This window comes from Oenanthe melanoleuca, chromosome 3 (assembly GCF_029582105.1).
Source record: "Oenanthe melanoleuca isolate GR-GAL-2019-014 chromosome 3, OMel1.0, whole genome shotgun sequence".
In the NCBI taxonomy this organism is placed as follows: Eukaryota; Metazoa; Chordata; class Aves; order Passeriformes; family Muscicapidae; genus Oenanthe; species Oenanthe melanoleuca.
Window position 1 is genome coordinate 86479142 of NC_079336.1, and position 72089 is coordinate 86551230.

Below are 72089 nucleotides of genomic sequence, written 5' to 3' on the forward strand. Positions count from 1 at the left end.
ATATTGTATGTCACATGCCAGAGAAAAGACTGAAATCTTGTCCTTTGCTCATCCTTTTAATGACTTAATTTTGAGTCTCCTGTGGTTGTACTTTTTCATCAAGCCCCGCAAAAGAGGATTGTCAATGGCACAAACAGATCTTCCCCTGACTACATCAAATGTTATATTTCACCCTTTCTTCATCAGAACCAACTGCTTCAGGTTCTACATTAAAGTCTGTGACTTGGCTTACAGTTATTATTTCTCCCTCCTCCCTGTTTATCTTCTAGTAGCATCCTGAAGCACATGTCAGTCTTGGGGCTCTTTTAATACCCATTTCACTTACAATTAGCTACAGAAATCCTTTAAAATACCCATACTGCAGGAATATGAAGTTAATGAAGATGTATCAGACTGAGCAGGGCAATAGTGCTAGAGTGTACCAGCAGAGTCCATGTCTGCCATGAATGTAGTTCTTTCCTTCCCAGTTTTCTTTCAAGGATATGAATACCTGGAGGAGTGGCCCAGAAGAGACAAGTCAGTAGGACATGCAATTTTTAAAAAGTGGAAGAAAGGAAACCTTTATGGAAAAGCCAAATGGAAGTAAGAATGAAAGGGGAACAAAGACCACAAGGGAGAGTGAGGCTGCAGGAAAGACATGAGGAACACCTGAGGCTGAAAAAAGTTTGGAAGCAGGAAGATTGGCCACACTGTGCTAGGTACAGGACAGTCAAATTAAAATTCTGAAGTTAAAGTTGTCCCAACTGTTTGCCCTGAAATAAGAGCCAACTTAAACAATCTGTCCAGAGAAACTGCAGCAGGTTAGGAGCTGAGTCACAAACTGATCAGGATAATCACAGAATCACAGAATATTCTGTGTTGGAAGCGACCCACAAGGATCACTGAGTTCAATTCCTGGCCTGCACAGGACACCCCAGGAGTCACACCATGTGCCTGTGAGCACTGTCCAAGCACTTCCTGAGCTCTGCCAGGCTGGGTGCTGTGAGCACGTTCTTGGATAACCTGTGCCAGTGCCCAACCACCCTCTGGGTGAAGAACCTTTTCCTAACAATTTATCACACAAAGTGGAGTGAATGGTATATCCTCATCCATCCAAATCCAATCTGGTGCAGCAAATCTGCCCAGAAATCTTAAAGCTGTACTAAAGGAGCATTTAAAACATCTTGTCATTTTTAGGAGGAAAATCAAAATAGCAGAATTAGCTATCTCATGTGCAAAGAAGCTCTGCTTGCCAGAATCACATTATTTAAAGCTTTTGATTGACCTGAGAGACTTCCTACTCTTTCTTGCCTCTGCCTCCCACTCCACATACTATAAGAGGGGTGGGTTTTTTTATTTTTAGCAGTACCACAACAATAAATTTAAAACTCTTGGATCTCTCAGCTCACTCTTCCTAGTTGGCGCCTCATTTGAGTAATGGGTCATGAAGTTGACATTCCTCCAGTGATGTATTGCTTGCTAGAGTGGCACTGACCACAAAAGGCAGGTCAAATAGTCTTTTAATTTGAGCTTTTACAGCTAGAGATGCAAACGCTATAAAAAATGCAAAAGAGGATATCCATGTGATACTCTCACTGGGGAGAGTATCCATTGGGGACAGAGAGAGAGAGACAGCATCAGGAGCCATGGAGAGCTATATCTCAGGAAACATGGCTTATTTTGGGGCTGAGCCAAAGGCAGAATAACAAGTGAGAGGGAAATGACGGAGAGTTTCTGGGGATTTTTTCACTAGCTGATTACCTTCTGTGTAACAGTTTGGTTCCAAAGTCTTTTTAGGTGGCTTCATCCAGAATACCCTTCACAGCAGAGGAAAACTGCAACTCCTGCACAGTTAAAGCTGCCTACATTAAACTTGGTTTTCTGTCTGTGATTTTGATTCATTGTGTTTCTTAAATATATGTTGTTTCTCTTAGGCCATTACTTATGATTGTGCAGTGCTGGAGGTTCTTAGATTTATTACACTGTTTCTTAAAGTTTAATGTGTCCTCTTAATTTCATGAGGATGCAATTCAATTTATTGTATAATTTGGTTAGACCTTCCCCAAATCCAAAAAAAAGGAAGAACTCTTTTCAAAGTTATGAATCCCTTTTCCCATCAGTGCTTTGCCTTTTTATTGTTCTCCAGGCTGCACACAAGATATGTCCCTGTTTTATAGATCCTTCTAACTTTTCAATCTTTTTCTCACTTTCACTCAAACGCAAAGTTTTGTGAAACCACCATCAGGAAAACCATACACCAAAGCTTGTCTTGAATGAGCAGAGACATGTGCTTGTACTTGCTAAGGAGTCTGATAGTTTCAGCAATCTGATTCCAGGCAGGAGATTAATAGTTCTTACAAGCGTCATAGATGAAGGGCCATATTTCTGTTCAGTCCATAAAAGTACTTTTTGTTGTTCTTTCAGCCCCACATATTGTTTATGCTGATCCATCTCTTCATGAAGAAAACCAAACATCTATATTTCATCTTTGCTGGTCACCCCATAGCATTTTAAATTTGAGGAAGAAATTCTGACATTCCTATCCATTCATCACTGACACTGGAAAATTATGAGACATCATGAGAATGTCTCAAGAAAGAAAAATGTTTATATTTGACTTCTCATATCTTGACCCTCTGAGGTTATTTGCTTCATATTTTCAGCTTAGATCCACAGCTTGGAAGGCTAGCAAATCTGAGTTGCCATTAAGAGTCCCTAGTTTTAATGGAAACCTAGATTCTCACTAACTTCCACTATCCCAGCAGCTAGGGAAAAGAAAAAAAATATATCTCAAGACTTTGTGATAAAATTGAAAAACTTGGCAGCACTTTTGCCTCCTGCTGATTAGCTCTTTAATCTCTGAGCAATCTGATATAAAACCAATGGAGTAACTCACCAATGGATAGCATTGACTGTGAGTAAAGCTGGCAGAAATATATGCTGTTTAAAACAAAACATGCTGAAGAAAGTTCCCAACCTGAGAGTCTTAGTTAAAGGATATACACCATATAAAATATATGCACGTATATACACACACATATATCAATAGGCACACAGATACCCACACTGTTAGAAACCCTGCAGCAGGTTCCAAACTAAACAGAACTACTTGGGTGATGGTTCCAGCATGACCTCACCTTGTTAAATAAGACACCAAGTCATTATTTCGCCGTTGATTTTAAATCAAGTGAACTGCAGCTGTATGAAAAGAGTGAAATTTGTTTATGGCTTGCCCCTTCAGTGCCAAGCTGCCACAGAAATAGCACAACTCTGTGATCACAAGATGATACATGACAGGAGTTGACACACATGTGCCAGGCTGACTACAGAAATCATTTCTTGCATCTGACAATTACAAAATCCTGGTGTTTTTGAACATTTAGATTTCTTGGTTGTATACATCCCTTGATACTTGTGACAGACTCTCCTTTAGACAGGACACTTCAAAAACCTCTTTCTCTCTCTTCTATTTGATCACTGATTTTGACAGTATTTGTAAGAACTTAATTGCCTTTTAAATATCAGCTGCCTCTGTCAAATTTACTTAAAATCAGCTAGTGTTTTAAAAAGATTATTGTGGGGACACACAGTGTGACTGCAAAATAAGAAAAAAAGGCATGTATTCAGCTAATGGAAGCAATTCTGGCTTATTTCTGTACTCTATCACAAATCCCCACGAGGAGCACTGGCTGGCATTTGTAAATGGCAGCTGCTGCCTATGCACCAGGGCAATCAATCTTCATGCTACTGCAGTTATCCACGTAAGAATAGTCAGTGACTGTGAGCCAACAGGCTGAAGCATGCACCATTTATTCCTGTCCACTTGGAAGTATCAAAATAACAGCTCACCGAGGCAGAACGGAAGGCGGTAGTTTCTTACTTTCATGCCATATTTAATAAGAATACAGCAGTTTAATACAGGGCATTCCCAAGGCTTTACCTTAGATATTCATCTCATTTTATTGGTTTGATATATTCAGAGAAAAATTAAACCACCCCAACAGACAATATCCCATTAATGTCTTAGTCATTCTGGACTTTGATATCAGTGGCATTCTTAAAAATGGTGATATATGAACATATATTTTCTTCCAAACATATCATCTTATACATCAGTAAAGACAGGGGTATAAATTCCTTAGAGCATTAATATTGCTGACCAAAGTATAAAGTTCTGCTAATAATATTGTGGAATTTCTATATGGAATTACTATCCCTGGTAAAATATTTAAGGACATGATTTTTACATGTATATAGATTTAGGGGAGATTCCTTTTTGTTTGGAAGGAAGGGAAGGGAAGGGAAGGGAAGGGAAGGGAAGGGAAGGGAACTTTAAGGAAGGGAAGGGAAGTTTCAGGAAGGGAAGGGAAGGGAAGTTTAAGGAAGGGAAGGGAAGGGAAGGGAAGGGAAGGGAAGGGAAGGGAAGGGAAGGGAAGGGAAGGGAAGGGAAGGGAAGGGAAGGGAAGGGAAGGGAAGGGAAGGGAAGGGAAGGGAAGGGAAGGGAAGGGAAGGGAAGGGAAGGGAAGGGAAGGGAAGGGAAGGGAAGGGAAGGGAAGGGAAGGGAAGGGAAGGGAAGGGAAGGGAAGGGAAGGGAAGGGAAGGGAAGGGAAGGGAAGGGAAGGGAAGGGAAGGGAAGGGAAGGGAAGGGAAGGGAAGGGAAGGGAAGAAAGGAAAGATTGAATCCTTACCAAACTGAGAAGTTGTCCTAAAATTGAAAAGTTCCTATGTAGATTTGAAAACCTGAATTTAAAAATTCTTCTACACAAGAGCCACAGAGGACATGTGACAACGAATTACAAATTGTCTACTATTAAAACTAAATAAAGCAGTATTTCCTTTAACTGAGATGTCCTGAATGAATTGAATCTGAGTTTAATCAGATGCCCTGAAATGTTTATACAATGGGGCAAAGCAGGAAGAAACGGATGGCTACTCTCCTCATTGACATCCATTATTTTGTGTTTGAAATCACATTTTAATCTCATTAAGCCAGTCATTTTCAGCACATGGGCTGTGGATAAAGGGATACCTGGACTACTTTGTAAAAAGTCTGCAGAAGGTAGCTGCAAAAGACAGCATCAATGGCTCTCAAGAAAATAGGCTCCTATCTCTCATGCTGAAAAAGTAGGGTTACCTGCATCTGGTAACCCACAATTCTGAATGTGGGCACCCCAAAGCTTAATTTATGAAAGTGTATTTTGTCTGTTGTTTTGCTAACCTCATCTTTATATGTCAGATGCCCGTAGCTGGAGTAATCATTCAAGCAAATCTTCACATAATTTTGACAGGGCTTGTCATTCTTCTCTAGAGGCTTTCTCTGCATAGCATCTTCATTTAAATTGGAGCATCAAACCTGAACTGTGGTGCAACAGGGAATGTATAATTTGTAGTTTTCTATTAAATCACTATTACAGTGAGGTATTACTTTTATAAAGTATTTCTCTAATCTATCTCTTTGTTAGTTTATTTTGGAAAGGCATATTCATTAAGCTGTAATACTTTCAGTGATTCATATCTGGGTCCTCAGGGAACCATGTTAGATCAAAGTCCATTACAATAGTGAGAATTTTATTATATTTTCTAATACATAGTACTTTTCAGCTGCCAGAATGCTGATAGATGGATGGAAGGATGAATGTTTTAGGCAAACACAAGTATTTTTAGGAGTGTCTAATGGTCCTTTTTAGTTGTTACTGATCCAGAATAATTTGTTAACAAATTGCATTAAAACTCTTTTTTCAAAGTAATTCTAATAATAAACAGAAATCTGATATGTTTTCTCATTGCTCTTTTAATTTAAAACTGTTTTTTTGCTATGAATTCCAAGTGTCCTATGGGTGTGAGCAGCATGGCTTGCTATTTATTTTATTTCAGAACCTCTCATAAAGGGTCCTGTCAGAAGTTTCTTGAAATTCCACATAAATTATGTTAGAAAGATACATTTCATCTCTTCATGCACTTTTCACATGGAATTCTTGAAAGATAGACCAGCACAATTTGCCCTTACAGAAGCTGTGTCAGTTGGTCCTTATCATATTATGCTTATCTTAATGTGTAATCTAGTCTTGAAGTAGATTCCATTTGAGGTCTTATCTTTCCCAACTCGAGCAGATTAAAGAGGAAAGTCTTTGTTCATTGAAGTGCTGTGACTTACTTGCTCTCAAATCCTTGGAATTCAGAGACAGACCTTGCTGTCTAGCAGAAGGTTTTATGCACTTGCTTAACCCCAGCACAAACAATGTCCCTGCAGCCAGCAGCCTCTCTCTTGCTTAAAACTACACATGTGACCAAATACCTTCCAAGCTGTGTTGAGCAAGTAAAAAACCTTGTGTGAAGAAAAACAACAGAATGCAACTGTCTCAGGCTATTAGCACATTTTTGTCCCTTTCAATGCAGTTTTCATAAATCATATGCAATACTGGATCATTCAGAAGCTTCCACTGTTAAATACACAGTTTCATTAGTTCTAACTTCCTCAGACACATTTTCTGTCATACCTAAGGAACTGACAAAAACTGACATGTGTTTCCAAAAGAAGCACATGATAAGAACACTTCTTGATGAGAAAAATGAAAAGTAAACATGTGCCTGACTTTTCCAAAGCCTGTTAAGAGTTCTGTCTAAATTTCTGTTTTCCTCCCATGTATGGCTCTCAAATGAACCTTACACCTAAGAGACAGAATTAGCCTTTTCCACATTTTTCCAGTGACTAGGGGAAATAGCCCCCCTGCACCCCACCTTCTGCTCTATCTCTTACTGTGAGGTTGTTTAGTTTCGCTGTGTTAGCATCCAGTGCAAGTCATTTTTGCTGCATGTAACTGGGTCTTTTAACTCTTGCAAAGCCTTTGAAGTTTCCTCTCTCTGCAAAGAGGTCAACGCGGTCTTTCTTCTGCCCTTTCAAAAGGACCTTTCATTCATTCCTGTGTTTGGTCAAGTTGTTGTGGGTTCTGCTCTGGCCTGGCACCATGAGTCCCCCCGCACAAGCAATTGCTGCTTTCGTGGCTACTGCTGTTTGTACTCCTTATTGCTTCTTTCATTTATCTTTGCTGACACACCAAAGGAAGGCGGGGGCCGAAAGGGGAGAATTTGGCTGTAAGCTAAATTGATTGCATGTTATATTTCATGGAAGTCTGGCAGGAAGGGTTGAGTGATCTCAAGAGTTTCGGGAATATTTTCGTTCCTATTGTGCAAATCAATCAAAGCGCGCTCGGCCCCGGCTGCCCGCCCCCCTGGCAGCCCCGAGCAGAGCTGGCTGCATTGTCAACAAAGGTCTGAATAGAACAAAAGTCTCCCAAGTGGACACTGCATTCACTTGATGGGGTCACATATTACCCAACATTTAATAAAACTCACGTGAATTTGAAAAGGATTCCCAGATAGATCAATGACCGGAAAAGTAGTAAATTTAGCAGGTTGGAGGGATGTCCTAAAATCAAGTTGATGGGATTATATGTGACAGTTATTCTTCTGTTTGGATTTTAAGCACCATCGGTGTCTTGGGACTATTAGAATGAATTCTTGCCAAATAAACATATAGAATGAATTCTTGCCAAATAAACATATCCCAACCACTTTCCTGGGATGCTTTCAGCCACCCCGCATCTGTCATGGAGGAATTTGTTTCAAGTGGGTTGCTTTTTCCCAAGCCTTCATCCACAACCCCAGCTAACCAGACTGGTTTGGATGCAGCTTTACACACTCCCCTGTGGCACCAGCATAAACACAGCAGAGCCAGCAGAAACAGGGAGGCTCAGGCAGCACCTAAGGAATTGCCCCGCTAAGTGCTTGGGCAGAGGTGCCTCCAGGAGTTCATGCTCCCTCCCTTTGTGCCAGAGCACTGCCTTAACCTTCTCTAAAAAACAGAACCACGATCCTGCTGCTTTCATCCTGCCTTTTCCTTTAAAATCCAGAAGACCCCCAGGCTGTAGCCACTCTGCTCGCCAAGTATTCCACCAGGTCCTGAATAAAGGTGATCTTGGTACTCATGATTCCTGCTGCAGTAACAAACTATTAAATGCTGGCACAATATGGGAGCTTTTAATTTCATGCTTGAAAGGAGAGTGAGAAATAATGACTCTGCATTCTCCCTCAGCAGAGGCATAGCCTTAGGCTGTCTAAGGAACACAAGGCCCTATGATGTGTCACTGTTCAAAAATTCAAAAGGAATCCAAAGGAGTACTTGGTGCTTGTTCCTCCACCCTTATCTGTTTCCCCACTAGCTTTGGCAATCCCTGTCACAAGTGAGAGCTGAGGGAATGCTGAGTCTGGAGTCATCACTCAGCCAACAAGTTAGTGCTTCTGCAAGATACACAGAACTTGCTGACTGCTGGCACCTTATTTTGGACACAAGTCAGACTAGAAGGAGAAAATGTGTGCAAGAGCTTGCAAAAAACTGTGGTCCTAGGCAGGCCTTCATTCTGCAAAAAACTTCAATGCACCCAGCTTGGATTTTGTAATCCTATTTTCCAGAACCTCTTACATTTGGGGGCCATATTAATCACCCCTCTCTGCAGCAGGACACAAAACAAACCATTCTTTTGTGGTGTTGGTTCTCTGGTAACTTAGCACAAATTCATGTCCAATTAACATATTTATGAGAGGAGGAATATGCAAGTACAATTTTAAATTAATATAAATATGGAACATAAGGAATTATAAATCAGAAGAAAATCTCTGAAAAGGAGCATAGATAGACATACTTTCAATGTAAGAATTATTTTCATACTGTTTCATTCTATGTCTTGAAAGAACAAACTTTATTTTTAGAAAAATATACAGGATTAAATTTTCCAGCTGGCTGCCCAAATTCTTTGCTCCAATGCCATGCTTCTGCAGCCAGAAGAGCAATAGTGCACAAAATGTACATAGATTTGCCCTTTATACATTGTCATGCACAGTTACTCTGTAAAATAATTGCAGCTGGATGGTTCAGAAACCCGAATTTCAACTTCATTGGAAAGGCTGAGATTTTCAGAAGAGTTTAGGGACTGACTTTTGTTAAATATAGGTGACAGTTATTGTCTGGCTGCAATAATCTCTTCAAAAAATTACAGCCTGGAAATCCCATGTGATAACTATCAGTTCAAGAATCTAGCAGAAAAATTGTATTCTTGATGGGACTTTGCAGAGGCAGCCAGAAAAACACAGTTAGAGAACATTTAAAAACAGAACAAAACATTGCTGTGGATGAAAGTGAGTACTCTGATGTCCAGCCAGTTTATTTCATAAACTTTTCAAACATAAAGCTCACACACCACCACAGAGCAACCCAGTTTGAAACCACCTGATCCACCCCAGCCATGAGCATTAACACTGTACAAGAAAAGATTATTTGGCACAATTCTGCATTCCAGCAAGGATGCTAACTGTTGAATCCATGGATGCTAAGCTAAATGTTGTTTCTACTCAAAAGTAAATAATCTGCTTAAAACCCACAGCTGTTTTCAAGCTCTCAGATCCATAGATAGAATAGGTATGTGAGATGTACTCCTATTATTAACCTCAGAGTTAATTGTTCAGTTTTGTACCTGCACCAACAGTTATCAAACAAACTTTGTTGATTAGTACAGGATGAGTTGTTATGTACCAGAGCTCAAAAGAGAGGGATGCAGATAAGGGAAAATGTGTTTTTAAGAACTATCTACTGTTGAAACCCCCAGAGCATGAGGTGAATCCCCTCCCACCCTCACACTGCTGCCCACACTATGTTTGGTGTAACCCCAAACACAGTTGACTTTCTGGGCTGCAAGGGCACATTGCTGGGTGGTGTTGAGCTTATCAACCAACACAACCAAAAACCTTCTCCTCAGGGCTTGTTCCTAATCCATCCTCTGCCCAGCCTCCATCTGTGCTTGAGATTGCTCCCCATCCAGGGGCAGGACCTTGCACTGGGCCCTGCTGAACTTCCTAGAGCTCCTCTCAAGCCTGTCCAGGTCTTTCTTGATGGCATCCCTTTCCTCCAGCATGCTGATCACACCACACAGCCTGGCTGGGAAACTGAGGGCACAGTCAATCCCACTCTTCATGTTCCCAAAAAAGATGTTAAACTATATAAGCCAAAATTAAAGAATTCCTATTTCCACCAAATGCTATTCTGATGTGCATTGGTTTGTTCCTTGGTTGGCTTGGCAAAGAAGGTTGGGGGACAGTTTTAAATCTGTTCTCACTACACACTGACACATCCCACCAGGAGCAGTGGCAATGTGAGGGATCACAGGAAGTGGGGGACAGAGGCAGAAGAAGGCATGGGAAGCACACCACATATTGGAGTGCAAAATCCCACAGGAAAAATTACCTGCAGCCTCTGTCAGGATTGCAGCAAGCCCATAAGGCTTGGATGAAATTTGCCTCTTTTCTCAATGAGCATTTCAATTACAACTCATTCCACTCTCTCAGTGGAATGGACACTTTTAATTTTTGATTTGGGTCACTGACAAGTGCATTTGGGTTGTGCTGCATGGAGACTGGTGAAAAGGCCTAGGGCTGATTTGGCTCTGCTTCAGTGCTGAATCTGTGAACCAATACATCCAGAAGGTATCATTTAAAGTCAAAGTTGAAAGGTACTTCCTCAAGTTTTCCACTAATCCACTTTCTGCAGATACTTCAGATGGTCAAGTCTGATCATACAAACATTATGAAAAGCAAACACCAAACAGCTGTGAGCCAAATAAATCAATCTCAAATCCAGAGAGGACATTTGCAGAATTCAATAGGAACAATTATCCTCAGCTCCCAGAAAAGGGATCTCAGTTCCTCTTCCTGAATGTGTATTATTTGGTGCAATTAACTAAGAAGTTGATGGATCAAGGATTTGAGGCCCAGATCTGAGATATACTGTAAGGGGTAAATAGTGAGGAATATTTCTATCCACTTAAGCTTGGGCTTAGTCTGCAGGGCAGTGCAGTCCCATGGAGCATTTGCTGTATGAGTGCTGTGCTGGATCTCAACTTGTTACACATTTATAAAATATCATACAATTATTTAAATGTGGGGGATTTAAACTAAACCTCTTGCATTGGGTACTTCCAATATTTTTTTTCCTTCTTTTTTCTTTCTTTTTAACTTTATCAATGTACTTATTTTCTCTTTGGCTTCTGGAATGTAATCAGCTGGAAAACCAGGCACAGAGAAAACATCATTGTGGGGCTTCCAGCCAGGTCCAGCAGTGCCCCAGGAAGCAGCAGGGCACGGTGACTTTGCCTGGTATCAGGAGGCACTCAGCACCTACACAGCTGGCCAGTGTAAATGAATGCTGGCAGCAGACCCAGCATTCTGGGACTAAAGGTGACACATAATTAGTCCATATGACTTCTGTTGATAATAATTGCAGGTAACTGGCTGCATTCTGCTAGGCCAAATGGCTGTCACCATGCACTGAGGGCACACATTATCTGCAAAGGGTTCATATTTCATTTGAAGCCAGGAGTTATCCATTAATAAAAACAGAGGGCGATTACACAGCCGTGCTCTGTGCCAAGCCTGCCCAGCAGAGCACAGGCAGAGGGTTTTTGGCGAGCAGCACTGCCTGTGCCTCCCTCTGCAGCACAGCCAGGCACACGGGAGGGGCTCCAGGAACGCCTGAGCAATCCACTGCGGGGAAATGCAACAAGTAAACACTTGAACTGCGCTGCCCAGTGAAAAGGAAACAAGCCCATCTTGCGCTGGGAGAAGGGCCATGAAAAGATGTTAATCGCATGAGCAGTAATCTCTTTGGCTGCTCAGTGTGCCACACTCGGGCTTTGTTTGCCTTGACTTATCTGCTTACTTACCCCAATCCGTGTGATCACGGAGGGCTGGGGGCCCCTCTGAGTGTGCACGAGATCAGCTACTGGAGAGGGGCAATGAAATGTTAAAGAGAAAGGTGGTACCATTAAAAAAGAACCTTCAAAGGCCACCTATCTCGACAAAAGGGCTCGGGCGGGCAGTAAATGCAGAAAATCATCGAGACAGCAATGAATTATGAAGGCTATTAAAACCCACAACTGAATTTACAGAATCAGCTTCCCCTGATGTGTTATAAAAATGCTTTTCCCCAGGAACTGGAGATATCCAAATTTGTATTGCAGATTAATTACGGCTTTATTTAGCAGAACTGCAGTGGGGGAGTTCGGCTCAGTCCAAATAGTATGGGTGTTAATAGTGTTAAACTTTCTGCATCTCATATACTGCCAGGAAATCATTAACATTACATTTAACAATTTCAGGTACTTCTGGTTTTGAACTCCAATTTTATTATTTATGGAATTTTGATTGCAGAAAAAACATACTCAGCACTTGTATTTAGATTCTGTTTACAAAGGAGCTCTGTCTTCTCCCTGGAACTTGCATAAGAACAGAAAAGTAGATTATGTGGTTTCTTAATAGTTCTTCACAAAGAGTCTTCTGTTTCTGACAAATGGTTTATGCAAATGTATTCTCTGAACTGCTTTAAGCTGTACTCATGGAAAAATGACATTTTGCAAGAGGGAACAATGAATATTTAATGCATCATTTCTTAGGTGAGCTAATGGACAGCTTGTATTCTGCAGCCACTGCCATTTTCTAATTTTGAAATTTTGACAGAGGGCAGAGAAGTATCAACAGGCAGTGGGAATGAAAAGCACTGGCTCTCAGACCTTCCATCAGAATTCCAATAAAGGCAATTCAGGACTTTAAATTACAGGCTGGTAGCAAATTTTCAGTTTCCCCAAGCTCAACTAAAGGGCTGTTTTACAAAGGGCAGTACAGAGAAAAAAAAAAAATCTATCTGCATCCTTGAAATCATAGCTACTGCTGGGCTGTGGAAGGGCAAGAGGGTGAAAGCTTCACAAAAGCCTCCCATAGATATTAATCCCTGGTGTGAATGGCACAAAAAAAGAGGCAATTTGGAATGTACAGGCTGTATCTTACAGGCCTTATTCATAAGAGCAGGCATGCTGAAGTCAAAAGCTTTGTTTGTATTGGGCTGGAACTCGCCTGAGAGCAAAGGCTGCAGGAGGGGCCACATTTTGCAGTCCTGCTCAGAAAGGATAGGCTGCAGGAGGAATTGACCTTTCTAAGACAAAACCAATTTAAGTCATCAATTAAGTCATCAATGCTGTATAAAAATGATAGTGTTAATTTGATAGAGAGTAGGAAACCAAAAGGAGGAAGAAAGGCAAGTTAGAGAAGCTGGAGTGTAAATGTCTTACTCTGCCTCTCATGCACCTCACATGACAGAGGTAAGATTTTTGAGTTCAGTTCCACAAGAGAACACAACAGTTTAAGGAAAGTAGGCAGGCTTTGCTCTCTCTTCCTCATCTTTTTTCTGCACTCCTTCTACAGTTTTCCACAAGTATTTTTCTGGTTTGGAGATAGGATGCAAGCTGTTCTAAAGGGTTGCTTTCAAGAGTGAGGGTATCTCATCTTGTCCAATTCTTTTGTATTCAGCTCTTAGTAGTCTTCTACATTTACCAGAAAGCTGGATAACTATATCTGTGAAACTTAGACATTTAGAGATAAAGAATTGTTTAGAAAATCTTCACCCAGATTGAAAAGAGAATCAGATCTCTTATGTTAATTTACAGCAAAGGTATTCAGCATATGAAGCAGGGTAACTAATACCTTTGATGGCTGAGCTTCTCAAGTTTATCACATTAAGTGCAACTAAAGATTGGGAAACAATTTCATCCATACAAATGTCTTCTAGTAAGTACATTTAAATAACAGGTGACTTCAAAAGAGAAATTTTTGGACATGCTTTAAAACTCGGCCTTCCAAAAGGGAATTTAACACCATTAGTGTAAAAAACATATACCGTGTAGACATCTCATTTCCACACAGTCATCTGAAGTCAATAGTCCAAATTCAGAGTTCAGTTACCTCACCATAATCCCTGAATTAGTTCAACCTATAAGCCATGCATTCAACAAGGTAACTGGGGACAAGAACTCAAAATCTGAGATTGGAGATCCTGCACTAAAGTCTTGGATCACATTGAATCTGCCTCAGGTGTTTTTACAAATGCTCAGGTAACTCAGAAACTCACTGCTTACTCCAGGTCTGTCTAATAGTAACATATCCCAAAAAGATTGCAGTATTGCACTCTTTTTAATTCCATCAGCAGAGGTGCTTTCAGAAACTTTCTGAACTAACTGTTGGGGGGAGCAATGAGTGATTCCAATCTGCATGTAGGAATATCCACTGCAAGACATTAATCTTCCAGGATGGTGAAAATCCCTACCTCCTTTTGGGGGTGATGAGGTTTTGCTGAACAAATATTTTAAATGGCCTTCTGTGGACTGTACATGCTAGTATTAAGATTCTAAGCTGAGCATGGTTTCCAACTTCCCTTGGACAGCTCTTCTGGCTTAAGTACAAATTTTGAAAGTAATTCACAGAGGAAAAAAATTGTTGAAAACACCAAAGACATGCTCCATTTGTAGATTTAATTAAGATATCATGCCAATAGAAAAGCACTTCATCACAGAACAACAGTTTTCTGCTGCTGTGTATGCACTACGACTAAGCTGAAGAGCTTATTTTCAAAGTAGGAGATACTGCCAGAGCTGCCAAGTGATATAACACTCTTACAGAAAATGTCTGGAGGTGGTTTAATAATTTAAGCTCGTGGAAATCCTGATCAGCTGCTTGACAGAGAGGAGGAGCCTGTGAGAGGAGAGGTCAGGTCTGTGCTTGCTCTCCCCCTCGAGGTCAATTGCTGGGCGCTGTCAGACACTGCAGCCGGGGTTCCTGGCTGATCAGCCAGCCCCAGCAAGGCCACCAGGAGCAGGTGACAGCTGCCTGCATGACAGACCCTCAGTGTCACCACAGCTCTGCATCTCAAACTTCACGTGACCCATGGAAATGCAGCTGCTGCTCAGTGCCAGGTAAGGAACTGGAGTCTGTGTCACTCGCCCAGTTTGCTGACCTGGCTCCACTCAGGACAAGTCCAATAACACCTACACACCATCCATGAGGCTGAGCTGGGCTGCTCTCACAGCCTGAGAAGCTGCACTGCTCACTGTGGGTCACAGCTGGGGAAGGGACAGAAATCTGAGAGATCAGAGTAGGTGGAGCACTCTGACAGCTCACGATCCTCTGTGACCTATTTGGAGCCTAAACAGGTAAGAAAAGCCTTCTGCAACATGTGTATAGGGCCAGAGGGAAAGGGAGATTTGGGATGCCATATCCACTCCCTGGCTGGGGCATTCAGTTCAGGCTCTACACAGCAGAAGCTTTAGGCCATCTTACATATTTTTAGCAAGTAAAAGGCCACCTAGGTTATTTTCAGTAAATAAAAATGAATCATTAGTTTGATTTGCAATTTTCAGGGATTATTCCTTCTGACAAATAAATAAACTAATGCATCTAAAACATTAATTTCCTCAGTTTACCCAAATAATTGCATGTCAAATTGTAGCTAAAATATCTTTTCTCTCTCTATCAGGCTGCTTTGTTGGTTATAAATAAAACCTTGAATAACACAAAGCCATAAAACACCATGTCTCAGTAATTCTCCCCAGGCAGGTACAGATAGGTCTTACTAGGTTTGCAAGTCACATTTCTGACACTGAGCCTATTGTGAAGAGAAAATGGCTCAAAACTTGACCAGAATCAATACTGAGGCTGCAACAGAAATTGGGAGTGTAATCTCAGGTTCCTAATATTGTAACCTCAAAGTTTCTCTCAAATTTCTTCTTGGAAGTCATGCTTGCACTACTTAGAAAGATACTAAAATACTTCTTATATAACTGCTCAGGGAAAGCTGTACATAGGGAATATACTACTGAGCTGGCATTAATTTAATTTCACTCTAGTGTTCTGCAATATGGCATATTTCACATCAGCTCCACTGAGTAAGGTTCTTCTATCTATCAACTTGAAGAGACAAGTTTGACATTAAATTTATAACTTGGATAAATTACTGGATGCTTCTGAAGTCTACACTGAATCATGAAGTGATAGTGTCTGCTGAAGCCATCAGTTCTTATTGACAAGTCTGGTTAAATTATCAGGTTGTATGTAATTTTATTTGAGTGTAGGAAAATGAAGGTTATAGCCAAGAACTTGGTGGGGTTTTCTTTCCTGAGATGATGATTTATTCATTTTGGCTTCAATAGCTATGGTGTCAGGCGTATTTTGTATTTTTCCAACTTTGACACTTCAAACATTTGATTTCCCTTTGCAACTTCCAGCCTAAAACATGTTTCCCATTATATATATTCAAGTGACTGCCTTGCACACACTGACTCATGAGGCTGGTTTTTATTTTCACAAAATATATAACCCTATTTGAATAAAATACAGATGGTGTCCAATACATTAAACACAGCAAATTTGCCATTCCCTTCTCCATCCCCTCTGTGCTCCCTTCCCCAGATTTTCTGTGGCTGTATGAAATCTTATCAGCCTCAACAGCTTGGAGAGGACATGGCAACAGAAATATGATGCCATTCATATATGGTTTGCTGCACTAAACAAAGTGCATTTTTTAAATTATTCTGTAGGATTCTGCATTTGGAGCTCTGCTTTAAAGTGAGCTTTGTGCCCTTTGGAAAGTACTGAGCAGGCAGCTTCACATTGCCCTGTGGTGGAGTTTGAATAAAGGGCAATCAACATGGCATATGGCACCAAGGTCCCAGGTGACAGCTGGAGCAGATTCAGCTGCCTCTTACATCACCAAGCAATTTAGAAGGAAAAAAAAAGGCCATATACAAGTGTATAGGAAATTACCTAAGTAAATTAGTACAACCTGCTGAAATTAATTGAAGAAATACCTGTTTTAGCTTTGCTCTGAAAGCATGACTATACTTCATAGTGTACACACATGTAACATTTACTTGGAATGCACAAGGTTTGGGGTTTTAAATAAGATTCTATCAGTATCACTAGATGGCATTGGAGGGTGATTTATCTCATCATAAGAAAACAGTCTATAGTAATTTTTATTAGGAATACTAAGGTTACACACTGAATTTATCCCAGGCAAGCTGAAGGCATGTTCTGTGGTCAGAGAATTGCAACATGAGGCAAGAACCAAGGTTGGCTGAGCAGTCCCAGCATTGCTGCAGTTCCCTTCTGTCACACACAAGGAGTCCACCACCTCTGAGCAAGAATGGGAGGACTGAAATCTGGAGAGAAATAAATTGCAAAGTTACTGAAGAAACTGTGAACTGGGATTACATGGGCTGGTGACTTCAGAGAGGTAAGATTTAATCTCCCCCTGAGATGCAGAGTGGAATTTTTTGACTGTATATTTGCTTTTCCCCCACAGCAAATTATACAATTATTATAAAAATGGTATTTCTGTTATTCTTACACCTTTTTTTACTATGTAGTTCTCATGTCCTTTTCCTATTACTTTTAGAATGAGACATGTTTGCCATCCAGTGATATTTTTGGTTAGCTTCAACATCCACTTTGGAGTTATTACTAACTTTAGCCACTGATTCTTGTCCATTGATTGCTACTGCACAGAATTCATGCAGAATCTACTGCAGCACAGCTGCCCTGCTTTCTGAATTGCAATAGTATTATTATACTCATAGAGCTCTCTTTTACTCCTACTCTTAACAGTTGGTAAAAAAAGGCAAAGAGGAGTTTGTTCACCTATGAATACACAATTCCAGGAGCTCAGTCTCTAAGAAATGGGCTGTATATCAGAATAATTATAAGCCATGGAATATATGTTGCAATGGAAGGCAGGAAAATGGTGATTTCTTTTCACATCTGCCACTTTGACCCATAATCCAAGTCATTAAACTTTTCAACTCTCCAGGTAGACAGTGCAGAGCCTGTTCAAAAATACTCTGCATGAATGTGCATTATTTTTTGCCTCTGCAATATTCTTTCTGCTTAAGAGATGTCATTGACCAAAGCTCTATAATGAATCACAAATCAGAACCATGTACAAATCAAAACCTGACATTTAATTTAAGCATTTCTGCTCTTTAAACAGGCTTGAAGTTTGTATCCCCTGGGGGGTTAAAGTACAGGATGGTAAAACATGTAGAAATAGTATCACACATGCTGATCAACAGCTTGTGCCCAAGAATGAGGCAATACCTGCCAGTAAGCCATATGAGGTTTTTTATAGGTCATGAACCCAAGGTCTTGTATAAAACATGAAATACACCCACTTCTAAAAGTGCCACTGTGCCCCTGGTCAGTCTGACTGGCTGTTCTGCATTCCTTCTACTCTATTTATGGAAAGCTGTAATTCATAAATACCAATTTGTACCATTATCTTCATACATGCCAGGTACTTGTAGTATTGAATACTGGAACTTGTTCTTAGGGTATCCTTGAAGACATGAAGAATGATAAATAGGAATGGCATTATACATATTAAACTCTGAGTGTAAATGTGTAGAATTCATATTGCCTTCCTGGCATTACTTGTTAAATAATAAGTCTTTAACTTTCTGTATCTTGTTAAAGCTTCCATCTCTTTATGTTGTCATTGTTTAAATTTCACAGGAAGATACACGTGCTCACATGGTCATGTACATATGGGAAAATCAGTGTATTTTTCCTCACTTATATGGTTCAAACTTTTAGGTGGGTTTTACTGAGTCCCTTCTCCATAGATACTTGAAAATCTAACAGTCTGATACTGCTTCTGAAACTGAACATAAATCAAGGATTAATTGATCTACACTGGTAAAATCAAGCTAAGTAAGACCAGATTCTGGTTTTATCATTTCAAGGAGCCACTGGATAGTTTAGTCTTCCTTCTCAGCCTCCCAGTCATTTGCTGAAAAACTGTGGTTAGCAGGGATTTTTTGTTTAAAAGCCACAATTTCCAATAAATGTGTTGCTTGCTCTCTGGCTTGACATCAAAGACAGTTTCACTAATGAGGGTGGCTCCTACTGAATTTTATTTCCCATCAGTTTGCAGAGAAGTGGGGCACCTATTACACAAAGGCAATTGTTGACTGTACACAACCACAAAGGGAAGGGACACAACATCTTTTCCTTCACATTTTTTAAATGAACCTCTTAAAAACATCCATTCCAATTAGAAAAAAATCACTTGTACTTACTTGTTGGAGTCCAAATGCCAAGGCTCATGTCTGTGTTGAAGGAAGGACAGGGACTCTGCATGCCCTGGGAGCTCAAGAGGAGGGCAGCCCAACAGGTTTCACTCCTGCTTAAAACATAGAGAGAGGAAAAAATATATTTTTATGACAAAAAAAAAAAAAAAGGATTCAATGATCACACCTCAAAAAATATTAAGCAGAATATGACTGTGAAGTCTTTATATACTGCCTGCTTTCTACCAATGGTCCTCTTCTCTGAGTCCCATTTTTTGTTTCTACAGTCAATTGATGAAAACCTCAGATGAGTCTTTTCAACCCAATCTGTTTGACTTCTTTCAACACCATTTAACATTTTGACCAAAAGGTTAGGGATATGTATTCCTTAAAAAAACTTGTGAGCAGTGTTGCCACTCCTTTTTTTTTTTCCTTTTCCCCCATGAAGTAAGTTGTAGTTAAGCCTTCATAGAATTTAGTGCTAAATAATACAATGTAAGTCTCTCCTTATATCTCCCTACTAAATCTGAGCATCACTGTTCACATCATCACTGTTCATATTATTACTGCCTGACAGTCAACATAGGATCTCTGGATATTCACTACCACCTTCCACATGCTTTGAATTACACATCCTCTTGGTCCAAGTTGATAAGGTGAATTTCAGAGGCAGGGACAAGATCTTCACTGTGCACCTACCATGGTCAGGTCCTGCTCCACGTGCATGTCCCCTGCAGTGGCCACACCACAGACAGTAACTGCACAAGAGGAGCTGCCTTCAGCCCAAGCTGCTGCTCTCCCTGCACCCCACCATTCCCACAAATCATCTCACAAATCCCACAGGGAACTTGCTCATGGCTGGCAGAAGGACTAAGCAAAATGCCTCAGTGGAGCAGTGAGAGGCAGGGCAAATCACAAACAGTTGTACTACACTGAACTCCTTTATCTGATGCTGAAAGAGTTCCTCTGACATTCTTTGCCAGCATCTCATTGTCCATCCAACCCCCCTCACTCCTTATACAAACTTACCTGAACTTCTCAGCTGGAAACAGGGCCCACTTCTCAGGCTTTGTCTCATGGCAGTGAATGCTCATGGCAGTATTACTAATTCCACCATAGATTCCTCCCAGATGTGATGTGAGTTGTGACCACCTGTTTGAAGCTGATTACAGGAGACCTCAGCTTTCTACTTAAAAACACACACTGAAGTTGAGGAGAAAGCTCTGAAAAATGAGCTGAGATAAAGCAGTAGGTTCAGACAAGACAGAGAAAAATAGAAGAGCACATTTTTATTTTGGTCTAAGTGAAGATGAAAGCTCTTGGCATGTCTCCCCTCAGGACATAAGCCCAAAGGTGATGCTGCTCAGTGGCTGTTTCATTGCCTGGAGCCTGTTGCCAGTGGTGGGGCTGGAATCAAACCATCAGGAGACAGTGGCAGCTCTTGGAGGTGTCTGAGCCTCAGACCAGCCAGGGCAACGTGGTGCTGGACTGGGTCAAACACTCAGCACAGCCCCTCGCAGAGCTGCAGCACCCACTGCCTCACACAGCTCTCACTTCTCCAGATGAACTCAACATCCTGTTTAGCACTTCATTTGTGCACAGGCAATTGGTTTTTCACTGAGGAAATAGGCTCCCCCTGTTCAGCATGACACACACATAAATACATATACACATACACACACGTGCATGTGCACACAGACAGCAGCCCTGTAAAGCCCTGTGGGTGTCTTCTTTCATATTTCTGCCTTGTGGCTGGAGGAAACCAGGAAATGTAAAAAGCAGCCCAAAACTGAGGGGAAAAAACAGACAGAAATGCCTTTTCCACAGAAAACATGAAGCAGGTCCCAGGCTGACTGGCTCAGACCTGCCAACTCGTTTTGTGCCTTGCTTCCTCATCTTCCTCCTCCTCCTCTGTGTTTTCTCAAGGGTTTCCATGCCACATGTGCCAGTCAGGCACTGCTGAATCAGACCCACTGCAGCAGAAATCACTTTCTCCACATAAATACAGATTTTACCAGTGCTTATTACAGCTGTTAAATTCCCTTATTGTAGTATCACACCTCTCTTACTAAGATTTTAATCAGCATTTCCACTGGAAAAGTTTACTCTCAGAGTTATAAAACCTGCCTTTATAAAGTTGATTACCACTGAAAATTTAAAACCAGCTTCTTGGCTCACAGCTATGTTTCCTTCTTGCTTACATGATCTCTGTTTGTAAAAGCTGATATAAATTGGTTTGGCAACTTTGTTTAATTCTGGGGATAAACAATTCCTGACTTAAGAGGCACTTTTTTCCACTGTGCAGAAAGTGATGGAATGAAATTATTGAAGTTACCTACTACAACTTTAAAGTATTACCCTGGATGCCTTTTTCTTTTTCTTTTTCTTTTAAATGTTGGCATTTTTTACATAGGAATGCAACGAAAGAATTTAAATTTAAAGAATGTTTTTAAATGCTGAGTATTTTTGGAACTGTGCAGTGCTTAATGGGAAGGAAATCATAGGAGGTTAAAGACTTTCAAAATACCAGCACCTCAGTGCCAACAACCCATATCACTTCAATGAACTGTGCAGTGTGTGTTGGCGTGATTTATGCAGCAATTTTAAAAGAATCCATAGTGTTTGTTTATTACCACAGAGTGATTGATGGGTTCCTAAGTGCACAGGGACAGAATCAGCTGAGCTCTCACGGCTGGGAGTTTGATAATCTGTGAGTTACAGTCATTAGAGGACGTCACTTCAGCCAATTGCCAGAGCCATTAGGGCACTGTGACCCCAGAGGAACCGTGCTGCCCGTGTGGCACTGTCACACCTTCTCGCAGCCACAATGCTGCCCCACTTCAGTCTCTTCTAGAAATACATCCCAAGTTTAAGTTTATAGACAACAAACTGGATTTAGGCATTTATTTGAAACACACACACACAAAAACCAAGAATAAAAGAAATTTTATTTATCTTTTATTTTTCTTCTTTTTTTTTTTTTTACAAAAATAAACAATTTGAGAAACAAAAGCACATTTTTTTTTTCCTTACTGTACAAACTACAAAACAATATGACATTGGTCACTTTAGCATTTACTTCATTGCTTTCACTGAAAGCAAATTCTCTAGACACACCCTGCCTTTAGGATGCATTTTATATAGAATTAAGGCTAGAATTTATTTGACATCATTAAGGTCATTAACTTCATTCACTCTAAGAATCAGCAAGCGATGCCTTAGAAAACTAAGGACCTGATGATAAAACGTATGAATAACTGCAAGATAGTCATTAAATTAGCTGTTCAAACAGCTGGACTGCTCTGCCAGTCTGTCAAAGATGTGGCTTCCTGAACAATTCAAACTGATCCAACAAAAGTCTTAAGCACAGGCTTAATTGTAAGCATATGCTTAGGCCTATCCAGCAGAGCACTCGGCACTTGGGTAAGTCCCTGCCCTTCCAGTGGGACTATTCATATGCTTATGTGATTTGCTAGATCTACAAAATGGCTCTCTCAAATTAAAAATGAAACTTTATGATAACATGGGAAGCAAAAATGAAAATTAGTTACAGTCTTGCAATTCTAAACATAAGCGGTTCCTTCCGTTGGACAAACACGCCGGCATTGCATATTCCAGAGCTTTAGCACAAATGCTGATTGTCCTCAGCAATGTTTGCCATTCAGCAGACAAACTGATATGCTTCAGTTCCTCTGTTGTGATTGTACCTGCCCAAATAAATATCAGTGTGGAGGATACAGGCTTCCCAGAGAAATGATCAGCTTTCATCCCTGGACACACATGTATAGGTCAGAAATGTTATGCTAACCTTGGTTAGAAAAGCCAGAGCTGCCAGCTGATTTGCAACCAAAATTACACTCCAACAGTGTAGCATCTCTTGTACTTTGCTTTGGGTTGTTTTGCTTTGTTTTTAAATCACATTTTCAGAATCTTGTTTTATTGCACATTCATCCTGGTCATGCAGGTTATTTCTTTAAAGTTTCCTTTAGCACTCTATAGATTAGAATGAGTAATAGTGCAATTATTTCTCCGGCCACGGCCGCCCTCTACCTAACAGCTGCCTATATTTATACACAAACAGCTCTTATCACTCACATGTCAGACTGAGCCACTTTGGGTGTCAGTCTGTCACCTTCACATATGTTATCTTGTCAGGATCAGGCACAATATGATTTGAGGCCATCTTGAAGAAGACAAGCTGTCGACCTGCATTGAATAGGAAAGGGGGGGAAGGGGAAAATATTTAGAAGTGATGAGCAAAAGGTTGTCTACCTTAAAATACTGACATTTCAAATTCTACTTCTACCTATGCATTCTTCAGGCCACGCAAGACTGACTCTCTCTTAACTTCAGCTGGTATAAACCTGAACTGCTTTTGTCTAAAATGACACCAAAATTCCCCAGGTTTCAGTATCTTTACTCTTACCTAGCTAGTAGTAGAGATACAGCTGTGCACAGCTAGCACAGCAAACAAAGGAAAGGTCTAGAGATTTTAATACAAATTCCAGGTGATCTTTAAAATAGTATTTTGAGACTCCCACTGATAAAAACAAGTATGAGTTCAGGGCTTAAATGAAGGACATTTGTTTGACTGTCCAGAAGCAGAATCATATTTGCACACTTGAATCTTTACAAAGCTGATCATTGTGATGTATATTAAACATGGCTTTCTCTGAAACAGCTCTTGCTGATCACTTTGTAGCTCTGGGCTTTAAACAAGCTGGAACAAGGCTTCCAGTCCTCAGACAAAAAGCAGCAGCAAGTGACAACAGCCTGGGTAGCATAAGGCACCTGCTGCACATATATCCAAGGACAGCAGGAGCTGAATTTGGCAAGGTTTCTTTGTTTGGTATCTGTGGGAGCCACAGCACAGCTCTTCTATCTCCCCACACTCACTGACCTGGCACCTTATTCACATTCCTGCCTCCCAAAGAGTTCCTGCTGCCCCACAGACCTGCAAAATCACTGCCTTTCCTTGCAGCAATGACCACAGAGATACACTTCCTATCTGCTGTACTTCTGCCTTCCCTCTCCAAACTTGAGAAAATCAAATGCTCTTTGCTCCCAGCCTACCTCTCTAGGGGCTCCCATAACACTGTTTTGTTTAAAAGTATTACATGGCAAACAGGATCCCTCAATTGCTGAGCAAATTTCCAAGCTGCAGGTTTCAGGGACTTAAGTGCTCATGCCTCAGGAATGGTATGACAAATGGAATGACAAATAAGACTACAAATATTGCTACTAATTCCCATTTCCTTTTAATATTGTAAGCTGAGATAGGAGCTGCTCTAAACTTCCTATGAATTTCCCTGTGTCAGAATACTTTTTTAGTATATCAATTAACTTCAATATTCCAACTACAGATAGTCTGACATGATGACCTAACAGTCACTGGTTAGCCATAGGCAAGGTTAACAGAAATTAGTTTTCTCTTGGTTCCATGGAAGTGCCTGTTCACACCTCCCAGAAGCACAAAAATGCAAAAAAAATTACATTTCAGATCCTGTGGTATGGTAACCTGGGGTCCACGTGCTCAGCCCTCTAGTGCCAGCTCCTGTGAGCCTGTCTGTAGTTTCTGCTCTCCTGACAGCTGGCAAAGAGAAGCCTCACCAAAAAAAGAGCTGCCTCAGCTGAACCTTCAGAAACTACCCACTTCTAGATGCTGCTGGTGGCTCCCACAGCCCAACACACTCCCTGAGCTGTACTAAAACACTTAGAGCAGCCAGAATAGGTGACTCAGTTGCTGCTTCTGCTCCATGGCATCCAGGACCCACCTGTCCAAGTTGTCTGGTTGGTGAGGACAAAAGCTTTGCACTGGGAGTAGCTGTCACAGATCTCAATGGCTTCATTGACATCGAACACGGAGAGGAGGCAGCCCTTGTGATGGTAGGACGGCCAGCATCTGTAGTTCTCGTCAGGAATGAAGGCTTCAGGCACCCGTCTGTACTCTGCAAACCAGAGCAGAGCAGTGGTTTGAAAGCTCCAGTAAACTGCTTGTTTTTAACAGGCAAGGTTTATTGGAACAGCTTAGGAGCAGGACACATGATGGAAAAGATGACAGGTTAGCCTGTACCAGCCCTGGTTTACTCCCAAGTGTGTTTATAGCTCTGCACCTCTCTTTCCTTTCCCTTTCCTCCTTTCTTCTTCTCACCTTTTTCTCCAGAAAGAATCTGTAAATAAACAGTCTGTGCACAAAACCCCTTCCCCTTCCCCACTGCGGAGGCGAGGCTTTGGTTTTATTAGGAGTTTTACAGGAAGAATGTCCCATTGAATAAACAGCATCCACTTGAATGAACTGACTCACTGTCCTACTTCCCAACAGTGAGCAGGATTGTCGGGGTGAGACCTGACCAGGCGTTCCCAGCCCTCCCTCTCCCTCAGAGGGGCATGCTATTTCTCTCTGGCTCCTTTAGAGAAGGAAGAAAAGACAGGCTTTTAATTAAGCAAACTTTTTTTGCTAGCTCAGATGAGGACAAAAGAGGAGTCTCTCGATGGGCCCCTGCAGAGAAGGGGGAGGGAAGTGGCAGGAGCATGTCAGCCTGGTCCTCGCCCAGCGCTCCTGCCCCACCGACTGCTCCTCTCCCTTGGCTGCCGTTCAGTCTCCCTTCCTTTATGAGCTGCCTCTTGTTCTCTGTTCACAGCTCCTCTCACTTTCCCAGCCACTAGCAGGGCTTTCTCTAATGAATGCATCAGCAAATTCAACTGATCATTTATAAACATTTCTATTTAGCCTCCAGACGCACAAATTAATGGTTCCCTCCTGTCTCTCCTCCCCACGTCCTATTCAAAAAACTAAATACATTCTATATTTCTTCTAATTGTGTCTATTATGGAAACCAGAGCTGCCTGGCCTGACTCACAGCCTATTCTTAAGTCACTTTGGTTCAGGCATTTTCTGCCTGGCTCTGCTGATTCAGCCTGCTAATATTTCATACAGCACATTGTACGAACAGCACCGAGTCAAAGGCAAGTGTGTCTGCTACTCCAAACTGTCAGTATTTCAACTGGGAAAAGAAGTGCACATTCACAAGTGCTCATTCTCACCACACAGTCTGAAATAGTGGGAAACAAATGTAGTAAATGCATTCTATTTTAAGCCTTAGCTCATTAAAAGTATCATAAGAAACATTCCCAAACAAGAAGCAAAATCAGATCTGATCGTGTCCCAGTTAAATCAAAAGCAAAAAAGTTTTCTTAATTCAGAAAATGCAGATCCATGCATGAGAAGAAAAAAAATTCAAAATTTAGTTCCACATTATGACTGATCATTTCTCCATCAAAAATATTTATGTATTTCTTCTGAAGAGAAGTCAGAGCATAAATCAAACTGTTGACTAGGTAGAAATCCCTTTTTTCCCAGTTTCTGTATCAACTGTAACAATAATTGAATGTAACAGAATATTCTCTTATATTCACATGGCAACTGCTGAGTATTGATTTGTACCCCACAGTCTATGACAGTAAAATGATGTGCACAAATTAAAAGTAAAAAAAAAAAAAAATCAATTCCCTGTAGTTAGCACTGTATGTAACCATTTATATCAGCAAACATGCTATATTGACTGGTTACAAAATGTGATTATCCACAGAATGGCCACCTCACACTGCACTGTGCCAAGTCCCATGCCACAGAGGGAATTCCAGTGGCACCTGGAAAGGCTGACCTGGACCAGACACCAAACAGAGCACAAGGAATGAAATAGGCATTTATGGAAAGGATCCACCTTGGGCAGTGCAAGAACCCAGCCAGGGCTACACCCAAATCAAATCCCAGATGGATGCCAGCCACGAGTTTTACACTTTTATAAGTTTTGGTTCATCTACATGGTGGGGTCAATTGTCCAACCACAGTCTCAGGCCATGAAGTCTCAGCCCCCTGGCCTGCCCCCTTTCTTTCACCATTGTTTATGCTTTTTGGGTGTCCTTGATTCTCTAGCTGGGAAGGGATTGTTTTGCTTAACTACCCTGTGAAGAGAACTTACTAAAACCTAACATGAAGTTTCAGAGTTACAAAACAAGCAGCAGAGAACTTGAAAAATATGAAAGCTACAACCCAAGGCAGCAACAGAAGGATGGTCCTTGCTTGGCAGCAGGAGATGAAGCATCTGCCTGAATCTCCATGACAGCAGGGAGTGTGTCCCAGCCCTTCTCCAGGGCACTTTGGGACTCTGACAGGCTCCACGCTGGGAGGAAGCTGCAGCATCCCTCAGCACACCATCACCAAGAGAGCAGCCAGCCCTACATCACATCATGCATTTCTCTTCATGCAAGGGAGAAACCCACCTTGAGGACTCTCATTTAATATTTAAAATATTTAAACTCTGAGCACAGATATGCTTCTTAACTGTCTTATAGCACTTCTCTTCTCCTCAGCACTGCCCCCAGTACAGGTCTCAGGGGTTACATGCACAGACTTCAAAGGAGCAGCAGTGATTTATATGACCTGAAGATCTGCCAGAGGCAGGAGATAAAGTTCTCCCTTTCCATTGCCTTTTTCAAGGTGACCAAACCTGGTAAATCATCTGGGCAGCTCAGACACATTAATCAACAGAGTTGGGCCAGCAGTAACTGTGATGGCAAGGTCCAGGTTTGAGGGTGCAAGAGAGGATGGAAACAGCCTTGCCAGGGTGGTCTCACCACACAGCAGAGCCCTTGGTGTCCCTTCCCTCCTCGCTGCTCCCTGCCAGCTCTACATGAGGGAAAGCCACAGCCACCTCCAGTGACCCATGGGAACAGGTAACAGAACATGGCAGTGTGACACAGATGCAAGGAGCCTTCTCCTTTGGCTGTGAGACCACCCAGCACCACACAGCTGGAAACAGAGCTCCTGGAATCCACACAGTCACCAGGGCAGCCTCTGGCAGGGCCACTGGAGACCTGCAGTCTGGGGACTGAGCCTGTGCTGCCTGCAGGAGGGGAGGATGCAGTGAGAGGAAAGGCAGGAAGGCAGCCCCTCTCCCCCCAGCATGGCAACAGCAGCCATGGCTGCCTGGGAGTGCCTTGCCTTAGGAGCATCCCAATGGGCAGGCAGCAGGACGTGTGATGGCCCTGCACCAGCCAGGCACTCCTGCTTGCCCTGGGAAGCCAACACGGGACTTCCTCCTAAACCATCACAGTCAGAAACTCACTGCAACACCAACCAAGTGGTGGTGTGGCTAAGCAAACTGCACTTCTCTTCAAAACTCACTCCATCTCCAGCACAGCAAGGCAGCTGCCTTGCCCATTTGCATGGTAAAGGCAAGAATCCCTGGAATCTCTAACTTGCATAGATGATGGGAGTTCACCCTTTAGCCCTTATTTGTGTGAGCTGAGAAGAAATGCACTCCTCTCACATGAACTAGAAGGGCCTTCCTGAGGGATGCTGCTCACTGAGCTGTGTCCCAGCAATGAAATCAGGTCCAGCCCTCAGAAGAGCTGTATGTCCCCTACACTTTTAAATTATCATCTTGGACACCATAATGCAGTTACTCAATTAAGCAGTACCCCAACAGCTTAAAGACAGCTCCAGCTTAAATTTTTGTCCTGCCAAGACCTGAAACTTGCTTAAATGGAGTCCTTGGAATTTGAAGGCTCACAGCAGTAAATCACATCATAAAAAGGTCAAAGTTCTGGTCGATTTCCAGACTAATGGTGTTTAAAACCAATAAATGCTTGCCTAATACTATAAATGCAGCCATAAATTTACACTTTTGCATACATACACATAGCTTGACAGAGAGTACATAAAGTCCATCAAGGTAATGGCAAGGAATGGATCAGAGAAATGCAAGGCATCCCTACTTGTATCAGCAGAAAAAAATTCCTTTCCTCTATCTACTAATTTTGTGAGGATTGAAGCAAATAAATGCAATGCAGTAAGCCTGATATTGATGTCACTAATAATGCATTTACTCCAGAGTTTTACACAGGGGAGGTAATACAAGAGCTGACAATGATACAGATAAGATCTATTCCAAAGCATTTTTTTCTTGTAAACGTTTTGGAACTTAGAGATACCTTGCTATGCTGAATCCAGGCTATCCTCAAAAGTTTTGTTTTGTGATAGCCTTTAAGGTTTTAAATATTTTTACGAGGTTGTTCTGATCAATCAAAACATGCTGCTTTGATCAGGCCAAAATCTTAGAAGCTTCTTAGCATGTTAGCCACATCCCCATGATGATCCTCAAACCAAGATCATTCACTTGTTGTGACAAGTAAGAGAAGCATCTTTAAAAGCAATCTGCAGCATCACTGACCAGTGCAAGACCTATAAAAAAAAAGCCAGTGCTTTAAATTCCTATTCTATTTTTTTCCATCAAAAACCACCTGCATTGTCCCAAAGCCGACTACAATCTATAAACATACTCATTTTCACTGCACTAGACTGAATCATATAAAGAGCTCCACAAGTATATAATAAACTATGTGAAACCGCCTGTGGTTTCCCCCTTTTAGCCTGTCTGAATCACCCTAAATCTGACTTTAATCAGTCCTAATGACCGTTTACTTCAGCCACAGCAGCCAGACTGCATTTTTACTACCAGCTACAGCTACTTGCTGGAGATTTGCCCAGTTCTCTTATCACCTGCCAATACACTGTGGGTCAATGACAGAGACACAACCACGTTCATCCCCGAGAGAAAAATCGCGTTGCTCCTTTTTCCCCCTCTTTTTTTTCTCCAGTCTCAAGAGGAACACTGGCAGTCAACTCTGGAATTGCTTTTAATTGCTTTGCTCACAAGTAAGCAGAAAGAGCCTGATCTTGCCAATATCAGCAAAAAGTGGTATTGAACAGTGTTTTGCTCTGCAAACAGTCCCCTCTGATTCCCAGGGAGCTTTTGGAGAAGCGTATTGGATCCAAAATAGACAATAATACAGTGATGTTTTTAGTATGCTTCATTTTATGCTGAACTTTTCCTCATGTTCCAATACCTCACATTTAAACGTGCTTCTGACAACAGGCCCTGCACAGTTTGCTGCTTTTTGGGATGTCTGAGGGAATGAGGGCAGCCCTGTGCCATCCTCTGCTCTCAATGAGTCCTGCCGCATCCCAAGTGTTGGGAAAGGCAGGCTGGCGTGGCAGGACACGGCTCTGGTGTCAGAGCAGAGACAGCCCTGCTCCTTTGGGGAGTGTTTCTGTCCTCTGGCAGCCTCCTGCATGGGCAGGGAGCGAGGCTGTGGCTCTTTGAGCACTTCCATTGTGCTGGTGGTGGAGCCGTGTTTAAATCGGAATGCAGGCTGTCACCGAAACACAAATAATAACGAGAGGAACGACATGTTCCCTTGCATTTTATTCCTTTTAACATGACACAGCTGGAGCATTTTGCCTGCCTAGTGCCCCATATCCCAGGGAGCTGTTCCATACCCACAGCCACCTCTGTGCTGCACACCAGTTTACCAAAGGCAAGGAGCCCAAAATGTCCTACGGATCCTTAAACGCTGCACGTGGTCCAGCCGATCATCAAAACAACAATGCTGATGATGGACAAGCCAGAAGGTGCCTAGGGTCACGTGTTGGGGCACTCAAGCTTGAAGAGAGATGCCCACAGGATTTATAAAAGACACTCAGCCACTTCTTCAGTGTTCTGGCAGGGAACTGAGGACCTCAGCAGAAAGCATTTTGCTGCACAGTGATGCCAAGTTGGACAGGGAGAAGTTCAGCAACAGCAGAACACACTGCTCAGGGAACAGGGTAAATGGTTTGCAGGGTGATGGAGACACAAGTGAGCAACAAGCAACTGGCTGAGGTCACTGCAGAGCTGCACAGACCCACTGAGCTGCCAGTGCCCCACGGGTGCAAAGGAAGCTGCTCCTCTCCTCCTGTGTGCTGGCATTGCCTGGCTCCTGATGGGAGAGCCTCCAAGCAAGGCAGAGTGCAAAGGGAGGCTTTCTGCCCTCAGCCCTGAGGGCTCTGGGAAAAGGACACCAAGGGCACATGTATGAAAATGATTTTTAAAATATAAAGCTGATAAGATTTATTATAATATATCATGATAGAGCAGGAATCCGGGCTGCGGTTTGTTCCTGATTTCAATAATTCTTGGGTGGATTTACAATTTCCTAAGCAGGTTGCTATAGTGACCCTGCAGAATATTTTTCTCAAAACACTGTTGTACTGTAAATATTTACATACAGCATAATCCTGCCAAATTGTCTTGAGACAAAGGAAAACACAACGTGTCTTTGCTTTATGTCCAGCCTTCCAGAGAATGTGCCTTCAGCTAACAACAGCACTAATTACAGCTTTCTGTGGGCTTGCACACCCCCAGACCTAATAATGGGTCATTTATTAGCTTTAATGAATAACAAGGCTATCCGATTTATGAGTGTTAGCTGATTTCACGCATTTCTGAGTAAATTCTGAGCTAACTGAAGGGCTGGGGCTTAGCTCAAGGGGCAGATACTCAGTTGGTACAAATCACTGTCACTTGATTCAAGTAATAAAAACGTTGATAGTGGGGCATGACTTTACTGATGAACATCAGTAGGTTTTTTATAGTCTCCTTAATCTGGATAATTAATGGAAAGATTTAATCTTTTTTAGATAACACATGTCAGAAGAAATACATGGTTCCTGTTTTAATTCACATTCTTCCGGATTCCAGCAAGAGAGGCCAACAGCCAATAGAATACAAAAGCATTTGTTCCTGGTGTTGTTTTAAATGCTGCAATGTTCCCATATCAACATGAACAGCAGTGTGATTTATGGCTGCAGAACACATACACAGCTATCGAATGTCTCCCACGCCTCTACTCCAGGATACTAAACCAAAGTCCAGAGCATAATATAATTTACAGCACTATAAAACCTTTACAACTGAAGCACAGTGAAAGCTTAATATCCAAGACCTTCTGTAATATGACTATGTCATCTTGTTAAACTTTATTTATGGGAACCCTAGGGCTGACAAGAACTTTCCTCAGTCGCTTCCCTACTGCTTATCAATATCACCTTTCTCACTTTTGGTGCTCATAGGAGGAGGTCTTCCTTTCAAAAACAAAAGTTCACACAGATAACACACTGTTTCCTCAACGTTAATGTTTTAGTTATGGCCTTACATGACTTGCCTGAGACCATGATCTTGTCTTTCCTAGTATGAATTTACAATGCTCTATACATGATAATGCATAATTCCAAGCATTTAAGACCTAAGACAAATTCTGAAGCACCATCACCAGAAACCTCTGTAGCTTTTTTTCAAAACCAAACCAAAACAAAAACTTACAATTCTTGAATCTGAATTCTTCTCCCATTATTCTAGGATTTCAAAATAGATTGTGCACCAGAAAGGCCTTACTTTGTCACAAACCTTTAGATGCCAGGAGACTGGCATCACAAATTCTTGTCATTTCTACTATTTGTGAGAGCAAAAGTCCCAGTTTGTGAGATTTCTATCATCTGGAGCAAAATGGATGCAAACCTGTGCTTCCCCATCTTGGCACCCATTGGGGTATGAATGCAAAGCTGATTAACTCTGATCTGGCCTGAGAATCATCATCTCTGATTTGATCTTAACTTAGCACTGGGTTGAAAAACATCCTTCTTGAACTTTCTCTATGCTGAGGAGCAACACAGAAAATATTTCACAAAATCACCCAATCTTAAAAATATTTTTTTTTGTCCAAACAGGGCAAAAGCAGGACCTCAACAGATAGCTTGGGAAAATATCAAAGTTGTTCCTTTCCATCCCTGTCTAGCTCTCTACCAAGATCTATACAGAATATTCCATCTGCTCAGCTGTCCAGCCTTGGTTTCAGTGGTGAGGATGCAATCTCAGCTGGAACATCCTGCCAGTAGAAGAGGCTGATTCCCTGGACACCACTCCCTTCCAGAACACCTGTCACCCTCTCCTGCAGCTCCACTGTATCACAGGAGAACTCCTCATTCCATTAGCTCCAGACAAATTCTAATTAATAATTTCTAATTCCATAATCCCTGGATTGAAATTTTTTAAAATTAATTCCAACATGGTATTAGTATCAAGTATCAGTCAAATATCACTTGAGGAAAGATTATGGTTGGAATTAAAATTATAAAAGTAGGTATGTAGGCAAATTTTAACCCTCATGATACGACTTCTTCACATTTGTCTGGCAAGGAAAGGGAGTCTTAAAATAGAAATAAATTACACCACCTTTTCTGTTTTGTTAAAGTGGCTTTAGAACAAACTAGAAACAGGCCTGCACAACTTAAAGGCATGGCAGCTAAGTCTGAGAACACATCTAATCTAGTGTAATTTCTAGTTAGATAACCAGTTCCTCAGACTTTTTCCCTGGTTGAGAACATTTTCCTATCAAGGAATTCAATATTACACTCATGGTATTTAATGTACATTATCCAACACATTACACAAAGCATCTATATAAATTTTCAACACCTTTGGTCACACTGTGAAGTGCCCAACCCCATTAGCAGTGTCCTGCAAATGAAACAGGCTCCTTGCAGAGCAGGGCATTACCAACCATGAACATGGGTGCAGTGGATTCTGTGTTATGTTATCCAGGACTCTACAGAACTAAATGAACACAAAAATGTGTGATTATTACAGTAGCTAAATATACAGGGAGCTCTGCCTCATATCAGTGGGAACCTGCACTGATACACTGACTACTGCTGTTCAAAGCTTCTCTCCTTGAGAGTCTTTATAAACATGACAGACCTCTAAAACTCAAAAACTTCACCTAACCTGATACAGCAATGAAATCTGGAATCAACCACCATCACAGAACAACTTCAGCTCTCCTGGCACTTCTTCAACAAAGGACATGCTTGTACTATTGATTGTACTGCTGAAAATAATTTTGCTGTGTTGACAGGTATCACTCAGCACAGATTGTGATGAAAAGCTGAAAATTAGAAAGTTAAATGAACACCTGCAACAATTTTCCTGCCAATTTTACAACAAAATAAATATTGAATTATTCTGATAAGTGGGTCAAATTCATCCCTGGTATCATGGCCCTTTGGGGTTAACACAGCTACAACCAGAATGAATTTGGCTTCCATGTCTCTTTCACTGAGCAAATGCTTCACTGAACTTTTCAAACCCCCTGTGCCAACATTCATCTTCATTTAGAACCCATCTTTCCCTCTTTACTGAGCTTTTGCAGTAAAGCCATAATTTTCCTATCAACTTGCAGTCAGTTATGTCGACAGTTTGACATGAACATTGTACATACACAAAAATAATTTGCAAAACAGCTTTTACAATTGTTGGGCTTAACAGTCATTTCCAGCACACATAATATTCTCTGACATGTACAATTCCACAGCTATCCTTCTAGGAAGGACATGCACCACTTTGTACCACAGCTTGAATAGCATACAGACATATTGTGGAAAAGATACTGTTATTTAGCCTTGTTTTCATCTTGCCCTTTTTTTCTGTTTTTTTATTCTGTTGCTAGCAGAAGCTGAGGGACACACTATTTTTCCCTTGCAAAAGAAGTAAAAATTTTTTTCTTCCAATCTACACACGCTTATGTTACAAGAAATTCCTTGTAAGTCACAGGAAACCCATGGAGGGGTTACAGCTTCATGATTGGATTCTCCCAAACATATATTCAGGCAGGTTCTAATACTACAACAGCAGTGTGTGGATGTGATGAGACACATTTTTCATAAATCTGTCATGGAGAACTCCCTTTGGAATCCCTTATTCCCATTACAGCCTGCTCACACTTATGGATGTCCAGCTACATCACACAGTGAGAAGACTTATAGGAGGCTCCCAGGAAGCAAAAAGCAGATAGAACACTATCACATGCATGATTTCAAGGACCACTGAGCTTTGTTTTCTGCATATCAGCCCTTGCAAACCTGACAACAATGACAAAGTCTCAGATTTTAACTTTTAAGAAAGATGACTTTACCAGCTTTCGGCACCCGGGTTGTGTTCTGCAGGTACTCCCCACTCTTATACAGATTCAAAACTCTCTCCAGCTGAGCAGCTGTCTCATCTATTCCCCAGTGAAGTTCTCCTTTAAAAGCAGAGGAAAAGAATGACTTGGGTGAGGAGCATTCTGCACAGGACAAAACAAGGTTTCACTTGAATGAAGCCCTAGCAAGGGAGCCCCGTGGTGCCCTGCTCCACGGCAGGGATGTGATGAGGGCAGGAAATCCCCGAGTTCCTACAAGTCAGGTTTCACACCTGCCATGACCCAGGCATTCCAGCTCAATGCCCCAGGTCTGCAGCACAAAACACAGAGGAGAGCTCCCCACATGAGATCAACATCAGCCAAAACAGGGATTTCCATATTTGCTTGCTCATTAGCTATAGCCCAGCATCATTTATTTTCCCTTTGGATGCACACTGGAGCAAGGCACTGGAAAAACCCCAAGTCAGTGTTACAGGCAACTACTCTTGTCTCAAAGCCACTGCCTTGGAAATCAGTGAAGGTCTATGGAAATGTCATTTGTGCCTCTGGCTTCTGAGGTATAAAACACTACTGGTATCACTGACAATGAGAAAGTATCCTGGGTTTCATCATTAAAATTTCCATTTTCAGGGACAGAAGTTCTTCCAGACCCCACAAGGAATTGCATTCTGATGCAGTTCACCCCAGTGCTGAGGTGTCAGGATGAAACCTCTGTGAAGCCTAGGTAAAATCTAAAAATGGGATTTCTCTGGTGTATGGGCCCATTCTTTCCTTCTTGGTATGGGAGCAATTCTATCCTGAATAGAAAAACGATCTAGTTCTATTGCAGTGAGCACAAAAGTAGCACCCTCCCCTCCCAACCATAACAGTTAACACTAAAAAAAGCAAGTACTAGGCATTACAATGTTCATTGTGATTACCTGTTGCATTCACTATCTTATCCAGTAATGGTCTCAGTGAGGATGGAGCACTGTGTGGAAGAAGATAGGTAAAAAAAAACCTGCAATAGAAAAGTAACCAATATTGACTTTTTTTTTTTTTTTTTAAACAAGAATTTACAAACATCTGGTAACTCCTGATCATAAGGAATAAAATTCCTATTTCTTATATGCCACTGACCTGTTCAGGAAATATAATGGTATTCTATACTCAAATAAATACATAGCTGAGACTATTCACACACAGCTGTCTGGCAAACCTAGACCACTCTGATACATACAAGGCTGCCTTGTACCTACATGTAAATGTCCCATTAATACAGCAATCTGCTGTGAAGCCCCATGGATTGTGACTATTTGCAAAGCTGTCTGCACTTTAACAAACTAAAAAGATGCCATCAACTCCATAAGTCTTGGGCTTGCTTTTTTTTCAAATCTTTAAAGTGCATAAATTAGATTTCTGTTCATTTCTTATAAATGAAATTACTCTTCATTTCTTAAAAATGAAATTACTCTTTACTACAGTTTTCTTAGACTTTCAAATTAATTGCCAGGAGAAAGTGGCCTTCCATTGTTTTAATGCTGCTGGAATACAGAATGTCCTCTCTGTTTCTATCATTTATCTATAATTAAGATGCTTTCATGTAGGTGTTCACTGATGAAGGTAGAATCACAGAATGGGGAGGTTGGAAAGCACCACTGGAGGTCAGCTAGTCCAGCCTCCCTACTCAAACAGGACTTCTTAGAACAAGTTACTTAGGATTGTGTCCTCGTGGCTTTTAAATATCTACAGAGAAGGAGATTCCACAACTCCACTTTAATGTTTTTTTATTACAAAAGGATAAAACAATGTGCCATTACCCTCCCTTGAAGTACATTTAATTTTCATATTCCTCCTTTAGATTTCTACTATCTACCAATACTACCAACTCAGTGTCACAGAAACTGAAGATGGAGATAGACAGGTTGGGATCTGACAATACAAACAGAACTACTGGGCATAAATACTAGCTAATGAATTGGGAAATCTACTAGCTAATCAATTGGGAAATTGCCCTGCTTCACATCTAACTTGCAAAGCAAAGTAAACAATTTTTCATGCACAGAGACCATATTGTCAAATGGAAATCCCCAAGGACTCATGCTCAGGAGGGAGGCCAGCAAATGCTTTACATAAGCACAAATCAGAAAATTCAGTTACTGATACCAAAAATTTATCATAGAGGCAGGTATTATTGAGCTGACACTCTATTTACACAATGGATGTTTCTTTGAGAATGTAACTCCCTTTTCCATCCCAAACAAAAATAATGTTTATGGCTTTCCCAAGTGGGATAATCCACTAGTAGGTTTTCCTGAGGATGAGTATGAAGTAGCCAATGTAAATACACATAGAAATCTGAAGAGCAGCACAACATTTGTAATGAATAATTTGTCTGGTAAATTTTAGCTCATTGTTTTTGCTTAGAGACTGTCCCTAAAGCAGAGTCCAACTGATGGAGAATAGCTCTTTGCAGAAATTCAGTAGCTGTCACTAAGTTTGCTCAATGCTGGCTGGAAGCAAGTCATGGAGGTTATTGTTTTTCTGTAGCCACAGGGCTACAGAAACATGCAACTGCTCTGCTGCAAACACCCACATGTGAAATGCTGACATGCACAGACACTGGAGTCTGCACAACTTAATTGCAGGAACATTTGTTATTCATTGATTCCAGGGCCAGTGGTATCCCCTGTGATCTGCCTAACACAGGCTGTCAGATCCTTTCACATTCGTTCCTACAAATTGTTTCTTTTTGAGAACTATCTGATCCTAATTTAAGAATTCTCAGTGATGGAGAATTCATCTCAGCCATTGGTTAACAGCTCAAAATATTCATTATGTTGACTTTCAAAACTGTCCAGTGCCTTGAAAACTGTTCCCCCAAACATTTGGAGGAAAACACAGTGAGACACATTTGTGACAGGAGGTAACCATCTGAAAGTCAAAAGGGGCCACTTCTTGTAGAGGTTTCTCCCAAATGTTTTCTCTCCTTTAATTATTTACCTCATAAAGAAACCAGTGAGATAGACTTAAGTATGCTTTCAAGGTTAGGGTGTGCTATGCTCTAAAATCACAAGGGGTTTATGCATTGTTTGACATATTGCTGCTTTTGGCTTCTATCTAGCAGCATCAGAGGGCAACCTCTAAGCCTACAGCAACAGAGTGCACCTATGAAAAGAACAGATTTAGCAGCCTATCCCTAATGAAGTGAGGATTTCACCTTCTGAGACAAGTGCATGGGGTTTGTTGTAATGCCTTAGCATGGGTGGTCACAGTCTCCCACACCGTGAATCCACCGTTCAACAAAACCCCGTGTCTCTGTGGAATTAAGGCAAAGCAGGGGCTGAGAACACTGGGGCACTGTGCATGAAATACACACTTGAGAGCAGTTCAAAGGCAATATTGAAAACTGTATTATAATGAAAAAAACCACTTCCTTCAGCGTGACCAGCAACCTGCCACAAGCCCACCACACCACAGGCACACCCCCACTTACGACCGAGACGGATGGGAGCCTACTAAAGGCTTCTTACCCAGAAACAGTCAAACTGCCCTAACCAAAAGCCAGCAAGCTAAGCAAGATCTTTAAGCCAAGAGAATGGAAATGGAAAATCTTGCAGGACACACTAAATGGTGTGCTGCACCACTGCAGATGGCTGTCATGTGGTGCAGCCCGTTTCAGTGTGGTCAGCTAATGCGACACACATGCTGGTGAGCGCCCTGACCAAAGCTGAAGGAGCTCTCTGGAGCAGCCTCTCCTCACTGTGGTCTGGAAGGCAGTGAATGGCATGGCACTTGAAAGGGAATAAGCTAAGAAATGAGCACATCACTGCTCTGAGATCTCCATCCTTCTTTCTGGATCAGCTGAGCAGTGCCCATCGGACAGAGCAGCAATGGCAGGATGAGCACAGCACTGAGCACCCACTGGCTCCCTGGAAAGCAGTGACATGGCTCCCCAAGCATCCCACACAGCCCTCTGGGGCTATGATGGCCAGTGGGGAAGAGCCAAGACCACAACCCAAAGCCATCTCCCAGAAGGACCCAGCTGCAAATCTGGACACACCGTTAGAATCAAATCTGGAAGATGCTGCAATAGCTGAATGCTTCCTTCAGCGTGGCCAACTGGTCCAGCATGGCCCATCACTCATGTGTCCCCCACAGCACTGGGAGTCAGTCACCCAGCACTGCTCACACAGAGCCAGGGCTGGGAGGGAAGGGTGAAAAGACCACCCTTGCTTTGAAAGGTTTGGGCTTAGACCCAGATTGGCACTGAGCAACTGAGGGTGGTCCCAGCAGCTCCAGGGACACACTGGGGCTGTTGTCACCCTACCTTAGCAGGCTCCAGCAAGGTAGGGAGCACTGAGCCAGAGGGCAGGATGTGAACTGAGCTCTAAGCCTCCCTCTGAAGCCAGCCCTTTGCTCAGCTGGTGTGCAGAACACGTGATGACCCCTCTTAACTCACACCAAAGAGCTGCTGGAATTGTCTCACCACAGAGCTTGTGGGCCCCCAGCTCCAAAAGTGCTTATGCTTCACTCCTATGAAAATCTCTACTTGAGTGAAGAATTCAGCAGGCTTCAACCAGCACAGAATTAGACTGAGTGGTGAATCACACTCAGAGCATGCAAAACATTTCAAACGTTATAAATGCCATGTATTTTCACAAATGAAACAATTATTCATGGCTTGACTTACTCCTGGGCATTGGTTCTGAGACAGTATGTGCTCATTGATGTGAATAACTATAAGGGATGCCGGAGCTCTAGGCCCACTCTTAATTCTACCTGACTTTATTTCATCACAGACCTGTAGGCATTGTAGAGATTCCTCTTCTCGTTCATGCTCTGGCACCGTCCCTCAACCGAGCAGGGCAGGGTGAAGTTTCTGGCAGGGAACTCCATGAAGCAGTCACTGTTACTGGTGCAAGAGCTCTCCTCAACGCTGGCATCATCCAGATCTGTCACCTTCAGCTCCCCATCCACGATCACAAACTGCCGAGGGCGAAAATCCAGTAACGTCACCGAGCCAAGAGGAGAGTGAGCCAAGTAATGCAGAAGCCGAACTAGGCTGAGACAGATCTGAAACACAAAAGCATGGGCACCTCTCATTGTTTTCTCAGTGAAAAGTATACAACAAAACCACTTTAGCTGAAGATATGCTGATAAATTTATGGCTTAATACAAGCATTATAACTCACCCTCAAAACCAAATGTTGCAACAAAGGTATTTTTCATAGGATTAACATAGCTGATTGTAAAACCCTGAGAGACTTGAAACAAAAATAAGCTTCTTTACAAGTACTTTCCCACACTATTCTTGAAGCAGGGCTCATTGTTGCTATTCTTACTTTTAACAGAAATAAAAGCTTTAACTTTTAATAACTCATTATGCACAGGCGTTGACCACACAGCCTGATCCTGCTCTTTTACAAACTCCAGGTCTGGAAACTTTGGCTGGACCGCCCTGCACCCACGCCTGGAGCTCCAACTGCAGACAGTGTCTGTATTGCCTCTGTACTGATCCTGCCTCTTGACCATTTTTATAATTTTTTCCACTCTTTCCTCTGCTTTTTTTTTCCTTTTTCCTCCTTCCTCCCAGGAAGAAGAGCTCCACAGGTCCAATGTAACTCTTCACCATGCCTCAGGGTAAGTGCATACATCCGTCTGCCTTGAAGGACCCTCAGGCACCACTCTGAGCCTGAGGTGGGAGCTCTGTGCTGATGTTTCACTTTTCCACTGCAGGTTAGAAACTTGAGCAACTCTTACTAGACAGCAACCCTGATGAACATTGAATTCAGCTCCCTTACCAAAGTCCTGTTTTCAATTCATGCATTCTTTAGAGTCCACTATGCAACCTATTAATCCAAATGTAGCAGTAATATGAACACAGTTAAATACTGGAATTTTTATTTTATGTATTAAACAAATAACAGGTCTTACTCAGTTTAGCAGGCTTTTTACTGTTTATATATAATCTTTGTTTTCTATTAAAATACAATGTTAGAGGCATATGCATTGAAGTAGTCAAATCCAAATTCAGTCTAGGGGCTTAAACAAACACTCAAGGGTGCACCTCAATGCAACCTTGATAGGAAAGCTGAGCATAGCTGAAATTATTTCTCACAGACCCTTCACTTGTGGGACATTAGAACCATCTCATGCTTCTATATCATCCTTCTACTGGTGGACCAGACAAGAACATTTTTTCCTACTTACAGGATACCATAGTTCATATGGGGATGTTTGTAGGTGTATACAAGCCTGGCTATGGGATGCTAAACTTGACCAGCCTTGGAAGGACACAGAACTCATGTTTGTGCTATCCTGCAATACACTGCAGAGAAAAAGCCCATCCAGCCCAAGCTAACCTATGATATAGGTATCTTCAAATGCCAACAAACCCAGAAGTCAGCTTGAACAAACCCACAGCTTGTCATCCAAAATCATTGCCCTTCCTCAAATGCCAAAAGCCCCCTGCTCCTGCACCAGCAACCTCTGTGCCAACCCCAACAGGCTCTGCCATGCAGACCTGCTGCAGGCTGGGACTGCAAATGCCCCCTCACAACAAGCTTTAATCACACTGGTGAAAGCTTTGCTCTGTGGCACACACCTCTGGCTACTCAGCTCACTGCTGAGTCCATCCACATAAGGGAATTATCAATTGCAGAAAGAACCTCATGGACCTATGCAGTCATTTTTGCAGGACTGGACCACAAACAAGTCTCACATATCAAGAAGAAAATTTTGTTTCCTTCCTTTCTGTGTTAGCTGCATCCTAGACAAACAAATGAGCTTGACACTACTTAGGACTTCATTACAGTGGACACAGCAATGTTTCACCTGTAACTCTGTGAAGATCTTCATCTAATTCTCCTATATCTCCCTTTGCAACTGCTCACTCAGAAATGTCCACACTGGAAAGAAACTTCTCTGCTTATTACCCATAATCTCACATATCTCTTGGTAATTTATTTTGCACACAATTGCTTACATAAATTATGTCCCAGTCCATGACTTGCATTCCCTGGATGAGATGAGCTAAAGGCAGGCAGGTGGTTCTGTGTGTTGGGAACTCTGCTGAGTTCCTCTGCTGCTTACCAAGACCTCACTTCTTTCAGGAGAAGGGAGCTGAAGCTTAGTGCAGGGAACACACTTGCTCCAGCTGTATGAGTAAAATAAACTCTGCCAGGGAACATTCCTGAACTTAATCCCACAGGCACACTGGCCAGCATGGTCTCTGGCAGCCCTGAGCAGCACCAAAGCTGTTCTCCTGAACTGTCCCCAGGCAGGATCCAGAAGGAAGCATGGCTGGGGATCACCTCCAACAGGTCCCAAGCCTGCTCACAGCCTGCAGGGAGAGCAGCAGTGCAGCAGCACAGCGTGGGCTGCACCTTGCAAGTTCCACTCAGAGCTCACCCAGGCACACTTTTAACTTTCTGGCCCAGATGTAGCTGAGCAATCCAAAGGGTTTCAGCCAGAGACTGCTGCTGCCTTTCAACATCCTAGGGAGTGAACCTCAGACAACAACACCTCCCCATGTACACCAAGTGAGACAGCACTGTCTTGATCAAAGCATTGCTGCAGTCTGGCTTCATTTTGGACAAATTAAGTGTGACCTTCGTGCTCCTGGTAAATTGCCAGTGGGGTGGACAAACTGGGTTTGAGATTTGTGTACGTTCATTTCACTCTCTCCCCAGGAAAAAATGAACAGAGCAGGAAGCAGTAGAAAACAATTATAAAACAAACTTATGATAAGGATCAGGAGAGAAATGTAACATCCTTGTATTGTTTAAACCCCAGTTGCAGAGCACAATGCCAAAACTCCTGGGCCTCAAGCTTTAGCAAGTAAGAAATGTTTCGAGATATCATGTAAAAACCATAGAACTGGTTACAATTAGATAACATCGACAGACAAAATAACAAAAAGCAGCATCTTAAACACTGCAGAAGGGGAGTGCTAAATGCTGCTTCTAAACCAAGATGTAATCATATGCAAAACAAACATTTAATAAATGTGAATTACGCTGAAGAGTACACAACCCCTGCTTCATAATATTATTTATTTCTCACTGTCCCAAAAATCCTTATAAACAGCTGTTACTCACCCGAAATCTGTCTTCCCAGGAAGTCTGTAAGAGCTGAATCATCTCCAAAGGCGAGCCCAGCTCAGTGATGGTCGTCAGTGTGTCTGGGATGTCGTTGCTGTCTTGGTAGCAATAGCCATAGAGCTGGAAACAACACAGCCAACATCAGCACCTTGGCATGTGGGTTCCCAGGGCAGGCTGAGAGCAGTGCTCCTGGCAGTGTCTGCCACCCTGCAGGACTGCATCCAGCCCACTTGGAGCAGCTTATGGAGCCCATGGGGAGGACCCAGCACTAGAGGTGTCCATGCAGGATTGTCTCCCGTGGGAGGGACCCCATGCTGGAGCAGGGGAAGACTCTCAGGAATCCTCTCCTGAGGAGCAAAGAGCCACAGAAACAACAGATGATTAACTGACCACAGCCCTCATTCCACTCCCCTGCACTGCTCAGGAGAGCAGGCAGGGAAATCAGCAGGGAAGCAGAGCCCAGGAAGGAGGGAGGAGTGGGGGGAAGGTGTTTTTAAGATTTGGTTTTATCTTCCATTACCCTACTATGATTTGATAAACTAAACTATTTTTTCCCTGAGTATTCTGCCCGTGACATTAATTGCTGAGTGATTTCTCCCTCTCCTTAACTCAATCCATGAGCCTTTAAAAATATTTTCTCTCCCCTCTCCAGCTGAGGAGGGGAGTGAGAGAGTGGCTTTTGTGGGTACCTGGCCTCCAGATAGGGTAAACCCATGACAAATATGTGAGACAAAAAATAACAATAATTTAACATTTTCTATGAATGCAGAAACAGAAAACTATGTGAGGAAAGGTAATTAAACCTATGCAAAACCTGACTAAATAATACTGACTTAATGCTTAAAAACATTGTAAAATAGTTTTAATGGCATTTTTCATAGGATTACTGTTCGTGCCTTGAGTGGCAATGTGGCAAAAACAGCACCTTGAAAAGCAATTGAAAAGCCAACATTTATCTTTTCCAAGCCAGAAATTGCCTCTCACTATACCTGATAAACTTCTGTGTATGGTATCATTAAAGCAGAACAAATACTTCAAAATACTATTTGCCAATAGCTTCTACAATTTAAAATCATTTAAATGGCAATTTCAGCCATACTCCAGATTCTTCTTTTATTTGCATCCCAAGGATATTTGAATGATTTCCACTTGCACAAATAATTGCACTAGGAGAATATTTAAAGAGTGTGGAGGAGAGACTGTCTTGCTTTATATGGAGTGGGACAATGTCTGACAGGCTGGGGGACAGGCTTTTATGAACTCCCTGCCAAGCCCTGGCAGAGAGGATATTAAATGAGCCAGATAAGGATCTGATCACAACTCTCCAGCCAGAATAGCATACACATGAAATAAAATTTAATGTAATCTCTGCCCCCAGTCAAATAAAACATACAATAAAATGGTTGGTGTGAAAATGCAGCATTAAAAAAAAAGAAAAAAAGCCCTGTGGCTACTCCTCTGCTGCCTTGTCTGAGCAATTTGATTTTCCAAACCTCTTTCAGCTTTAAAAAGCTCAGGGAAGATGACAGGGGAGGTTCCTCAGTGCTGAGGGCACTCAGATATGGCCCTGCAGAGGAAGCCAGGCTCGGGCAGCCAGGACAGGAGTGATCCCAATCCATGAGGAAAGCAGAGGGAGCAGCTGAGGCTGCACACAGCCCCTGTGAGCACATCCCAGCATCCAGCACATTCTTAGAGCTTGTGACCTCCCCAGGCAGAAAAGCAAAGACCAGGCTAAAGTCAGCAAATAGGGGATTTGTTATGAGCCATGCTGCTAGTTTTGACTGTAGCTGTCTACATTTAGAGGAAAAAAGGGTGCCAAAAAATGTAAAAGAAGTAAACAATTTTTCTTTTTGGTGTAAAAATGGCACTGTATTTCAAAACAGCTGCTTAAACACGGACATTAACCTAAACAAAAAAAAAAAGAGCTAGAGGGTTTTATTTTAAAACATGCCAAAAAGAGGATTTGTGATAGATGCCGATATGAACATTTGAAGTAGGAAAACGGACGTTTGTCTTTACTGCCACAACCATGACAAAGACACTAACAGCAGTAATTTCTCCATCTAGAGCAATTCAGACCAGACTTGGGTTTGTTCCTTATCATCTGTGACACCACTTCTGTGCAGTTTAATGCCAGGAGTTAAATCTTAGAGGCTCACGTCAGCACAACTGTTTAAGCTATCTGCGCTAACCAAAAGTGGAATTAAATGAAAATATTTACTACAACATATATTATTTTCTCAGGGAAGGCTGGAATCTGCACTGCTTACCAGCTACTTCCCCCTCCTCGTGTGTGGGCACACCAAGGAGACAGGATAAAGTTCAGCAGTTTGAAAACCCTCACTTCTGAGTGTCAAAACCTAGCATCTGTTTCTGTATCATCTGCAGAATTGAGCTCTTGTCCTTAGCACAGTAATACTATCCACTGGAAAAAAAAAAAAAAAAAAAAAAGGCCGTAAGTGAAATTAGCAAGCAACCCAGACTGGGAAATGACAGTATTGCAGTAACTGTTGCTTCACAGTTACAATGAATACAGAAAAGGTATCAGTCTCCATCAGACATTGTCAATGTTTGTGAAAACAGCTCTGGGAATAGAAACACTCAAGACAAACAACAATTATCCATTCCTTCTGATAATGCAAACATAATGCACATATATACCTACACAAAAAATATTGGAAAATGAGTCTATCTATGTGCATATGATCACAGGAGGAGAAATTAATTACAGTACCTATTTATGTCTATTGTATCTCGATCCATGAATGCCCATAGTAATAACAACAAGTTAGGTTTGCTCTCAGCTGGAATTTTGCCCATAATTCTTTCATTTTAGTGTCCAGTTTGTACCTTGGCAAAAGTCTCCACTGCCCAAGTATCTGACTATATCAATGAACTAACCCGAGCTCTTTATTGATTTTACATAAGTGAAACCTCTCCAGATACCAAATTATATAGAGTTATAAGAGCACAGAAGTCTGAGATATAAAGCATTTATTGGGCTGCATTTATACTTTTCTAAACGAACTCCTGAAACTAAATGCAAAAATGCACATGTAATTACATGGCCATATTTGTATGTGCAATTACCATGATTACAAACTGGGCAAGTCCCAACAGCCAGTTAAACATCTGAAATGGTTACATTCATCCCCTCCTGATGAACCACCACCCAGCACACAGATGTTACAAAATACAGAATATATATAGATGCAAAATATTCCCAGGCAGCAATACTGAGGCCTTTAGTTTAAAAAGCTTACACAACACAAGAAACAAGTACAAGGGTACTACCCAAAACATTTTTTTTTAACTTCCTTTTGTTTTTGTCCAATCCATTTTAAGGTCAGAAATGAGACAGAATGGTTTGTATTCCCAGACAGTGAAGTAAGAAACAGATAGCTGGTGCATACAATAACAAGAAAAATAACCACACGGGGAAACTGAATATAGCTGGAAGCAAAAGATGAGCCAAAATATCTCCTCTATCTGAAATTCTATTAGGTTGGACATCATTCTCAGCGTCACAAAGCTACACTTCAGACATATTGAAGAGTGATGGTTTTCATACGCCCTTCCAGTATGGTTCCAATTAAACCAATGGAAAGAAACACAATCCCACATCTTTTTGCTATCTCAGAGTCACTGCATTTAAATGCCACCCCAATATATTTTTGTGTAGAATCTAATAGCAAACAGCCACGATACTGGGATGCCTTTCTGCTGTTTAGAAAAGTGCATGCCAGATATGAAATGTTGACCTGTTCTCACATCGTGTGTCATAATTCATTTCTTTCGAGCAGCCCCGTTCACCAAATTATTCCCTCGCCTTGTGGATTTTCTCAGTCATAAAGGCTCAGTCCTGCATCAGTCTTTCTGCACCCAAAATTCCCACTGGCTTCCAACAGTTTTTAGGCACACTGGGCATACAGGGTCAGCCCCTGTGAAAGTTAGATCACATTGTAGGAGCCCCTGTCCCTACAGCCAGCCAGTTCACCTCCCTTTACAATTCCCTTTTACTACAAATTATGGAGACAGAGGTGCCCCTTTCAGAGGAGCTGGGGCAGCAGGGGAGGGCAAAAGCAGAGGTCAGCCTCTACACAAAAGCCAACAAGCTTGCTGAATAAAAACACAAAATAAAGAAGCTTATTAAGCTGTCATCAGCAGGGTAAGTCTGTTCAAACGATGACCCCTCCTGCCTTGCTGTAGACACCCCGGCTGGACTTTCAGAAAAATAAATGTCAAACCTGAACCATTGCCAAGGTGTTGGATTTCCTTTATGGAGGTTTCTCAGCCACAAACAGCAGGACCCACCTCTTCCAAACAGGTCTCCAGCCACTTTCCCCAGTGGGCTCTGCTGCCAGGCTGTGGCAGAATTGCTGAGGGCAAAATGACCCTGGACAGATCATGCCACTTCCCAAAAATATCACACCACATTGTGAACATTCTTCTTTCTCTAGAACCACAAAAACTGGCAATTTCCCCCTCTTTTCTTTTATTTCTGTGAGTACCAGAACATGAACTTCAAGCACACTGTTACCAATTGTAATATAAGTGACAGGCTCAACTGCATTACACCAGAAGGGAATTTCAGAAACCTCTCTTCTCTTTCAATTTGGACTTCTATTCTGTTTTAATTTTGACTACAGCAGGACCCAACTTCTGCCCACAATAGAAAAGGGCAATGAAATACAATCTCACTTGTACGAAGAGTGACAGTAGTCAACACTTGACACAGTCTTTCTTTTCAGAAATACATGGACACAGAGTTGCTTAATCAAAACTGGTTGTGTCGAGATTGTATTTTGTAGTGTTTTGGTGCCCAGGGGAAATAAAAAGCTCCTACTGGCCTTTTGATGAGCCATTTGCTTGAGCTGCTATGTTTCAAAACCAGAACAGCATATTTTAGAAGCTCTTGCTACCTCATTGCTAAGTTAACGTAATATTTTTAGGCAACCAGTCCTTGGATTCACCTTGCATCCTTGAAGCACTCAGACAGTCCATTCTTGCAGGAGCAGAAATCCCCACCACAGCCTGATACAGCTACAATTTACCAGTACATTATTTGAGACATTTCTGTCACTTTAAGATTTATTAATCACTTGTGTTTTTGAAATTTCCCTTCATTGCTGATGGTACATACATGTATAAATACACATACATATATACACAAGCACATATATACACATATATTTTGTATATATGACATGTGTGTGCCTGTTCTGATATCTAATGTATGCACACAATGCTTACATGTGCATTTTAAAATGTTTTATGTATTTTTAAATTACATATTAAAATATTTTTATATACTGCCAATCAGCTCAAAAGCACATGCAAAACTGTAACATGCAGGGAACCCAATGCCAAAATTTACTAAAGATTGATGCAATGCCAACTTTCCTGCTATAGAATATATTGAGATGGCTCATGAGAAGTAAATTGATTTTCTCCCATTGAAATCTAGCAATCTAGCCCAGCAAAGGGCTGAGTTTCACTGGAAAAAAGACACACACAGAGCATCCCCAGCACCATGCAGAACCTCTTGAGAGTGGAACCCAAACTATATGCTGGCTGCTGCTGGATTTTGGAACCAAGAGCAAGTAGTGGGTAATTCAAATACTAAACTCCAAACTCACAGTTCTGCCTAGGCTTTATTTATTAATGTATTATTATGATTAGCACTAAACTCCAGGAGAACTAAAAGGTACAAGAATCTCATTCCTGGCACTGCTACTCAGCATGTTACTAAATATTTTCATTAACAGAAAAACTGGGATGTAGAACTCAGAAACTGACACTATGTGTATTTACCCATATCTGTTGCTATATCCATAAAGGTCCACAGATATCTCCATATATTTGAGAGGTATATGTGTGTATACATATCCATACATACCTGCTGCTCTGACACATATTATGTTTGCTATAATCTTATGATTTAGTAACATTATCTCCCTTTTACTCTCCCTGCTTTCCTTATACTCTGAAGTGGAAAATTCTTCTACTAAAAACATTTACAGCACTTTGAATTTGCATTGCACTGCACAAGCTCAAGGCCCAGCCCTGCAAATATTTAGTCACTCAAGCAGCCTACTCTCGTAAAGCCTTCCAGTGCAGACAAATGGATCACTCAAACAACCATGATTTCAGTGGAAACAGGCTGATATCACCAGAGGCATAGCTCATTATCTTGTAAATAGCCAGATCAGAAGCTCCCCTGACCTCCATCCACAGCCACAGCATCCAGTTCCACTGCACCACAAGTTTAACCCCATGTCATGACATGATTTTGCATTACAAAACTGTCAAATAACCTCTGTGCATCACATGTACAGAAATGCTTGTCTTGGATTCATTATAATAAATCCATCTGTATAATTCTTCTTTCTTAGGTATGAGTCATATAATTTTGAACTTTTTCATGGCAAGCTTTAAAATGAGCTTGAAACCTATCTGCAGTTCCATAGTCCAAGAAAAAGGCAGGTCTATCCAAACTAAGTTGTTCCAAATTTGGCTTTAAACAATATAAAATACCCATGTTTAGTGTCTGTTACCTAAACTGAGCAGTTCAGCTGAGAGTGATGAAAAAGAACAACTCCCTCAAAATTAGTCTAGAGTCAATATTATTATTAGCACAGTGCCTGTGAGAACCAGTTCTTGTCAAGTTTTTCACAGCCATCACTCAAATGAAAAACAAGCAACATGGGACATCCACCTGAACCATCAGATGACTGTGTTGACACAAAAAACCATAAAAAACACCTTTTTAAAAGCCCAGCTTGCACATTTGACACAGACACTTCACAAACCAGGCCTGCAACACTTCCAAGCACTGAGCTGATGCCTGAATCCACCAACACTGTGTCCATGCAGAGAGCAGAAAGACACCAGAGCAGAGCTTTGCCAGCCCTGGTGTCCCATTCCAGGGGTCCTCTCCTCCCTCCTGCCACATCCCTGCCTGCCCTTCCCAAGCATGGCTGCATCTAGAAGGCAGAGAATGTGCAAAAGGCCCACAGTGATCCAATTCAGGGATAGGATTGGATAGGATATCTCAGTTGGTCAGCTGGAAGGGACAGGAAATGGTCATGTAGTCCAACTTCCTGACCATTTCAGGGCTGAATAAAAGTCAAAGGATGTTCTTGAGGGCATTGTCCAAATGCTTCCTTAACCCTGATGGGTTTGGAGCATTGACCACCTCTCAAGGCAGCCTGTTCCAGTGTGTGACCATCCTTCCCAATGTCAGGTCCCAACCCTCCCCAGTGCAGCTTCCAACAATTCCCACGTGCCTTATCACTGGATACCAGGGAGAAAAGATTTACCTAGCTGTGCCACACTGGGGGCAGAGGGAATGAAAGGATAAGTTACAAAAAACCATGTGCTTCCCTCTGCAATTCTGTCCTGGTCATGGCTAACTCCAGGCCAGGAGACCTTGTTCATTCATTGTTGCTCCCATGAGAAACAGCAAGCAGCAAGGGACAACTTGATCATACCCACAGCATCCTGTGGTGACCACTGATCTCCCCAAAGCCACCAAGCAGAAGAAGCAGTGCTGGGCTCTCCTCAAAGAGACTGGACGAGGTTGCAAGTCATCAGCTCCCATAAAGGAGGCAGAAATTCAAACCAGTCTTCTGCAGTGATTTATGTGGCACATAAAACTGAGAAACAACCATAGAAATCATTCAACAAATGACTGGGATTAGTTTTATGAATGCTACTTTCAAAAGGAGGGACAATGTAGCCCTTCTAACTTAGGTGATGACATATGCCTTATGGAAAGTCATTCCTGCCAGCAGCTTGGCAAGTTGAACATCCTCTGCCATCCCAAGGAATTCAATGGGAAAAAAATACTATTCAGTGACTTCAGCACCAAGTTGTGCAGCCTGCCTTCCAGGGACAGGAACAGTTAAGAGTGGGTTTGCAATTTTATCAGCCCCATGCTTCCAGCAGCTCTGGAGTTCTTGTTAACAGATCCTTTCTTCACTCTTAAAAGTGCAGGATAACATCTGGGCCTTTGGGGAAGCAGTCTCACAATAAAGAAGCACTTTGTGTAATTCTTCTTTCCTCGCCAAACCGCATCTGTCTGCTCCCCCTGCCCTTCTCCACCCAGCCCGAGCTCCGTGGGGCTGTGGGGACATCTGCTAGCAGCAGCAGCCTGTCTCTGCTGAGCCATCAGCAGGTGGCACTGCCTGCTTTTTACACTCACCACACGAATGTCCACCCCCAACACCTCGTGTCCACCTCCACTAACCATCCCAAAGGGTGCCCAAGAGATGTCAGTGCCTCCTCTCCTTCGAGGAGCACCTCATGCCAAGCAATGGATTGGCTGGGCAAAGAAGCTGCCCCATCACAGCTCACCAGTGGTTGGTGGTGGCAGCAATTTCCAGAGGAAGGAGGTGGCCAATGACAGGTGCCAACCTCCCCTGCCACTGACAAGTTATGGCAGGCTCACCTGGCTGGGAGCTGAGGCTCCTCTGATGCCAACACCAGTTAAACAGCCACTGTCAGCCTGGTCTTGCTCCATCTGGAGGCTTCATTCATCTTTAACAAACCTGTCCCAAGAGCAGCTCAACTGAGGCAATTTAGAAAAACATTAGAAAACACTCCCAGCCTAACATGACCTTCCTAAATGCAGCAATCCTGTATCTGGGTACAGAGTCAGAGCCCATCCAGCTCCAGCCTCACAGGTTCTCATTAGGCACTTGGTTTTGAAAGATTTGATCCCCAGATTTGATCAGAACTGGGAACCTCTGCTGCCCCACCCAAAAATTAAGAGTGACAAATTCTCCATATAGACTCCCACCACCTGCTGTCAGCAGCTTTCTTCAGGTCAGTAGTTACCAGGGTTCTGATAGCCAAACTCCAGCCAGACACAGGAAAGACTTGTTGCTGGGAATCCTGCACCACTGCCACCACAAAAACAATTCAGTGCCCACCTGCTGGCAACAGGGAAGATGTCCCTGAGTAGCTGTTCCCACTATAGCACAATCTCCCCTTCCCCCCTGCCTTCTGTGAAAACAACAGTGGATTCCTGCAAAAAGGATGGTGAAGCACCAGACCTCCAAGAGTCTACACAATCCCTATGCAAATAAGTTTGCACTGGAAATTAATTGTATATTGACTCTCTTCAGACTTGGAAAGATTGTCTACTTCCACCTGGAATAAGCAAACCATATACAAAGCTTTATTATTTTAATTCTCACATTAAAATTAAAACTGCTCTATCCTGTTGGCTATGCATATGAATAGGGAAACCATCAGGGTAAAAAAACCTCTTAATTATCACATGTAAAGAAAAGAAAATCCTGTTTAAAATGGGTATTTAAAGATATTGTGATCGGCTAGCACATCTTAAATCTACTTGTAAGCAGTAAGTGATGTACTATTTGCAGTCTATTTTAACCAATTAATTTTTCAAGAGACAAATATTGTCCCCATAATCATGTCAATCTCAAAAAAATCAGCTACAAATACAATAGAGCTAGCTGACCCAATCCATCCAGAAACTGCTTTGATATTTGGATGGTGACTTTTCTAGTGCACATGCCATCTCAGTGTTTTAATTACACATTTTAACTTCACTAAAGCTAAATAATCCAAATGAACTGGCCTCGTCTGGGCAGCCAGCAAGCCATTGGTGCTGCCAGCAGCGTCTTCCATCAGCATCAAACAAAGCCAACCCTTTTCCCTGAGCTTTTGTGTGTGTTTTTAAACAGAGAGTGGTAGCTCCTTCTTAAATGAATCACTGTGAACTCACACTGGAAGTGCTGATAAACAGCTGTCACAAAATAAGCTTGCACTTTTCACAAAATAAGCTTGCACTTTTCCAAACGTCTGCAGTTTTAGACCTTCCCTCCCTTCTCTTCAGCAATGCAAGCGAAGAAAGAACGGCACACCCTTAATTCTGATACTCCAGGGCTATAATTACATTATTACAGTAAATCAAACATTGCCTTTGTGTCACTATAATTGCGCTCCTTGTTTGAAATTAACTGCAAATGGTTTGATTTTCTTTTCTTCCTCAAATACGGGCAGGGAGGAATTAAAGCACACTAAATCATCTTCCCCACGAAAATGCACAGAAAGCCAGGATTCAGACAGCAGCATTTGAACTCGGCAAGAAAAGAAAACGCAGCACGGAGTGAAAGGAAGAGATCGGGCATCACATTTGACACGGAGCGACTGCAGAGCAATTAGCGAGCCGCTAAATCCTCTGTTACAACAAATCAGTGACCCACTTCCCCCTCTTCCCCGGCGCCCTTCATTATAAAATCAGCTTTAATGAACTGCCCCTCTCTTCGCCACTCCAAAGCAGATCTGCTGCCCCCGCAGCCTGCACCTGCCCTTCCAGCGGCTGCTGCCCCAGGGAGCCCCCAGCCCCAGGCGGGGGCAAGGGGCGGCGGTGGCTCCGCGCCGGGACGGGACGGGCAGGGAAATAAAAACTGCAAGGCAAGCTGCCTTCACCTCAGCACTGCCTAAAGGGAAACCACTCTCCCTCTTGCTGCTATTCCGCGCCTCTTTTGCTAGGTTTGATTCACCACATCTGCCAGAGCCGACACATCTGGCTCCCTCCCTGGGCGGAGGGTACGGTGGATATGTCAGCATGTTGTCTGAAGGCACTGGTACTTTCTGGAAAGAGCTCTTTTTTTTCTCTATCATATACTGTACAACAATCAAGTCTTTTTAAAAGGATGGCTTAAAAAAAAAAAAAAAAAAAAAAAAAAAAAGCTGATTTTGACAAGAGACAGGCCAGAATGAGAACTGCTGAGACAGTAAAGAACAAGCCTGTTATCTTACAAACTACACTTCAGGCTGTCAGCTGCCAGAGATTTACAGGAAAACCCCCTTTCCTAGGGCTGAACCGACACGAAACTTTACTTTCAGCGACAGAAACTCACGAACTGCCACCATCCCCGGCCGGGGATGCCCGGGAGGGTTCCAGCGGAGGCACGGCGGCCGCGTCCCCGGGGTCGCTCCCCGCACACCCGCGGATGGGATGCGGAGGGAGATGCTCTCCCGGTGAGAGCCGCCCCATCCCTGCCCGGTCCCCCAGCCGGGGCTGCCCGCCAGCCCTGCCCTCCCCCGGCGCGGCACGGTGACACGACAGGAGGGTGGCACGTCCTCCCCGCTATTTATAGCGGCCGGCTCCTATTTGGGAATGCCAGGAGCCGCCGGGGAGGGGGGAAAAGGAGCAGAACCGAGGTAAGAAGCAAGGCAGGGAAGCTCCCGGCCCTCGCTGGCGCAGGGGATGTGGCACCGTGCCTTTGGCGTCTGCAGCCGGTGCGGTCCGGCTGCTGCAATGGGAGCTGGAGCGCCTGTCAAAAGCCAGAGGCTTTTGAACTGATTCCTCTGCCTCGGCAGCAAACCCTGGACAGTGAATTCTAAGCCCGGGGCCGGCTTTTGCTGAAAACAAGTTAAAAATCATGAGGCCAGCCCATCCGGTCCTGTGTGAGATTTTAACAGAGGCATAACCAATATAATTCATGTTGTTCCTGGCGCTCATTTCCCGCACCGGTTCTGCTGCTCCTGCCTGACACCGGAGACTCGCTCCTGGCCCACAGCGCTGCTCCGAGCGCTGTCAGGTCGATATTGACCTCTCCTTTCAAGGCAATGCCTTGTCCCGTGCTTGGCCCTCACTCATGCCGCAGCACCCTGGCCCCGTGCGCCCCACAGCGCAATAAACAACAAAGGGGGACACGTCGCGGGGCGCGGGGCTCCTCTCCCTCCTGGAAGCACCGCTGGGGCAGGCAAAAGGAAACGCAATGACAAAATCGGCATGAATCTGAAAAGATGTTTCTGATTTAAGCGTAATCTATTTTTAAATGGGGTGGCATGTAAATACGAAGCCCTAACTAACAGACGGGATTTCTGCCCATGAGAGCATTTTCCCAGCACGGAGCTGGGCGTGTTTCTCCTGGCGCTGGTGGAAGTGCCCGCTCATCTTTGCGCTGCTCCTGCCCGGCCCCTTGCCATGGGACACCCCGCACCTCGCCTGTGCTTCCCCCTTCAGAGTCCACCTGACATCCCGGACCAGAGAGCTGAATTCCTGTGGCTCCTCCAAGGTTTGCTCTGGGGGGAAGCGGAGCGCTGGACAACTTGGGCAGCGCTGCCACAGGACCCCCCGCCCGCACCTGCGGGGACAGACAGCACAGCCCTCCCTTGCTTTGCATGAAAGAGACGGCTCCAAATTATTGCCAAATTCATCCTTCTAAAGAAAGCTACACACGAGTAACACGGGAAAGAAATGCCAGTGCCTACCAAAATGACTCAACTTTAGAAAACAAACGCCGGCCAACTAGCTTATGCTGGGAAAAACAAAACCAAACCAAACCAGTCTTGGGGGGGGAAGCAAAGTTCTCTCAGAGAAACATGTAATGATGGCTGCGCCCAAGCATGGCTTTTTCAAACAGAATTCATCACATCTTCAGAGGAGCAACTAACATCCTTCCTAGGAGCACAGGTTTTTGTGGTTTGCAAGACGTTGTTCTCCCTATGCATTATAGTTAGACCTGGCCCCAATGAGGAAGGAAGGAAGGAAGGAAGGAAGGAAGGAAGGAAGGAAGGAAGGAAGGAAGGAAGGAATCTATTTTTTGTCGTGGATAAATCATGACTAGCCTTTCTTTGAACAGCATATGAAACTCGAGAGCTTTGATCGCTGGGATCTGAAGTTCTCGTGGGGGAGCTGGTACTCCTGCTGCAGCTGCTGAAGAAGAAACACAAAACTCCTTTACCCGGTTCAGTTCAAAAAGCACCTACTGTGAGACCGTCTGGTCTAACGTTCATTTTTTATTCTACTGCAACGCTCATGCTATGCGAAACGCAATAGGAATTTCCATACCATCATTTACATCCAAATGGACCCGCTGAGATTCATGCTGATGTGTAACAGCCCTACAATGCAGCCCCTTCTGGCAAGTGCCGCGCTGCCGGCGCACGGGCCAGCGGGATTCGCACCGGGCCGGTGCTGGGTGAGCCCCCCGGGCTGACCCGTGTGCCAGGACTGCGGGGATCCAGCTGAGCCCGCCGGGAGTCCAGCAGAGGCTGCCGGGGGTACCCGAGCCAGCGGAGCTGGCAATCAAACCGGCCCTTATTCCCCGCATTCGGGGAGTATTTTTGGATTTCCGAGTCCTTCCTCAGCCTTCCCTTCGCCCCCTTCCCCACCTCAGTATTCGTTTTGTTTACGAGGAAGCAGGATGCCGGGCAGGAGGGGAAACGCGCCGCATCCCGCACCGCTCCCCGCCTTGCCCCGGGCCCGGCGCACCCCGCCGGGGCCATTCACTTGTCTCCGGGGGGTGAGCACCGATCGACTCGCCTTCCCGCGGACACGCGATGGGGACGGGACGTGCGGAACCAGCGTGCCAAGGACAGGGACAGGCACATCTGCCCCGGGGCCGCGATCCCCGCCGCGCTGCCCACGGAACCGGGACCGGGTGTGCGCGGACTCCCGGAGCTCCCGGCCCGGTCCGGCCCGCTCCCCGCGCACTGGCGGCGGTCGCTCCGACAGGTTGCCCGCGGCGGGACCGAGAGAGCCGGGGAGGGAGAAGCAGCGCGACCCGGCCGCCCCGGGGCTCCGCGTACCTGCAGCACGTTGGCGTGGCGCAGCCGCTGCAGCAGGATCATCTCTTTGACGATCTTGTAGGCGGCCAGGCGGTAGCAGTCCCCCAGCGCGGAGAACTGCCGCACGCAGTGCGCGATGTCGTGCCCGCCGAAGTCCACCGCCTTCAGCGCCACGGCCAGCGTGCGGTTGAGCACCGCCTTGTAGACCGCCTTGGTGTAGCCCGAGCCCAGGTACTGCACGCCGCTGACATCGCGGATGTCGCGGCAGCCCAGCAGCGGCGGCTCCAGCGAGAGCTCGGCCGAGGCGCCGGCCCAGGGCCCCTTCGCCGCTCGGCCCCGCGGCTGCTCGGCCGAGGTGCGCGGCGGCGCCAGGTCCATCAGGCGCCGCTCCCGCGGCCGCAGCGGCCGCCGCCCCGCCGCCGCCCGGTGCTGCCGGTAGCGCAGCACCTCCTCGTAGCGCTCGCGGATCTGCCGCGCCAGGGCGGCCGCGCCGCCGCTCTCCTCCTCCGGCGGGTCGAGGGGCGCGCCGGGCGGGGACGGGGGCAGCTCCTCGCGGGGCGGCGGCTGCTCGGAGCCGGGCACGAAGAGGAGGTTGAGCAGGGTGCCCAGCAGGAAGGCGAGGCAGCAGCCGGCCGCCACCGCAGTCTTCCTGCGCCTCATCGCCACTTCGCTGACGGCTCGTCCAGCCTTTCGGGTTCTCTCCTCTCGCCCTTTCCCCGGGAACCAGCTCCGAGGGGTTCTTTTTTTCCTCCTTTTTTTCTCCCCCTCCCGGCTCTGCCGGCGGCAAAACAGCCCCGGGCGCTCAGCCGGAGCTCAGCCCCTTACGACGCGCCCGCATGACACTTGCCTCCCCGCTTTCAGGGCTCTGAAGCACTTATTATTAGCGGGCCGCGGGGCGGGCGGGGGGATCCCCGTCCCGCTGCCCCCGCCGACGCGCGCTGATTGACAGCCCGGCCCTTCCCGCGGCCCGGCCGAGCAGCAGGGGGGCCTGGGAAACGTAGTCCCCCGCAGGAGCCCCGCCGGCCGCCGGCGAGCCCGGGAGCCGGGACTACATCTCCCAGGCTCGGCCGAGCCCCCCGGCGGGGAAGGCGCGGAGAGGGGCGGGACGGGCGGGCGGACCCCCCCGACGGCGCTACCGGGCAGGGCGGGCCCCGAGCGCTGGGGATGTGCTGCTTCCCACAGCCCGGGGAAAGCCGCGCCGGCAGCGCTTTGGCAGGGATGCCCTTATCCCCCTCCCCGGCAGCCGAGGGGTTTGGTACCAGCACCCACGGAGCGCCGCAGAGCCACACAAAGGAGAGGGGTTTTTCTTTTCCGCACCAAAATAAAGGGAAAAGAGGCGGCTGCAGCCCGCAGCTGTGGGTTCGTCATTCGGAGTGAAAATTGCAGCGGTCGCGCCCCCTCCAGCCGCGGCAGAGCGGGGAGGAGAGCGGAGCACAGAGGGGATGGGGCTGCGTGTCACCCACGGGAAAGAGCAGCCACAAATCACGGGCTCGGCAGGGGGTAGCCCCTGCCCGGTTGGAAATGTGAATTGCAGGGGTGAGCGCTAATGACATGGTTATCCATCAAGCCCACATTACGATGCTGTTAGCAACTAATTAACAAATACAATCAGCCCGCGAAACTTCCACAAAGGACAGACCATCAACAAGAGAAAAGCCGTAAAGAGTCAGGCGAGGCAAAGTTCACCACAATAGAAGTGGGAAATCATTTCCAATGAGGGAAAGGGACGGGACATTTCGGTAATACACATCGGACAGACCTTAGGGGGAAAAAACAACACCAAGAAAAAAACTAACAAAAAAAAAAAAAAAAACAAACCAGCCGCCGCGGTTCCCTGGAACTAGCGATCAGTGATCGTCAGCTTTTCCTCCAACACTGACAAAAAACGGAGCTCGGGGAAACTCAGGCCCCAGACCCCGCCCGCCCGCTGCCGGCGCCCAGACCCGCGGGGAAGCTCCCGGGGAGCGGAGGCAGCGGCGAGACCGGGAGGAGGCAGCCTTGGCAGGGCGTGTGGAGACCGACCGTCTGTCCCAGCAGCCTCGGAGCCTTTCTGTCGCCGCTTCCCGAGAGCCCTCGGCAGGCAGCGGGAGCACGGCCCGCCGCGGCCCCGCTCACGGGGCGGGCGGAGGCTCGGGGTGCTGCCGGGCCGGGCGCCCCATCCCCGCGGGACTGCCGAGCCTGGCACCGGCCACCGCAGAAAAGCCACGGGAGGGAGCGTGATCACCAATTAAAATAGAAATAACCACTGCAGGAAGGGGGGGCTGTCTGCCCCGCAGGGACAGCAGGCTCCCGGGCGCCCAGCCCAGCCTCGGCGGCCGCGCTCCCGCATCCCGCTGCGCGCAGCCCGCGGTGCTCGCTCCGCCCGCCGGGGCGGTGCCACCTGCCCTCCCCGCGGCTGGGGGCACCGGGGATTTTCCGGATGGGCTGGGGTTTTGGGTTGGTTGGGGGTTCGGGTCTTCTTTTGTTTCTTTTTTGGGGCTGGGTTTTTTTTCCTTTCCTTCATCGTTTCTGTTCTTACCTATCCTTACCCTCCAGAGGCAGCCCATTTCCACTGCGATGAGTGCGATTTTCACGGGTGTAGAGGACGGGTAGCCGGCTGTTTTTTTTGGTTTTTTGGTGTTTTACCCCCAAAGTAAAGGTGCTCGTAACGGTAGGAAATGCATTTCCAAAGACATTGTGGCACCTGCAGCCCTCCCTGTTTTGAGCGGGATCCCCCCATGCCCCGCAGGCGACGGAAGGCTCGGTTGCCTTCCCGCGGTAGGTGCGGGGGATCTGAACGCCCCGGACCTCCCCCGCTGCCGAGCTCTTTCTCCGCGGGCTGCTGGCAGGGCACAGGGCTCTTGGAGAGACTCGGGGCATTATTTCCCAGCCGTGCGCTCCTCCCGCTGCCCGCCGTCCTGCGCGACCTCCGCGGAAATCGCGGCGATTTGTGCACGCTCGGCGGGATTTACGGCTTGGTTGATACGAGCCAACACTTTTTATTATTGCGCAGATAAGAGTCAGAATATAGCTCGCTCCGTTGTGCGAGCCCGTAGAGGAATCGTTCCGAGCTCAGCGGAATATTGTGTGCAGGCAGACCGGGGGTGGCCCGACGGAGCGGGCTCATGGCGCGGGGAGCCGGCTTCTCCGAGGGGCCGTGGCCCCGGGAATGCTGCAGCCCTGGCAGCGGCACGGAGAGAAGGGAGATCCCGCTTTTCCAGTAGCTCGCATGGTGACCGCAGCCCTGGCTGTGTGTCGGGGCAGTGCCTGCGTATCTTGCAGCCGGGAGGGAGCGGCTCCGCAGGGACACGGGCATCCCGGGAGCATCCCCGGAGCTTGCGCGCCCGCCGTGTTTGCGCAGTTTACAGCAACACAACCGGACTGCAAAACAGATGCTCCGCAACAGCGGGCCACCTGTTTTTCACATCATGCCCCGTCTCAAAGCCGGTTTTCTTCATTATATCCTTCCCGACAGACACCATGAAATACATCACTCATTTAGATATGGGAGCCGGCCTCTGGAGGACGACTTGCGCGGAGCACTTTGATGTTGAGAGACAGATTTCAAAAGATAGAAAGCCCCTTCGATGTTTCTAATTAGCCCGCGGCCGCGGCTGCCACTGATTAGGGCGGCGGTGCCGGGGTGATGCCGAGGCGGGCGGGCGGCCCGCGGGCACGGCCCGGTTCGGCCCGGGGAGGGGGGACCCGCCTCCTGCACCCCCCGGGCAGCGAGAACCGCACGGGCACATCAGCAGAGCTGCCCTGAAGCCGGCAGCGAGCCCCGGCGACCAGCCCGAGAAAGGAACAGCCGCCTTCCCGCATCCCCCGCGCCTCCCGCCGCTGGAGGAGGTTTGGGAGCGGGCGGGATCTGCTCCCGCAGCCAAAGCCCTTTTGCAGGAGGCTGCGCTGAAAGCATTACAGCCCTCGCTAACACTTCTGCTCACATGCGAGCCTTTTATCTCGGCAGCGCTGGTGGAAAAGCTGAATCACCGCGGAGAAAGTGAGGACTGAGGGGTATTTTTTCATATGCAACAAGCTGCTCTTTATTTAATCCTCACAGCCCCTATTTCTATCAATATTCCTGAAGCTGAGAGATCAAACAAGGAAAAATTAAAACCATGCTACCACACTAAATAAGATTAAGATTGTGGCAATACATTGGCTGCTCCTTGGGGAAATAATTTTGTTGCCGCAGGAGCCGTGGCCATCCTGGAGGTAAAGCCTGTGTTTCAGGAATGGGTGATGGGAAAGACAGTTGGGAATTGGCCTCCAAACCCAGCCAGGAGCCACCTCAAGTGCCCATGCTCCTGTGCCCTTCTGCTCCCAGCCCTTGGGCAGCCCTTCTCTATGGAGTGGATGAACTTTGCTGTGCTGAGCTCCATTATCCCTGTTCTCTCTCACCAGCAGGCATCTTCAAGTGAGTCCCACTGATGGTCCTAAGGGATTTTGACTCCAGGCTCCAAAAAAGAACTCCCACACTTTCAAACACAGGTAGCTTCAAGATCTCACTTTAAAAACCACAAATGGAAGCTTGCAGCTGGAATGATTCAGAATTTGTGCTGAGGAAGTTTGTTCTTCCAGAACTGTCCTGTGCTCACACGATTCCTCTTTGACACTTAAGGAATTGATTTTATTTTAAATTTTAGATTACATCATAACCTTTTGAATTCCTGGCCATCTATTCTGGCTGCTTATGTGGAAGAAGAGCTTTCTTGGAAAGTCCTTCCTCAGACCAGAGGCCAGAAGTTTCTTGAAAACAGAGTCTAAGGACTGCCTGCCTTTTCACTGAGGGGTCAACCTCTCGTCATTCCCTGCTTTGCCAAGGACTTGTCAGCTTGCAGGGCAGGGTGGAAAGCCTCTCTTTCCTCAGGGATGTGGGGCCAGCAGTGGACCCTTGCACACATGTACATTTTGTAGCCCTTTTATAGTTTTCTTACAATCTCTAAAGTGTTTTTTACTTTAAACAGGATCTCTTTTTCTGATGTTCTTTCTTTTCTCTGAGGAAACTCACTTCCTTGTATATTTGAAGCGAGCTGAGATGCAGCCAATTGTATTAGTTCTGGTTGGAGCAAAAATGCATAATGAAACACTGGATGAGGGGTATGAGTCCAAAATAAATGGTCACTAGCAGAGCCCGCAAAAACCTACGAGTTCAGATAGCCTGTGAAAAAAAGAAAAGCTCGAATTTTACCTGCCGTGCTCTGCATTTTTCCAAAGGGAAAAATGAACTTTGGAGTTTAGAGAGCTTGGGAAGAGACGCTGGGGCACTGAGCCTTTTTCATTCCATTTGTGAATTGTGATGATTCTTGCATTTTTCATGAATACAGCATCTGTAAGTGGGAGAAAGTGTTTTATCTCCTAACCTGTTATTCTCACAGCACAGCAGTTCAGGTTTTATGTGCCAGATGTCAGTGTGTCCTGATTCTTCAGGCAATTGGGATTAAAGCTTCCCTGTATCAGAGAGGTTTTATAAGGATAACTCTGTTAATGTATGTGGAAATCTGGTACTGCAGCGATAAAGACCCTGTAAATATTTACACAGACAGACGAGCTCATGGAAATTTTACATTATTAGCTTAACTTCATTACAAGGAAGTAGTTGAGAAAGTCAGCAGTATATTACATTTGCTTTTTTTTTTAATTAAACATTGACAACACATCTGGTACTGCTTCAAGCCACTAGATTCAGAGGGTCACTCTTTCAAATATTTTACAATCTGCAGGGAAATATCAAGTCTCAGGCAAAAGAGAAAAAGAAACATAGCTGCTAGAAGAATAAATCTTGCCAGTAAGACCTTTTACACTTTTAAGAGTTAATAAAACAGTGAGTAAAGAACAACCAGAAAAAAATAATTTATTTGGACATTCAAAAGCCTTTTGATAAACACCCATACAAGAAACTGTTAAGGAAACTTGGTAACCACAAAGTGAGAGGTAAAGTCCTGTCATGGATTAGAATCTGGTTATAAATGGGTGTAGAATAAATGGCCAATTCTAGTAGGGAAAGAGATTAATAATGAGGTGCCCTAGAGAGCGAGACTCAGACCAATATTGTTTAATGCTTTATTAATAACCTGGGGGTGAATAGTGAAGTGGCAAAAGTTGATGTCAATAGAAAAGTACTTAGCTTAGGTCAGGAGCAACTCCAGAAGAATTTAATGAAATGGCAGGACCATATGTAGAAGTATGAGGGCAGCTTGGGAAGTGCCTTCAAAACCTACAGCAGCTCTCTTGCTCCTTCTGGCACATGGGTGTTTCTCAACAAAGCTGGGGGTAGGTAGTCAGGGGACAGACAGATATTACCAAGCATCTCAAGTACTTTTTGACTCTTCTCAGTTGCTGTTCAGCTCCCCTAGTTAGTTGTGTGAGGAGGAAAAAGTGAGCTCCCACATGGCCCCTCCAACAGCTCCTGAGTAGTATCTCCAAGAGGTCCCCCAGTAATAATTTAAAAAAAAAAAACATTGTGAGTTTATGTGGCTGATCATTCCCTAAGGACATGCCAAAAACTCTGGAGGTCACCTCTCACAGACATTTTAAAAATTATGTGTTCAGTCTGATGAGATGACATGGTAACAAACCTCAAATCCACTCAGCCTGAGGATGTGAGCTCCTGAGTGGGGCCTGGCACCTGGAAAAACAAAACCTGCCAGCACAGCTGAGGTGCAGATATCTGTGTGAGCATAGTGGTCACATTATCTAGTGCATAAAATAAGGGGTAAAAGCACAAGCAGCTACCTGGACAACTGGGTGAGTTGTTTAGAGGAGTTCTTTATTCCATGTCTTCTTCTTCCCACTGATTCCACTTTTGTGGTGTGGCTGTGTCTTACCTGGGGTGCTGGGGTGACCTGTGGCACCTTGAGCTGGCCCAGGCCTGGGCTCACACTGCAGGCTCAGTGTTTGAGCCTGCTGCCCAGACAAAGGTGCTCACAGCACTCTGCATGCTGATCCCTGGCACCTTCTGCAATTCCAGTGCTGCCAGAGCTGTTCTGTCCCCACAGTGCCACCCAAACTCAGTGCAGGCTTTTGAAGGTAATGGCATCCATGGAAATCCAAAGGGCTGGTTTTCACAGGGGTTTAGTACTGTTTTGTTTTTACCCAGTGGGTCATTTCCAAGGATACTATTCTGGAAAAGAAAGCAACTCATAAAGAAAGATTTTTTTAAATCCTCTTGATATGGCTTGTAAAGTATTTTGAAGTATCAGCAACAAAAGAAATGTTTTTTAAATCCCCTCTTTCGTTTGATGATTTATATTACATTAGAAATGCCCTGTGTCCCCAGCATTGGAGCCCCAGAGGAGTAGGTGGGGCTCCACACCCAAGGGGAACTGGAAGGTGTCACATCCCAGGTGGGAAGTGGGAAATCCACATGCATGTGGGAAGTGACTTACCTCTGATTCTGCAACACCCAAGGCTCTCCCCCTCATTGAATCACACTGCCTTGCCTTATCCCCACCTTTGTAGCTCAATCCAAGCTCTCCATGGCTTGTAGGAGCTCTTGGGATTCTTCTTTACTTTTTTTTTTTCATAGTCTGAAATAGAAAACCACCACACATGCACATGACATCTGGTCAGCCTAATAAACAATAACCTAATCCTTTAATGCAGGGAGTGGGCTCCCAGTGTGGATGGGCTTCATTTGTGGAGCTTTTTGAATGGACATCAAATGAGGATCTGCTCAGAAGTGAACAAACACCTTCAGAAGTGCTGGTCTAATCACTCAGCATGTGGAACCAGGGGTTCTGCTGGGGATCAGGCTGGAAAGGAGTGATTTTACAGGCCAGGGATGGGTGCTGTCTGTGCTCCTAAACCTCTGGCTCCTAATTCTCTGTGGCCATGGCTCACAGTTGTTATGGGAGGCAAAATGTTCAGGCAACATCATGGTAATATTTGCAGTAATTAGCAAATTTGCAGTAATTAGTAATTAACACAAGCACAGTGTGCAGTCATGCAAACATAGAGGTCACTAAATGTCTTGGAATTTATGGCTTAAAATTGGTGCATTTCATGATCAGCACCATCACTTTTCTCCATGAAAAGATAAGCTTTGGGAGCTTGTTCTGGGCATCAGGATAGGCTGGATTCTAGGGCAACCTGTGGCCCTGGGCAGCTGCAGAATTAAAGCAAGAAAGACTGAAACTCAAGTATGTGACTTCAAGCCACCGAGGCAGAGCCCTAACATTCCTTGGAAGTGGCTGCCCTGATGTGGGGGGAGGTATGGCTGCCTCCACTGTGTCTTCACCACTCATCTCTTCAGGCTCTGCTCAGCTCTTCTTGCCTTTCCCATCTTCACCTCCAAGCCTGCTTCTCCCAGCACATCCCCTTTTTCCTCCATGAACCCCCTCCAGCCAGCCCTTCTGATTCTTCCTCCTGCCAGCAGAGAAAATGGCAGTTTCTCAGCCTCTTCCTCCTCCTCCTCCTCCTCCCTTTTGCACACTGCAATGTCTGCATGCAGTGACTGAACCACTTCTAGCAGGGCAGTGCTGGTTCCTCTCTTCTTATTCCCAGAGCAATAAGCAAAGGCTGGCATTTTGTTAATCCAGGCATAATTAATCACCACCAGTGTTTTTATTTTAATTCATCTGTTTACATAGTGTTGAAGAGGTTTAGGAGCTGTGAGCTTTTACACATGATTGTTAGAAGACACAGATGCAGATATTTTGCCATGTCATCCTTTGCAGCAGCAATAGTTTTTTAGGGGACTTAAAAATTTTTGGATTAAAATCAGCACAGAAATAGAAGGGTCAGACTGGAGGTACAGGAGGGTCTGAATTTTAGTTGTCCAGCAGCACAGAACAATGGAAAGGAGCAGAATCAGAATATTATTTTTACTCAGGAGAGGATTTCTTGCTATCTACCAGTTCACAAAGACATAGCAAAGAGGAAGGCCTAGATCTGTAATTTATTTTTTGGTATCTACCTCCAAGGATGGTGGATAATTGCAGTAGTGGTTTCTAGAGATGGGAATGCAGTACTTTCTGTGAGAGAAAAGGAAAGATGTCAGGTCCCTTTACAGCCTTTCCTTTGAATAGACAAGATGTTTGAATTGTTTCTCAGAGTCACTTAAAAAAAAAAGGCATGTGAAAATGTCAGAGAATTTCCTCTTTCCCTTTCCCACCCAAATACAAAATCAAATAAAAGCAAACACATGGGACACAAATACAAGAGCAGCCCCCTCTGCACGTATTCACTGTGATGCACAGGCTGTTTCCAGATGTATGGATTAGATTTCATCCAACTACTGCTTAAAGCTCAGCCTGAGACTATACATGGACCGAGCTGGAAACTTCTGGGGAAACTAAAGTGGTCAGGCTCCTGCCTTTAACCTGATATTGGTCACTGCATCTACTTCATGATCTCTTCATTCCAATTAGACCACTTTCAAGCCTGCTAAAGTATAAATTTAAAGTTCCTGGTGTGCAGTTAAAAATGAGAAATAAATTACGTGGAGGTTTTTTTTGTCTTTTGCCTGAATATTTTTAAATCAACTGTTAACATAGTTTAGGGAACTTGTTAGCCCTGTTAGTATGAGCAGTGAAGTACACTCACAGGATAAAAACCAATTGCATCATGGTAAACAACCTCACAATCAGTTTGGGATTTTCATACATTATGTGGATGAATATCCCACAGAACTGCTTTTCCAAATTGATTATTTGTGTGTGTGGTTGGAGCCCAGATGGGAATTTCTCAGACATAAGTCTGCCTTCATTAATAGTGAGTATGTGGGTAAGAGGGATCACATGGACAGACCTGGTGCCAGAGGCTGCAGTTATTAGTGCCTAACTTGGTGCTCAGCATTTTGGTCCTGGTTCCAATCCTGGTGGTTTGGATTGTCCTGCAATCCAGGAGACTGGATCCCAGAGGGACCAGAGTTACCCCTTGTCCCTCATTTCTTACTGCAGTACTCTGGCAGGAGACCTCAAGATGAGTTTCCCTCCATCATGAATACTCATAATGGGCTGAATATTAAAAATTATTACAGAAATTATTCTCTACTTTTTATCAGTTGCTGCATAAAAGCATTTAGTCAGTCCCTGATTTAAATATGTGTGAAAGAAACAGAAACACAGCACTCGCATTTCCAGCAGCTGGGGCAGGTTAACAACACAGAAGGTGGCTTTAAAGCCCATTTTCTGGTGTCAGCTTTAGGACAGTTAATGCACAGACTCACAGATGGGGGAGATGCCAGTGGGTTTCTGCCAGGCCAGCCAAGCCCTGAGGTGGCTGCAGAGTCAGGATGCTCACACATGGCTCAGCACAGGAGCAGGAGCACCCTGCTGCCTTGGCTGGTGGAGACTGAGCTGGCACCCCTGGGCCAAAGGGATTTCTGGGGATTCTTCACGTTATAGGCTGTTATTCAGGGGAAAAATAAAACAACACACCTCCACCCCACCCCCTCAAAAATTAAAAATTGTTGTAATCCTCAAATTTAAGTTAATTCTGGAGCCACCTCTGAATCTAGTAAAACCACACTGATCTCATCTGCTTTGACAGAAATGCTGAGAATTTTATATTCTTTGAGCACCCCAATGGGTTGAAAATATTCCTGAGAGATTATTGGGCTCTCAGCTACTGCTCCAATTCACAGAAATTAAACCTTCCATCATCTGGTTTTTATATTTGGAAAATGTCAGCTATACTTCCTATCACATATATTGTTGCTTCAATGCACTGAGCCTTCTGTGAATTTCAAAACACATAACTCAGCTCTCAAGCATTTCTTTTGTAAATATTGATAATGGTTTCAAGTTCTTTATTCAATAACTTTTTAATGAGTTTGAGGACAAAGAACTATTTTTTCACAGTCTCACAAAGATAAGAATCATAACATATCTTTCTGTACCATGGAACACATGGTTCTCAATACCTCATTGTACAGCACAGGCTTTCCTCACTTTAAAGAAGTTTACTTAAACAGAAAAAGCCCCACAATTATGAGAAATAAAACCTAAACAGGCCATACCAAAATGTCCAAAATTGCATGCAAATGCTATGTGACAGCTTTGCAGGAAAGTGTGTGCTGATGTTGGAGCAGCCTTAGAAAGTTCCATTTTGTCCAACAGTAAGAGCCACAAAATGCCACCATCACTCCTTGCTAAGTTCAATGTACAGAGCTCTCCTTCTCAGCATTATTTATTGCCTGTGTTTTTGCCAGAAAGGATCCCTGTGCATATACTTAAGTTTGAAGACAATAAAATATTATGATGAGATTCACCAGGGGAATTTTCCAGGGGGAGGTTTTTTATCAGTTTACAGGCATGGCCAAAGTCCTGCAGGAGAGCTCCTCTTTGGAGCTGGCTGTAAACAATTTACATGGGAAGGTAATAGGAAGCCTTTAGGGCACCTTGGAAAATATTAAGTTATAGAAGTTCTGACCTCTGTCTTCTAGGCTTGGCCCAGAGGAGCAATGTTTACTAGCAAGTATGCAGCTCTCTAGGAAACTGCACACTGTCAGTGAAAGAAGGGTTATTTCTTTAATACATTTCAATTAAAGGTTGGACTGGGTAGCAGTACACTAAATCAAATATGTTGTACAACTAATTTTCTCTATAAAAAGCCAAATGTTTACCTTTGAACTTAAAAATGTTGCCTTCAGGCAAATTGTGTTCCAGCCAGCTGTAGTTTAAATGCCTGGTGCAGGTTCTGTGGCTTGCTTCTTCATTCAACACTCAAAATCATTCATGTTTGCTAAGTGGAATTAAAAGCCAGCTAGGAACAGATTACTGGTCCCCTGATATTAGCCTTTCTTCTCACACATTCCCTTGAAGACTTTCAGGGTCTAATAATAACATTTTCTTGTGCTGGTCCTATTGACAGCTTGAAACCTTAATGATGATCCACTTCAAATGTAAATACCTGGTTTTACTTGTGTGTTTGTTCAAGGGAATTTGCACTGAATCACTTGGCTGTGACTGAAAATAGAGGTCAAGAGACAAACAAGAAAGTTGAGGTGATTTTAGATGATGTTTTAGGCCCAGCCCATGGCTGGACATGTCAAAGTTTTGCTTTCCCAGCAAGCTAAGAGAAATATCTCAGGCTCTCCAGTATCCACCTGATCAATTATTCTTGTTAAAATTAGATGCAAAGACATGCATTGGCACGGTGGTTGGGGGTTTTGGGTTTATTTCCCTTTTTTCCTGCAATCAGGATGACTACAAAGCCACAGGATATCTGTGTTGAACATGAAACCAAACAATAAGGACTGGGAGAGGAGCTGTTGTTGATTACCAGCTAGCAGGTTCTTATTTTCATCTATTATTTTAATGATGTTGACATGTGCCTTAAGTGTTTAGGATGTGTTAGGGCACCAAGAGCATTCCAAGGGTATCTTTTCAGGCATTTCCAGTCAAGAAGTCTGTATTACTGAGTGGTGAATCAGAAGAACCATTTAATCTTCCACCTTTGTCATTGTGCCAACACACAGGAAATGACCTCTTCCTAAAAGCTGAGCACCTGCAACTCTCATTAAGATCAGGCTAATGTCACCCATTGCTTTGCAGACTCCAGAAAGGGCCTCTTACCATCTACCTGTTTCAAATTCCCTGAGGATTTATTGGCTCAGAACATAGATTACTTGTCTTGGTATCAGGGATTTCCTTTCTTTTGAACAGGAACATAAAAACACAAAGAAAGCCTAAACTCAAGTAACGTGAAAATATTGTGTTTGATTCCAACCCATATATTCAAAGTTACAGATGAATACCTGACTTTAACTTGAAATGTGATGCCTTGAGTCTGCACATGATCTTGCAGTGTATAAAATGTTTGGAAGCCTTTGAAAAAACGGAAATATTCTTGGCTTTGCTTGCACTCTTATTATTGTGCTTTCTTTAATGTATTTATAGTTGGCTCAGTAGATCTCTACGTGTATCAAGCTTGGGTAGCAAGTTTCAGGACTCATGAGATCTGTGTTGTTCCTGCTTGCAGTGGAAGCACAGTAGAGTCTGTTGTGTACTTCACACACATTGTGTCTTTAGGTGAGAGGGTCCTCACACATAAATGGCATAGCCCAAAAGCTTCATCCAAATCTTCCTGAAATATACAGCATGGAAATTTATTTCACTGGTGTGCAGGACTAAAAGTTTGAAACACTGAGCTCTCCTTTCTTAAGAAGTGAGCAGTAAATTACAGGCACCTGCAACTTTACACTGACCTCAGATTGCCCTACTTTTGCCCTTTTCAATTCAGACAAAGCAATAAAATTTAATGTATACATGCACTTACTGCATTAAAATTAATGGTTTCATTTCCAGACTGATTACTGACCATGAGCTTAAATGAAATTAGTTCTCCTAAAAGATGACTAAGTACCCTTAGCAGTGAATACTGGTTTTCAGACATAGTTAAAATGCACCACAGAGGGCAATGAAAATTTCATGCTCAACATGCTCAAATGCCTTAGTGAGCTCAAGGTTTTTTGATAGATTCTGACAAGAAATAATCTCTGAGCTCCATTCAACAACTCACTCAAATCAGAGTTAAAAGGCAAAATACATCAGTCATCTTGAAAGGTTTAAATGTAATCCCTTCTAATGAATTTTTTTCCCATTGCTGTATGCTCATGTATAATCCTATCAGAAATCTTCTGTAAGAGCACCTGAGCGACTTCATACATGGCTTCTTCTAAAGAAGAGATTGTACATTCATCAGGCATGTTCAGCAATGTTCTCCCAGGGGTGACTTTTGTATTATGAGAGTAAATCTTTAAGCACATAATTAATCAGCAATCAGAGCTGGCTGAGTGTGAATGGACATGAAGGGCTTGCAGTCAGAACAAGTTACCAGTCACGTAGTTTGCAGTGCCTGCACACTCACAGGTCCTTTCAGGCAGATGCTGTGTGACTCCAGGCAGGATAGAGTCCCAATCCCACCAGTATGGCAAGGAAACCCTTCACCATTCTGTGATCTTCAAGGATTACATCAATCCAAAAGTTGATGTTTTTACCCCAAAGACTGATCAGTGGTTCACTCTTCAATCAGTTGGCTTGAAAGGCATTGAATTGCTCCAAGGCTGGATATGAATCAAGAGGAATTAGTGTATTCTCAGATAATAGATGGGAAACGGTGTCTGAACTGGGAGATGATTGGAAACATAGTGTTAAATAACCTTGGACTGTGATTACACTGGGATCTCATAAACTCTGAAGCCAAGGCTGGTTCCACTAAATGTTGTGTGCTTTCACAAGTCCTATTCAAAATCTGGCAAATTATTATCTCCACAGCTGGCCATGGTGGGCAGCTAAAGGATGATGGCAATGTTTTCATGTGGGGACTGTTGCACTTGCAGCACTTTCCAGTACAGTAACTTTGCTCAGCGTTGCAGTCATCACATGTGCTTTTAGCAGGGGAGCAAAGTTGGGAAGTGTGAATTGTGTATCCAGCTTTAGAGATATACCTGGAATACAGGGGCTCTCCCTGAGCATCTTCTGTCTACATGTTGTCAAGCATACACACAGGCTACATACTTAGTAACCAACATCCAGCAGCTTTGGCAAGTTTAACTCTCAACATCTGGAAAGTTGGCAGAACCAGTCTTGGGATTTGGTTACTGTTTTTTCACAAGGAGTGCAATTGTCCTGGCAAATAAAGCCCTTAAGCCCCATAAGGAGCTTTAGAGTATGCAATTACTTTAAAGGAAGACCATTTAAAGGACACTGAAAGCCTCACGAAGTTTTATAGCTTTTGTGGCACAACCTTCTGACTCTTAACTGCCAAACTCAATCCAATGATTACCATTTGTCTTCTGAGGGAGAAAATGCCCTGGTGGATGTTTCTAATCCTACACATCGGTCAGCAGCTGGGGATCTACGGGTGGAATGGTATTTCTTTAGTTCCTTCTATTAGGTACCTGTCAGGGAAAAAACAAGTTGTGTATGTAACCCAACATTCCCCTTCTTTTCTCCCTGAGTATGAGCTCTGCAGTGCTGCCAGGGAACAGAAACACCTTTATGTTATATTGCAATAAAGGATCAAAGACATATACCTGAATCTAAACGTGAGAAAGGCAGCCTGGTGTCTAGGAACCAGAAGGAAGAAGCTCTTTTGTAAGATGTTCACTCATGGAAAAGATTTTTAAAAATGCTGTTGAGCAGCTAATGCCATATTTACTTTCCTGTTTTTGTCTTATGTGAAAGGAGACTGCAGCACACTCACCTGGCACTTCTCACCTGAGGCAATTTCACCTCTCAGTTACACCAAACCACAGCACATTTCTCTAATCTTAGCTTGCTACTGTCTCTCAGTCTGCAGAGTAACTCAGGGCAATGGAACAGTTACTGGCACTGTAAATGTTTTCAGACTCTGAAGCTAGTAATATGCAACCTTATTTGAATTAAATTACCTCTTTAAGAGAGTCTGAAACCGGATGACTTCATATAATTCATTATGTTTAAGAAGGCAGTTTAGTGTGGCAAGTTAAAACCCATTAAATTGCTCTGTAGTTTTCTTGGCTGTGGTTGTTTTTCTTAAGTGAAAGTAATTAAACATAAATATTTACTAATATCCCAGGCTGTGAAACTCTATAGCAAGAGGAACAAGGAGAACCAGCCCGGTGCTGGCTTCCTGCATTAATACCCCACACTGGCTGAAACATCCTTACTGGCTTTTGCACAAACAGGGCTGGCTGATGTGGAGCTCT

The 72089-nt window shown here is 44.0% G+C and overlaps 1 protein-coding gene across 2 annotated transcripts; it reads right to left on the reverse strand.

The window, feature by feature from the left end:
* Positions 1–21903: 21903 nt before the first annotated feature.
* Positions 21904–57498, reverse strand: PKDCC (protein kinase domain containing, cytoplasmic). 2 transcript variants are annotated; one of them, XM_056488329.1, is made up of 7 exons: positions 56495–57497; positions 42914–43036; positions 39616–39887; positions 35753–35832; positions 34827–34934; positions 24749–24922; positions 21904–23180 (listed from the first exon to the last, which is right to left on the reverse strand). In XM_056488329.1, exons 1-7 carry the CDS (start codon positions 57131–57133, stop codon positions 23095–23097), a joined length of 1482 nt encoding a protein of 493 aa, XP_056344304.1. In that variant the 5' UTR covers positions 57134–57497; the 3' UTR covers positions 21904–23094. The 2 variants fall into 2 exon arrangements, with proteins under 2 accessions (XP_056344304.1, XP_056344305.1); XM_056488330.1 differs by lacking the exon at positions 42914–43036 and having other exon boundaries at positions 56495–57498.
* Between the last annotated feature and the right edge of the window lie 14591 nt (positions 57499–72089).

Coding starts and splice junctions, on each gene's coding strand:
- PKDCC (XM_056488329.1), bottom strand. CDS start 57,133: ATGAGGCGCAGGAAGACTGCGGTGGCGGCCGGCTGCTGCCTCGCCTTC. Junction 24,923..34,826: donor AACCCGGGTGCCGAAAGCTG/GTAAAGTCATCT, acceptor TCTGGTTTGCAG/AGTACAGACGGGTGCCTGAA. Junction 23,181..24,748: donor CAACCAGACAACTTGGACAG/GTGGGTCCTGGA, acceptor TATTCAATGCAG/GTCGACAGCTTGTCTTCTTC.